Below are 72,089 nucleotides of genomic sequence, written 5' to 3'. Positions count from 1 at the left end.
GTCATAACTGCTTGGATAGCAAGCTTGTGATATTCTCATAACAGGGAACTCACCAAGTCCAGTGCCACTTTCCCTGCACTACAAATCTGCACAAAACATTTGTTTTTACTCCCCAAGGCAGAAATGGCTTTTAAAGAATTGGGACTAATTGGTTTTACTCAAATCTGCATCAAACCGTCTTTTTGTTTTTAACAAATTTTGTGATGATTGGTTTCATTTTGTCAGCACAAGGATTTTTAACTATTAACTAAAATGCTGTAACATTCATAAAAGTATCCACCAACAGCTTTGTTTCTTTTTTCTCTTCTCTGTTTTGTAGGTCTAAATATTCCCGACTCTGAAATATATGCCCAGGCGATTAAAGCTGCATTGTCTCAAAGTGAGACGTGTCTTACGGTTTGTCCAACACTCTTTGGTGAGAGACACACACCCAACAGCCACGCATCTGTGTCAAACATTGCTGCCACTGACCTTTCACTGGGTCATGTGACTAGAGCTCTCTGTCGCGGAATCATAAAAAACTTGCATGCTATGCTGCCTTCCCATCGACTTCAGGAATATGGGGTAAAAAGGATAATTGGAAGCGGCAGCGCACTGGCCCGAAATGAGGTGTTAAGGCAGGAAGTAGAGAAGATATTCCCATTCCCGTTGGTCTATGGAAATGATGTAGACTCAGCATTAGGTGCAGCCTTGGTGATGATAAAACAAAGGTAGAATTATTTCCTATAATCACAAAAATATTTTATAAATTTAAAATATTGATTTAGAAATAAAGTAATACAATGTAAATTACTAGTGTTTTATTACACCTCGTTTCCAAATCAGTCTCTTGGCTGCAAGAAAAAGACACTTTAATGAACAATATAATTCAGCATTTTAAGACCTACTGATTCATTCAATAAATGTATTTTACCAAATCCTATCGATAATTGTTCGTATATGTGAGATATATACTGTATGTATGTATGTATGTGTATATATATATATATATATATATATATATATATATATAAAATTCTCAGGCTGTTGGCATTCCCTGTTTCATTTCAACATTGAAATCAAATGATCAGCGGAGTAATTCCTGATGAAGAGCACATGAACATGACTTTGTTTTCCCAAATACAAATAACATGCCTGATGAAGGGACCTGAGAGGTCTTGAAAGCTTGCAATTCGCTCATTTAGTCAATAAAGGTATCATTCAAACTCCACTTGTCTCCTGTAATTCTACGGCTAACACGGTACCAACTCTCATCTTTTATCAAATACAAGTGGCAGATTCAGCCATATTTTTCAAGCTTGAACGGTCTTCTTAAGGTCACGCCACAGCGTCTCATTTGGATTCAAGTCAGGACTTTAGGCCATTCCAAAACCTTAATTTTGTTTATTTTTGAGCCATTCAGAGGTGGACTTGCCTGTGTGCTTCAGATCATTATCCTGATGCATAACCCAACTGTGTTTGAGTGCAGTTGGTAGAGAGCAGAATTCATGGTTCCATCAATTATGGCAAGTCTCCCAGGTCCTCCTAGGTGTTTGTTGATATTTGTTTTTATTGTGTTATTCATTGTGTTTGCTGGAGCCCCAGAGCCTTAGAGATGGCTTTGTAACCCTTTTCAAACTGAAAGATGTTAATGACTTTGTTTGTCATCTGTTCTTGAATTTCTTTATATTCGACTTGTATGTCTAATTGAACCACAAAATTTTAAGAACAAAAATATTATGGCACCTTATGGTTGACTCACGGAGTCTTCCAACGAAAGTTGTTATATGATGATTTTGTAAATTAAGTCTTTTTTTCTTTCCTGAAGTATTAAATGTCTGAATCTTACTTTGATTGCAATGGTGCATTTCCTGGCCTGAATACCAACTGAAAATATCTAATTTGTAAGACAGACACATGCTTTAGCCACTAATATTATTGTAATTTAAAGAGAGGAAAACATTTTCATCATTTTAAAATCCCTCTTATTGATTACAAGACCTTAAAAGGCACTTAGCCACCATAATTACTCTCAGTGGCCATGTGATATTAAACTAAAGATGTTTAGCTTTTCTCTGCAACCTAGTATGTGGTCAGCTACAATTTTCCCATATTTCCCCCTTTTTTTTTTACAAAAAACATTTTTCATAGCTTTTGTTTTTCATGGGAATTAATATACAGTTTTTAGGACCCACAAAATATCGATTCTGCTGAAAAGTTAGAAGACAGACAGCTACATTCAACAGCTATTATTTGAAAACGGCTAGTGAGTTTAGCCACAATTATTTCATAGGTGCTTGCCCATTGTGTTTTGAAGTCTTGATAGATTATTATTGTAACTCATACCATAAACTGAAAGAAACCTTTACAGCTCCAGGAGCCGAATTAAAATTCCCAGTTTATTGGTCAAGATAGCATCATATTGCGAAGGCCTTCTACATGCTGATAAAAGGTATTTTTTCATAATTTACTTGTTGTCATATATGAAACTACCATATAACTACTATATAGATTGTACACCAAATTTTTAGAAATTTTATATAAAACACTCTTTTGCTACTCTTAGAGGGAATTTGACAGATTTTCTTGAAGGTGATGACAGCTTATTTTCATCCAGCACAGCTTCCTGATCTCCAAGGTGGAGAATGGCGTTTACCGCTATCCCGTCCTTGCCGCTCACTACTCTTTTTCTACGTAAGGCTTCTACACCTCTAATGGAGACAGTCATGCATGACACAGCCTAGCTATGACTCATTCTTGTCCCCTTGCAGAGAAAGAATGGGAGACATTCAGGTGGGTTTAGCTACAATGTTGCCAGGTAGTAGTATTATGAAGTCTACTTCTATGTAAAGCTAAAGTAGAAAGTAATTTATACAAGGAGTCATGGGCTCATTATTGGCCTAAGGTAATTTATGAGCCAGGATTCCATTATTTATTGGGAACAGCTACATTTGGAAAAAAAATCTATGGAATAGCCCCATGATGCACAGTGCCAGAACCAGTCTGCCCTAAGGATGTAGTAGCAAAGAATATGGTATGAAAATTGTGTTGTGACAAATATGTAATAAAAACAGTCTCATCAACGATGGTTTGAACTTAGATTAAGTGAATTTTGAGGCTTGTCTTAAATTGCAATTTGATGTGAATGGCGAGCTTGAGCTGAGCTGTGGTGGTTGAGATGAACATTTCATTGTGGCTCCATTGCTGTCACCAGCTTGGCTCAACTTGTGTTATGGTTCTTATAACTAACCCAAACGTCCCATGAGCTTTTTGGCATGCCCAATTCTAAAACAAATGTGGGACTATCCTCTATTCTAAAAAAAACATATATTCAACAAATGCATTATTCTATGGTATTATCTTCCAGGGTAAACTTGGCCTCTTAAAAATGGTTAAACTATAATTTTTTTAGACACTCAGGGGGAAGGGATAATACTTCCTAATTTAAATGAAATATGGAGGACAGTTCCCATACTATCAAAACCACACTTCTTTGTTGTCATCACCTAAAAAGACATTGGTCAGAAAATCTTCACAGAATCGTACGTTACTAAATGTAGATTTCACATGTGTTCTGCTCCTCGTAAAAGCTCAGAAAACTCCTGGGAATTGTAGCTTCTACAGGATATTCTTCAGTCATCATATTATCAGTTTGCTGAGCATATCTGCTCTCGCAAAACATCAAAACGTTTACGAGTCCTCAAGAGAAGGCATTGCCCAGCCTCTTTAATCTGTTTCAGCAATAAAAGTCATTAGATAGCAGCCGGAACCAGATCACTGGTACAACGTTTCAAGCCATAGGAAATGTAGTAGACATTGAATCAGGTGAAGAGTCTCATCCAGGTTTCTGAACATGGGCAACATCTCTAAATGACATCAATTCAAAGAAAGGCTTAGCACCAAAACAAAATCCAGACTAAAACCACTCCAAGGTAATTAAGTTAATATATTTTTATATGTGTAGATATAACGTTGATATCAATTGCATGTTCAAAGTATTGATCATTGCCAATTAAAATTTGAGTCTAAAAGGGAGAACGGTCATGTTGTATATACAGTACAAAAAACATAGTATTTCCTCTGTATTAATGTCTGTTTATGGGTCATACTGCCCAAGTTTTATTATGAAAATATATGGTTAATTGTTTAAATGAAGCTATATATTATTTACATGTTTAATACGTACATAAGGCATTGCTTTTTAGATTTCAACACATTGTATTCACCACGTATTATAAATAGCATTTGAAATGAAATGTAGATGTAATTAGAACTAATTGGACGGTTTTATTGCTTGGTAGAAAAAACAACTTAGCATTCCATTGAAGAACAATAAAAGTCTCTGTATTAGGACTTCAATTTAGCATTTTAAAAATATTTCAACACAGCAACTATTTTCCCTTTATTTTTTATCTTCATGGTATCATGGAATGGAATGTCTGAGTAACAGAATTAAACTTAATAAAATGTATTACTCTAATCTTGTGAAGCACATTTATCATTGTAAAATGAATATACTGTAGGTATGGCTAAACAGTGACATCATATAGAGCCACCTTTTCAGTGGTCTAATTGTGACAGATATATTAAGAGTTTCAGTCAAAACAAGAGTTTATAATTCTTTGATATATATATTCGCAAAAAACACATGAACAATAGTACACTGTTGTCAGACACCATGAAAGGTTTATTACTGGCTTACCTGCCCCTTATGCCCTTTTTTTTACTAATGGTACTAATTTGGGGGGGGGCCTTTTACTATTAGAAAAAATTAAATGTTTTCATGTTTTAGTGTCTAATACCTTTCTCAGAGGTGATAACCAGTTCTTCTTCCTAATAAATAAGCCAACCCTGGTGATACAGTTTGATGGTAAATGCTTTTAATGTCCTGTACCCCCAGGAGCAGGATGTATTGGCTGAGATAAGAAGGATGCAACTGATCAAACTCATGAGTTTTGTGAACTAGCGTGTGCTTAACACGTGGACAAGTATGAATTAAATCAAGAGGATGGCAAATGCAATAAATAATTAACTAAAACAAACTATGCAATATACTATTGAACATTGATTGAACAGGCATATACAGGTTTCATAATCATCCACAATTGGATGGAATACGATATCGTGAAACTTTATATTATCTATGCAGTAGATTGTGTGCTCCAGAAATCAGCATTGCCATATGTTGACATATTTGTTTTCTATATACCAAAGAATATGTTTGGAGGAGCTGTACATTTCAAATATTTAATATTACTATACTTTAAGAAGTATTGGGGTGCTCTTGCAGAAAGGGATGGTCTGGCCCTGTAGGGAGTGAGCAATTCTATCATTGCTCACCAAAAAGGAACTGTGGATACTCCAGACTACTTCAAAGGCTGAGGCTAAAGAAATTCCAAGGCAAGGATTATACCACCTAAATGCACATCTTGGGGCTAACTGAAGAAGCCCATATTACATAGTGCTGCCAAAGAAATCTTTAAGGCGAGGATTATATCGCCCAAGCGTATACTTTGGGCCTAGTGTATGACCTTTGGCCTATCTGACTACATGCTCTGGTATTGATTGTCAACGTTCTCAGTCGCCAGCATTCTTTTTTCTTGATTGCCCCAGACACGGTTTTCTCATTCTCTGTGGGATTTCCTCTGTTTCAGAAACATCACCGTTTGTACTCAAGGACTCTCTGTCCACAACACAAAAGAATCTTTGTGTTCGTCTTCATTAATATCTCCTACCTAATCTCCTTCCCCCATACAAGTCACTGCCTCTAGCCTACCTTGTCGGCATAGCATCGCAGAGGTTAACGGGAATCGCTCTAGGAGTTAAAGGTCTGTAAGAGACCTTAAGCTTCCCTTCATTGGCTGATGCTGGAGGAGGCCCCTCCCCGACACCAATGGGGTTGGTTGTACGGACCATTAACTCTCGAGTTGTCCCAGGCCAAGTTTTGGCATCCGGAGTTAAAGGTCCATATAAGTGACTCTATTGGTCGCTGGTTGATACCAGTGGAGGACCTTGTTTTTACGTGGCCCTGTGTTCCTGTATTCCCAGGCCAGAATTGTTTACAAACCATCTGACCTGGACCAATCCTCATGTATAGTTAGATGGGATAACTGGCACACTGAAAAAACTGTATGATATCTGCTGTCATGCATTACAATATAAAGTACGATTTTCAATTAATGTATCGCTGACCATTTTTTGAATCAGATATTGGTTAAGGGGTTAATTTCACAAGTGTTCTAATCAATTCAAAGCATTATTTTTCGCAATTTTTTAAATATATATTTACAATTACTTATAATGAAAGGTTTAACATCTTATTGTGTGGTATATAGCAACATTACTTCTCCAATTGTTATGCCCTTTGTAGAGTCCCCTTCCTAATAAACTTGCTCCCCATTGTCTCAGGTTCTTAAATAATTGATCATTGTTCATGCAGGACAGCTTTAACCCCTGGGCATAATTATAAAGGTCAGCCATGATGCAGAGTTTTACAAGTATTTTTTTTTGTATTTACCGGAGTACTGTGCTTCCACCATCAATGAAAAGAAACCAGGAAACCAGGTCTCCAATCTGTTTCTTCTTCTGTGGCTGCACTCCCCCCAAAAGGATGTAGCCCCTTCCTTCCCTCCACCCCTGACTAAAGTCAAGGGTGGGTCTTACTTTCTATGATCCCCCTCCTACTTAGAAGAGACTCACGGGAGGATTGTGGCCAAAGGCTCAACCATTTCACCCACAAAAAGCCGGTTTGGGGATTCGGGTCTGTTGCATTTTCAACATGACGCAAAAGACAAAATATGTGGCTCAAACCAATTCCACATGTATACAAAAGTGAAGTATTATTCCCTTATATTATTAATTTACCACCACAATTATCATAAGCACTCCCACAAAAATTACAGTATTTCACATTTGCACCCACCAACCTTCCTTTTTTTAATGTTGCTTCGCGTAATAAAACCATTAGACAATGTGCATAAATATATTAATACTTTATTAAAGTACAAAACAGTTAATTTGCCAGGAAAATATTTATACACCAACTCTAAGGTTAATGATTTTATAAATTCACCAAAATAAAGGCTGCTTCTGGACTCAGAGTTATTCTTCAGCTCGCAGGAGAGGAAAAACCCCCTGTGGAGGAAACCTCTAAGGGACCATGGCTTGAAGAACTGCCCTCCCTCTGGGCTCCACCCTGATCTCTTTCCTCCAGTCTCACCCCTTCATCCCATCATTTTTCTTCTTGTATTCCTCTCCTATTTCCCTCTTCTTCCACCCTAATTTTTCTGTTCTAACATTTTTACCCCTTTATCTCTCCTTCCATTTCTCTCCATTTCTCTCACCTCTGCCCCATTCCCTTCTTCCTTTATTCTCGTATTTCTACAGTTGTCATCTGCTTCTATTCCTCCCCAATAATGTCTGCTTTCACTTCCCCCATTTCCCTCTTCTCATATCTCCCCACTTTTACCTCCTTCCATTCCTTCCATTTTTCTCTTCTCCACCCATCCACCTCCTTTGCCCCATTTGCCTCTCCTTGCATTCCCCTCCCCATTTCCCTCTTCTTCTAATTACAGACCCTATTTTTCAATTATCCCCTGTTTCCTATTCTTCCATTCCCCTAGCATTCCTTTGTCCCATTTCCCTCTTCTTGTACCCCCTTTTCCCTCTTCTTCCATTTCCCTTCCATTCCATCTGCTTTGATTTCCTCCTTCCTGCATTCCTCCCACAATTCCCTTTTCTTGCATATCCACTCTAATTTTCCTCTTCTTGCGTTTTCTCCCCATTTCCCTTTTGTATTCTCCCTATTTCCCCTTTTTTGAATTCCTTCCCCTACCATTTTTCTCTTTTTTATATTTCCATTCCATCTTCTTTTATTTCCCTCTTCTGTCATTCTGTCCCAAATGTTCCTTGTCTTGCATTCCCTCACCTCATTTCCATTTTCTTCCGATTCGTCTCTCAATGTCCCTCTTCTTCCATTTTCCTTCCATTCCATCTTCTTTTATTTCCCTCTTCTGTCATTTCCTCCCTACTTTTCCCTTGCATACCTCCCCCCCTTTCCCTTCTGTTGTATTCTCTCCCCACATTTTCATCTTCTTTAGGTTTTTCTGTCCTTTTCCCTCTTCTTCCATTATATCTCCATTTCCCTTCCATTAGATCTTCTTTCATTTCCCCCTATTACATTCCCTCCCCCATTTCCCTCTTCTTCCTTTCTCCCTATGTTCCTCTTCTTGCATTCCCTCCCTCCATTTCCCTCTTCTTGTATCCCCCATTTCCCTCTTCTTGCATTGTCCTGTTTTCATTTTCTTGCATTCGCTCCCCCTCATTTTCAATTTCTTCAGGCCCTTTCCCCGATTTTAATTATTCCTTCATTTCCTTCTTGTACCCCCCATTTCCCTGTTCTTGCAACCCCCTATTTTCATTTTCTTCAGGTTTTTCCCCTCCTTTCCCCTTCCTTTCATTTCCTTTCTATTCCATCTTCTTTAGAGTCTCCTTTTTGCATTCTCTCTCTCCATTTCCCTGTTCTTGCATTCATTCCCCCATTTCTCTCCCCTTGTAACCCTCCTCATTTCCATCTTCTTGTACCCCCATTTCACTCTTCTTTGCATCCCCCATTTTATTTAATTATGGATTTTCCAACCTTTTCCATTTTCTTTCAGTTCCCTTTCCCATTTTTCCCTTCTTGTGTTGCCGTTCCCATTTCCCCCTACTTGCATTCCATAGCCTATTTCCCTCTCCTTGTATTCCTCTTCCCATTTCGGCCTTTTCCCATTTCCCTTCAATGTCATTTGTCTCTTTCTTCTTCTTCCATTCCCGCTCCTATTCCCCCTTCTTCCATTATCCCTCTTTCCATTCCCTTCCCAATACTTCTTCTTGCATCTTCTTGCATCTACTTGCATCTTCTCTCCTTTTCCGCCCTTTGCTTTTCTTTCATTTCCCTTCCATTCCATCTTCTTCCACTTCCCCTTTTTGCATTCCTCCACAATTTTCCTCTTCTGTCATTCTCCATATTTTCTCTCTTCTTGCACTCCCTCCCCCCATTTTCTGCTTCTTGCATTCCCTCCCCCATTTCCCTCTTCTTCAATTCCCCACCCCATTTACCTCTGCTTCCAATTCCCACCCCTTGTTCTCCTTTTTTCTATTTCCCTTCCATTTCATTTGTCTCTTATTTCCTCTTCTTCTATTTCATTTTCATTTCATTCCCTTATTATTTTCCTCTTCTTGCACCCCCATTTCCCTCTTCTTGCACCCCCATTTCCCTCTTCTTGCATCTCCCCATTTTCATCTTTTTCAGGCATTTCCACCCTTTTCACTCTTCTTCCATTTCTCTTCCATTCCATCTTCTTTTACTTTCCCCTTTTGCATTCCCTTCCAATTTCCCTCTTCTTAAATACCGATTTCCCTCTTCTTGCACCCACCATTTCCTTCTTTTTGCATCCCCCATTGTCATCTTCTTAAAGTTGTTCCACCCTTTCCCTATTCTTCCATTTACGTGCCATTCCATCTTCTTTCATTTCCCTCTTCTTGCGTTCCCTACCCCATTTTTCTCTTCTTACATTTCTTTCTCCCCATTATCCTCTTCTTTCAATGTCTAACCCTATTGTCCCTTTATCTATTTCCCTTCCATTACATTTGTCTCCCATTCCCTCATCATCCATTCCCACTCCTATTCCCCTTCTTCCATTTCCCTTCGTTTCCATTCCCGTCCCATTTCCATCTTCTTGCACCCCAATTTTCATCTTCTTCAGTTTGTTCTGCATTTTCCCTCTTCTTCCATTTTCCTTCCATTCTATCTTCTTTCATTTCCCTTTCCTTGCACTCCCTCCCTCCATTTTTCACTTCTTGCATTCCCTCCCCATTTTCCTCTTCTTCCAATCCCCCCCCGTATTTCTCTATTTTTCAGTTTCATCACTATTTCAGTCATCTCCTATTTCCTTTTCTTCCATTTCCGCTCCTATTCCCCCTTCTTCCATTTTCCCGCTTTCCATTGCCTTCCCATTTCCCTCTTCTTGCACCCCCATTTCCCTCTTCTTTGCATCCCACCATTTTCATTTTCTTAGGGGTTTTCCACCTTTTTCCCCTCTTCTTCCATTCTCCCCTTCTTGGATTCATTTCTCCCATTTCCCTCTTCTTCTGTTCCCCTCCCCATTTCCCTCTTTCTCCCATTCTTACCCCTATTTCTCCCTTTTCCATTTCCCTTCCATCTCATTTGTCTCCCATTCCTTCTTTTAACATTCTCGCTCCTATCCCCCTTCTTCCATTTTCTCTGTTTCTATTCCCTTCCCATTTTTCTCTTCTAGCACCCCCATTTTCATCTTCTTCAGTTTTTTCTGCATTTCCCCTCTTATTCATTTTCCTTCCATTCCATCTTCTTTCATTTTCCTATTTTTGCACTCCCTCCCTACATTTTCCCCTTTTTGCATACCCTCCCCATTTTTTTCTTCTTCCAATTCCCACCCCTATTTTACAATTTCACAATTTCAGTTATCTCCTATTTCCTTTATTTCCATTTCCGCTCCTATTCCCCCTTTTTCCAATTTCCCGCTTTGCATTCCCTTCCCAATTCCCTCCTCTTGCACCCCCATTTTCCTCTTCTTTGCATCCCCCATTTTCTTAAGGTTTTTCCACCCTTTTCCCCTCTTCTTCTATTCCCCTCCCCATTTCCATCTTCTTCCAATTCTTACCCCTATTTTTTCCATTTCCCTTCCATTTCATTTGTCTCCTGTTCCTTCTTCTTCCATTCTCGCTCCTATCTCCCTTCTTCCATTTTCCCTCTTTCCGTTTCCTTCCCGTTTCCCTCTTTTTGCATCCACTTTCATCTTCTTCAGGCCTTACCGCCTTTTTCCCTCTTCTTCCATTTCCCTTCCATTCTATCTTCTTTCATTTCCCCCTTTTGCACTTCCTCTCCCCGTTTACCCTTCATGGATTCCCTCCCCCATTTCCATATTCTTCCATTTTCCACCCCATTTACCTCTGGTTCCAATTCCCACCCCTATTTCTTCCTTTTTCCATTTCCCTTCCATTTCATTTCTCCCTTATTTCCCGTTCTTCAATTTCCTTTCCTTTCCATTCCTTTCTAATTTCCCTCTGCTTGCAGCCCCATTTCTCTCTTCTTTGCATCCCCCATTTTCATTTTTCCACCCTTTCCCATTCCATTCACCATTTCCCTCTTCTTCCAATTGTCGCCCCTATTTACCCCTTATTCCATTTTCCTTCCATTTCATTTGTCTCCTATTCCTTCTTCTTCCATTTCTTCTCCTATCCCTCCTTGTTCAATTTTCCCTCTTTCCATTACCTTCCCATTTCCCTCTTCTTCCATCTTCTTGCATTCATTTTCATCTTCTTCAGGCTATTTCTGCCCTTTTCCCTTTTTTTCATTTCCCTTCCATTCCATCTTCTTCCACTCCTCACTTTTTGCATTCTCTCCCCAATGATCCTATTCGTGCATTCTCTCTATTTTCTCTCTTCTTGCATTATCTCCCTCCATTTTCCTCTATTTGTATTTACTCTGCCATTCCCTCTTGTTGAATCCCCCATTCCCTTCTTCTTGCATTCCCTTCCCCCATTTTCCATCTTCTTAAGGTACTTTATCTAATTTCTCTCTTCTTCCCATTTTCAATCAAATTTATTCAGGCATTCCTTTGCCCAATTTCCCTTTTCTGGCATCCCTTACTCATGTTTTCTCTTCTTACATTCACTGTCCCCATTTCCCCTTCTTGCATTCCATCCCCTATTTCCCTCTTCTTCAGTTCCCCACCCCATTTACCTCTTCTTCCAATTCCCAACCCTAGTTCCTGTAAGGACTTATCTGCCTCTCCGGTCCCGCACCGTGGCCGGTCCCACGACTCTTCCTCCTTGGCTGGCTTCCCGGGCAGCGAGTACCACCGCTACCCGGTCGACGTCTTCACCGCGTGGCCGACCACGCGGCAAACAGGTAGCACAGCGGTCAAAACATAATATTACACGTTACATCTGTAACGTGTTCTTATAACCTCGGGTGACCTCCTTAATGCAGGACACACCTCCACCTGTCCCTATTTAAACCTGGACTTCCTCTTCTGGGTCACCCTTGGTTGGTGTATTCTGTGGTTTTCCTGTGCGACTTGCTGTGACTATTTCTTCGTTTGACCTGGCTGACTTTGCTCCTGTGTTCTGATTTGGCTCCTGTTCTCTGATTGTTGGTCTTGACTCGGCTTGTTTGACTACTCTTCTGGATTTGATTTGGCTTCCTGCTTTATCGGTTACCAGACCTGATTCTCGGTTCCAGCTCTCCTGGCTACTCATTGTTCCTGTTTGCCTGGCTCACTCCGCCATCCGGGGTCCTCCTCATCCAATCGTTACAGTTCCTCTTTTTTTCTATTTCCCTTCCATTTCTTGTCTCTTATTTCCCCTTCTTCCATTTCTATTCCCTTCTCATTTCCATCTTCTTGCACCCCCATTTCTCTCTTCCTGCAACTCCCAATTTTCACCTTCAGGCCCTTCCACCCTTTTCCCTCTTCTTCCATTTCCCTTCCTTTCCATCTTCTTTCTTTTGCATTCCCTTCCAATTTCTCTATTTTTACATACTGTTTTGCCTCTTCTTGCACTCCCCATTTCATTCTTCTTCAATCCCTCATTGCCATCTTCTTCAGGTTGTTCCACCCTCTTCCCTATTCTTCCATTTACCTTCCATTCCATCTTCTTTCATTTCCCTCTTCTTGTGTTCCCTACCCCATGTTTCCCTTCCTATATTTCCTCTTCTTCCATTCCCTCCCCATTGTCCTCTTTCCAATGTCCACCCCTATTTCCCCTTTTTATATTTTTCTTCCATTATAGTTCCCTTCTTTTTGCACCCCCTATTTTCATCTTCTTCAGGTCTTTCCGCCCTTTTCGTTATTCTTCTATTTCCCTTGCATTCCATCTTCTTTCAATGTCCCCTTTTTGCATTCACTCCTCTATTTCCTGCTTCTTGCATCCCCATTTCCCTCTCCTCTGCAACCCATTTAATTAAGGTTTCCCCCCTTCCCCTCTTCTTCCATTTCCCTCCCCCCATTTTTGCTTCTTGCATTCCCACTCCCATTTCCCCCTACTTCCATTCCATCCCCCGTTTCCCTCTTGTTCTATTCCCCTCCCCATTTCCCTCTTCTTCCAATTCTCACCCCTATTTCTCTCTTTTTCCATTTCCCTTCCATTTAATTTGTCTTTCTTCTTTCATTCCTGCTTCTATACTCCTTTCTTCCATTTTTCTATCTTTACAATCCCTTCCCATTTCCCTCTTCTTGCACCCCCATCTCCTTCTTCTTTGTATCCCCCCTTTTTTATTTAATTAAGGTCTTTCCGCCCCTTTTCCTCTCTTTCCATTTCCCTCCCCCCATTTTCCCTTCTAGCATTCCCAGTCCAATTCCCCCTACTTGCATTCCATCCCTCATTTCTCTCTTCTACTATTCCCCTCCCCTTGTAACCCTCTCCACCCCCCCTTGTAACCCTCCCAATTTTCCCTCTTCTTTGCATCCCCCATATTAATTTCCTTAAAGTTTTTCCACCTTCCCAGTTTCTTCTTCTCGCATCTTCTTGCATCCATTTGCATCTTCTTCAGGTCTTTCTGTCCTTTTCCCACTTCTTCCATTTCCCTTCCATTCCATCTTCTTTCATTTCCCTCTTCTTGTGTTCCCTACCCCATTTTTCCCTTCTTATAGTTCCTCTTCTTCCATTCCTCTCCCCATTTTACTCTTTCCAATGTCCACCCCTATTTCCCCTTTTTATATTTTCCTTCCATTACAGTTCCCTTCTTTTTGCACCCCCCATTTTCATGTCTTTCAGCCCTTTTCCTTATTCCACTATTTCCCTTGCATTCCATCTACTTTCAATGTCCCCTTTTTGCATTCCCTCCCGTCATTTCCCTGTTCTTGCATTCACTCCTCAATTTCCCTCCTCTTGTAACTCTCCTTATTTCCCTCTTCTTGCACCCAAATTTCTCTCTTCTTTGCATCCCCCCATATTCATTTAAAGTGTTTCTGCCCTTTTCCCTCCCCTTCCATTTCCCTCTCCCCAATTTTCCCTTCTAGCATTCCCGGTCCAATTCCCCCCACTTGCATTCCCTCCCCCATTTCCCTCTTCTTCAATTCCCCACCCCATTTACCTCTGCTTCCAATTCCCACCCCTTGTTCTCCTTTTTTCTATTTCCCTTCCATTTCATTTGTCTCTTATTTCCTCTTCTTCTATTTCATTTTCTTTCCATTCCCTTATTATTTTCCTCTTCTTGCACCCCCATTTCACTCTTCTTGCATCTCTCCATTTTCATCTTTTTCAGGCATTTCCACCCTTTTCCCTCTTCTTCCATTTCTCTTCCATTCCATCTTCTTTTACTTTCCCCTTTTTGCATTCCCTTCCAATTTCCCTTTTCTTAAATACCGATTTCCCTCTTCTTGCACCCACCATTTCCTTCTTTTTGCATCCCCCATTGTCATCTTCTTAAAGTTGTTCCACCCTTCCCCTATTCTTCCATTTACGTGCTATTCCATCTTCTTTCATTTCCGTCTTCTTGCGTTCCCTACCCCATTTTTCCCATTCCCTCATCATCCATTCCCACTCCTATTCCCCTTCTTCCATTTCCCTTCGTTTCCATTCCCGTCCCATTTCCATCTTCTTGCACCCCAATTTTCATCTTCTTCAGTTTGTTCTGCATTTTCCCTCTTCTTCCATTTTCCTTCCATTCTATCTTCTTTCATTTCCCTTTCCTTGCACTCCCTCCCTCCATATTTCACTTCTTGCATTCCCTCCCCATTTTCCTCTTCTTCCAATCCCCCCGGTATTTCCCTATTTTTCAGTTTCATCACTATTTCAGTTATCTCCCATTTCCTTTTCTTCCATTTCCGCTCCTATTCCCCCTTCTTCCGTTGTCCCGCTTTCCATTGCCTTCCCATTTCCCTCTTCTTGCACCCCCATTTCCCTCTTCTTTGCATCCCACCATTTTTATTTTCTTAGGGGTTTTCCACCTTTTTCCCCTCTTCTTCCATTCTCCCCTTCTTGGATTCCATTCTCCCATTTCCCTCTTCTTCTGTTCCCCTCCCCATTTCCCTCTTTCTTCAGTTCTTACCCCTATTTCTCCCTTTTCCATTTCCCTTCCATCTCATTTGTCTCCCATTCCTTCTTCTTACATTCTCGCTCCTATCCCCCTTCTTCCATTTTCTCTGTTTCTATTCCCTTCCCATTTCCCTCTTCTAGCACCCCCATTTTCATCTTCTTTAGTTTTTTTCTGCATTTCCCCTCTTCTTCATTTTCCTTCCATTCCATTGTCTTTCATTTTCCCCTTTTTGCATACCCTCCCCATTTTCTTCTTCTTCCAATTCCCACCCCTATTTTACAATTTCACAATTTCAGTTATCTCCTATTTCCTTTTCTGCTCCTATTCCCCCTTTTTCCAATTTCCCCCTTTGCATTCCCTTCCCATTTCCCTCCTCTTGCACCCCCATTTTCCTCTTCTTTGCGTCCCCCATTTTCATTTTCTTAAGGTTTTTCCACCCTTTTCCCCTCTTCTTCTATTCCCCTCCCCATTTCCATCCTCTTCCAATTCTTACCCGTTTCCCCTTTTTATATTTTTCTTCCATTACAGTTCCCTTCTTACCCCTTCCAATGTCCACCCCTATTTCCCCTTTTTATATTTTTCTTCCATTACAGTTCCCTTCTTTTTGCACCCCCTATTTTCATCTTCTTCAGGTCTTTCCGCCCTTTTCGTTATTCTTCTATTTCCCTTGCATTCCATCTTCTTTCAATGTCCCCTTTTTGCATTCACTCCTCTATTTCCTGCATTTCCTCTCCTCTGCAACCCATTTAATTAAGGTTTTCCCCCCTTCCCCTCTTCTTCCACCCCCCCATTTTTGCTTCTTGCATTCCCGCTCCCATTTCCCCCTACTTGCATTCCATCCCCCGTTTCCCTCTTGTTCTATTCCCCTCCCCATTTCCCTCTTCTTCCAATTCTCACCCCTATTTCTCTCTTTTTCCATTTCCCTTCCATTTAGTTTCTTTCTTCTTCTTTCATTCCTGCTTCTATACTCCTTTCTTCCATTTTTCTTTTTTTACAATCCCTTCCCATTTCCCTCTTCTCGCACCCCCATCTCCCTCTTCTTTGTATCCCCCCTTTTTTATTTAATTAAGGTCTTTCCGCCCCTTTTTCTCTCTTTCCATTTCCCTCTCCCCATTTTCCCTTCTAGCATTCCCAGTCCAATTCCCCCTACTTGCATTCCATCCTCCATTTCCCTCTTCTACTATTCCCCTCCCCTTGTAACCCTCTCCATTTTCCCTCTTCTTTGCATCCCCCATATTCATTTCCTTAAAGTTTTTCCACCTTCCCAGTTTCTTCTTCTCGCATCTTCTTGCATCCATTTTCATCTTCTTAAGGTCTTTTCTGCCCTTTTTGCTTTTCTTTCATTTCCCTTCCATTCCATCTTCCTCCACTTCCCCCTCCCCATTTGCATCTTCTTCAGGTCTTTCTGTCCTTTTCCCACTTCTTCCATTTCCCTTCCATCTTCTTTCATTTCCCTCTTCTTGTGTTCCCTACCCCATTTTTCCCTTCTTATAGTTCCTCTTCTTCCATTCCTCTCCCCATTTTACTCTTTCCAATGTCCACCCCTATTTCCCATTTTTATATTTTACTTCCATTACAGTTCCCTTCTTTTTGCACCTCCCATTTTCATCTTCTTCACGTCTTTCAGCCCTTTTCCTTATTCCACTATTTCCGTTGCATTCCATCTTCTTTCAATGTCCCCTTTTTGCATTCCCTCCCGTCATTTCCCTGTTCTTGCATTCACTCCTCCATTTCCTTCCTCTTGTAGCTCTCCTTATTTCCCTCTTCTTGCACCCCAATTTCTCTCCCCCCATATTCATTTAAAGTTTTTCTGCCCTTTTCCCTCCCCTTCCATTTCCCTCTCCCCATTTTTCCCTTCTAGCATTCCCGGTTCAATTCCCCCCTACTTGCATTCCATCCCCCATTTCCCTCTTCTACTATTCCCATCCCCATTTCCCTCTTCTTCAATTTCCCTCCCCCCATTCTCGCTTCTTGCATTCCCGCTCCCATTTCCCCCTACTTGCAGTCCATCCCCCTTTCCCTCTTGTTCTATTCCCCTCCTCATTTCCCTCTTCTTCCATTTTCCTCCACCCATTTTTGGTTCTTGCATTCCCACTCCCATTTCCCCCTACTTCCATTCCATCCCCCATTTACCTCTTCTGCTATTCCCCTCCCCATTTCCTTCCCCTTGTAACCCTCCTCATTTCCCTCTTCTTGCACCATTTCCCTCTTCTTTGCATCCCCCCATTTTTATTTAATTAAGGTTTTTCCTCCCTTTTCCCTCTCTTCCACCCCCCCTTTTCCCTTGTAACATTCCCGGTCCAATTCCCCCCTGCTTGCATTCTATCCCCCCCTTTCCCTCTACTACTATTCCCCTCCCCATTTCCCTCTTCTTCCAATTCTCACCCCTATTTCCATCTTTTTTCATTTCCCTTCCATTTCATTTGCCTCCCTTTTTTTTTCTTCTTGCATTCCACTCCTATTCCTCTTCTTACATTTTCCCCTTTAAATTCCCATCCCTTTTCCCTCTTCTCACATCCCCATTTCCCTTTTCTCTGCATCCTATTTTTTCATTTAGTTAAGGTTATTCCACCCCTTCCCCTCTTCTTCCATTCCTCTTGCATTCCCGCTCCCATTCCCCCTCCCATTCCCCCTACTTGCATTCCATACGAGTTAATGTGCCAGAAAAGTCATTAATAATGCTATAAAGGCTACCTCTGGACTCACGAAACTCCTGGGCCCATGCATTGAAGGATTGTCCTGCCTCTTGGGAGATTGTAAGGCTGGTTCTCTATTCAAACTCCATGTCTGCAGACAAACCCTTCATGCAGGTGAAGCACCGTCACAGCCTCAGATGTATCTGTAGAGGATTTGAAATGTTGCAGCAGTTATCGGTGCTTGTCATTGTGATGTCACAGTATTTTCTCTTCATGATATCACTACTGATGCTAAGTGTCCCAGATGATTTCTAAAGAGATTTTGTGTTATGTCATAAATTGTTTATTTCTGTTTCTTTAAAAGAAACACTTATGATTTATGATCTAAGTTACCCTCATCCTTTGTGTAATCCCTTCCTTGTTCATCATTATGTCAGCAACATGTACATTATTCAGGGCTGAACCGTACTGTGCCCTGCAGTGTAATCTATCTAGACGTGTTAAAGTGCTAGGACCAGAGAGCAGGAGGGGTATAGCAGCTATGGAGATTATTTTTGTGCAGGGTGTGTGGAGATTAGGGAAGCCTTTTTATATTGAATTATTGTTCGTTATGATTTGATCTGTACATGCATCTAAACACAACCTTCAATTTTTGTTACAGGATGTTTATGTCACGAGAGTAAGAGAAAGTGGACCTGCAGAGGTTGTCGGACTTAAGACTGGAAACAAAATAGGCTGGTAATAGACTGACGCTCTATTATAAAAATGTCCCTCTTTAAAAAAAGTTACAAATAAAAAAGCAATTTTGTAATATTTTTGTGTACCAGAGTTGCGTTGATTTTATTGGTATTCTACAGTTAAAGGAAGTTTCCTGTCCCGTGCAGCCAAGTACTTTAAAGGTGCTGTTCTGCATAGATGTGGATGTTTGCATATCCCATTCATACCCCTACTTTCCATTTCCTTTTATCTTAATCCCTTCACAAATTAATCTGCCAGAAAAATCATTATGTTAATAATGCTATAAATATACCCAAAATAAAGGCTACCTCTGGGCTCGCGAAACCTCTGGGTCCATGCCTTGAAGGATTGTCCTGCCTCTTGGGAGATTGTAAGGCTGGATCTGTATTAAAGCTCCATGTCTGCAGACAAAGTCTTCATGCAGGTGAAGCACCGTCACAGCCTCAGATGTGTCTGTAGAGGATGAAATGTTGCTGCAGTTATCGGTGCTTGTCATTGTGATGTCATAGTATTTTCTCTTCATGATATCACTACTGATGCTAAGTGTCCTAGATAATTTTAAAGGGATAGTCCCATATTTTGTCCTAAATTGTTTATTTCTGTATCTTTAAAAGAAACACTTATGAATTATGATATAAGTTACCCTTATATCTATATATATCAAAATTTGTTTTTGTTTCAACCGACTAAAAAACCTTGACTCTTTTAGACTACAGGACAAAAGGAATTTTTATGTTTTTAACATGTCTCTGTAATGTCATTCTTACTCATATGCCTAGATTTTTTAATCTATTTTGTCTGTTATTTGTCCAGTTTGCTTATTTTATACCTATTTTATTTGGGTGATATATGTGGACTGCTTAGCTGATACAGCTATACATCAACAATATGCAAAAAGACCACCCCATCTCCCCCTTATCATTCTGATCCATTTGCTGATCTCTGTGTGCTGGCAGGGATCAGATTTTGTATAATTATACAGGGGTTGTTATCAGTTACTGATTAGCAGCGGTTTCCCTCCATTACCCGAGTCAGTTTCTGTGTGTAACTGAAGTTTCGCTCGCACATTCAAACACGGTTAGAACTGTAATGCAGCAGGAGGGATGAGCTGTAACTGACAGGCAGCCCCGGCTTCTCCGAAGGTTAGTACATAACCTTATGTCAGCACCTTATCTGTGTGAGCCTCATTCGATCCTGTGGGGTTTTAACCCCTTCGTGACAAAGGCTGATTTTACTTTTTGTACCCTTCGTGACAATGGCCTTTTTAACATTTCTGCGCTGCTCGTGTTTAGCTGTAATTTTCTTCTTTCCCGTTTACTGAACCCACACACATTAGATATTGTTTTTTTCAGGACAAGAAGGGCTTTCTTTAGATGACATTGTTTTGATTGTATCATATTATTTACTATTAAAAAAAGTATAAAATATGGTGAAAAATTTAGAAAAAAATTACTGTTTCTAACTTTTAGTTGAAAAATCTTTTACTCATCTATAAAAGGTAATGAAAAAACCTGCTAAATAGATTCTACTATTTGTCCTGAGTTTAGAAATACCCAATGTTTTTATGTTTTTTTGCTTTTTTCTACACATTATGGGGCAATAAGTACAGGTAGCGTTTTGCTATTTCAAAGCCATTTTTTCTGAATCTGGTAATTCTTCCCCCATGTGCCATTTCGGGTATCTTTGAACCCGGCCAATGCAATTTACCCCATCAAGTCATATATTTTTGAAAACTAGACAGCCCAGGGTATTCCAAATGCTAGTATTTTAACCCTTTCCAAGCACTTATTCTACCATCAGCCTTTGTCAAACTTTATGGTAGTAATTTTTTTGCATTTGTTTTTTCACACACATTTTACTTCAGGTATGAATAAACAGGTTCTGGTATATGTCACTATCATAAAACACCCCAATATGAGTTCAGCAACATCTCCTGAGTACAGCGATACCTCACATGAATGATTTTGCCTGGCTGTTTGGGGGCAAAAGGGCCACATTTGGGGCATGCGCATTTTCAATGTTGAACTTTGGCATTTGGGGATCCACTGCCCATGCCCTATTTGGTACATCTTTGAGCCGGGCCATTTCAGTGTGCCCAATAAACCCATATATTTTTGAAAACTAGACACCACAGGGTATTTCAAATGCTAGTATTTTAACTCTTTCCATGCACCATATCTACCACCAGTCTTTGTCAAACTTTATGGTAGTCTTTTTTTATGCATTTGTTTTGTCACACACATTTTACTTCAGGTATGAATTAAAAAGTTCTGGTATATGTCACTATCACAAAACACCCCGATATGTGTTCAGCAACATCTCCTGAGCGCAGTGATACCCCACATGAATGATTTTGCCTGGCTGTTTGGGGGCAAAAGGGCCACATTTGGGGCATGCACATTTTTCAATGTTGAACTTTGGCATTTGGGGATCCACTGCCCATGCCCTATTTGGTACATCTTTGAGCCGGGCCATTTCAGTGTGCCCAACAAAACCATATATTTTTGAAAACTACACACCACAGGGTATTTTAAATGCTGGTATTTTAACTCTTTGCATGCACACATTTTACCACCAGCATTGTTTCAAAGTTTGCAGTAGTATTTTTGTGTGTGTATTTTTCCCACACACACCTACTTTATGTATGAATTTACAGCTCCTGGTATATGCCGCTGTCACACGACACCCCAATATGTGTTCAGCAACATCTCCTGAGCGCAGTGATACCCCACATGCATGGGTTTGTCATTTTTTGGGGGAACTAAAAAGCCACATTTGGTACGTGTGCATTTTTCTAATTGGAAATTAGATGTGTGGCCATCCTTCCCCCCCGTGTTAATTGGGACCTTGTTGAACCCGGCCAATTCAATTTACCCCATCAAATCATACCTTTTTTAAAAGTAGACACCCCACGGGCATTTAATATGCCAGTATTTTAACTCTTTCCATGCGAGAATTGTTTTAAGCTAATATGCAAATTTTAGGACTTGCTCACAAAAATATATTTTTTATATATATATATTTTATTTATTTTTTTGCCTTTTTTTAAAAAAAAAATGTAACATTTTTTTTCAACTTGGAGGTTCCCCTGATAGTGACATCAGTGGGAAATGATTTTTACATTTTACTGTTTTTTTACTATTTTTTTCTAATTATTATTAATTTTATTTTATTTTTTAATTTATTTTTACTAATCACACTGTGATTAGAAAGCTGGGCTCCATTGACTTGCATGGTGAATGCAGTACTTGTATTCAACCTGCAAGTGGAGCCAGAGTTCTCTAGATGTCTGGAGACCATCTAGCGAACTTTAAAACTTGCTTGTTTCTCTTGCAGGGCGGCGGCCATCTTGCTTGATGGCGAAGATCACCGGCAGCTGCGGCTGTGACCGCTCTCCGGAGCGGTCACAGCCCATCGAAAGGTAAGTGTTTGGTGTCGCTGGATGCCTCCTGATCGAGGCATTCCAGCGACACCATTTAAGTTTAGGAGGCGATCGTTGATCGCCTCCTAAACGCTTTTAAAACGGGCGTCCGCCGCCATACAAAGTATGGCGGATGTTGACGCCCCGTGGAGGGGCCAGAGATGGCCCCTTCGTGCCGATCGCGGCGTTGCTGAATGCCTCGAGGTCGAGGCATTCAGCAACGCTTTTTGGGTGCAGAAAGCGAAAGTAGATCGCTTTCTGCACCCGTTTAAAGACGTGCCGGTCCTGGCACGTCAATTGTCGTAAAGCACATGCTTTTCCGTGTCGTGCCAGGACCGGCAATTGTCGTTAAGGGGTTAAAGTAATAGTCATTGTATTAACGCATAACTGTCATTTTCCCTCCCACACCTGCTGCAAAATATTACCTTCTTCTTCATTCATAGTCTGTTCAGCAGGCTAGTGTGTAATGGGTTTGGGTTAAACACGTTACATTACTGTTAATATTCACCGAAATGATCTGTTAATTCTTACCTGACACAGACATGTTAGTGATGTGTTCTGGCATTTCTATTTTTTACTGTTTCATCTTAATTGCTGTCATTATTTTTTGTTGTACCCTTTAAATGTATGTATATATATCATAACCGTCAATAAATTCTAAATATCTTAAGATCATTGTGACAGTACTGTCTGTAAAATATGCAGTGCAACGGACGCTACAACTAATTTTCTCCCTGTCATGGATGCCAAATGTTTTTAAAACTTTTGTAACCCACGCAAAGTTCTTTGTAATATTGATTTCCACTGTTTAACCCCTTAAGGGCTGTTTTTTTCTCTTTGTACCCTCCTGGACCAAGGCAGTTTTAACATTTTTGTGGTCCTTGTTTTTAGCTTTAAATTTATTTTCTCTCTCGTTTATTGTTGTTTGTTAATTTTTTTTGGGAGGGGGGTTAGGGCTTTCTTTAGATACCATTTTTATCATTTCATCTAACTTCCTATAAAAAATGTACAAAATATGTCTTCTATTTAAAAAAAAATATTTTACTCATCTACAAAAGCAAATAAAAAAGCCTGCTAAAAAGATTATATTTGTCCTAAGTTTAGAAATACCCAATATTGTGTTCAGCATCATCTCCTCAGTAGTGACATCACCCATTGCAGAATATGACAGCACTACATAAAACAATACATAATATACATACAGTTCTGTGTAAAAGTTGTAGACAGGTGTGAAAAGTGCTGTAAAGTAAGAAGGTGTTCAAATAAGACATGCTAGTAGTTGGAATTTTGTTAAATGCTAACAAGTACGCAAATGTTAAGTATGCAAACAGAAGAAAAATTTGAATCAAAATTAATAATTTTGCGTGACCACCCTCTGCACAAAATCAGGGATTTTGTAGTCATGTAGTTAGGTGTGTGAACCCTCTGAGCCCCCATTTTCAAGGCAGATATGGGTTTCCAGATGTCCCGTCCAAGCTCTTTTGAAGAAACCAAATACAAACAGGCAATGTTGATGACTGTAGATGCAGTGGTCTGCCAAGGAACCTTAGTGCAGCAGATGAAAGACACATAATGCTTACTTTCTTTCAGAATCAGGAGATGTCCAGCAGTCTCATCAACTCAGCATTGGCTGAAACCAATGGTACCCAGATACATGCATCCAGGGCCGGACTGGCCCACCGGGATACCGGGAAATTTCCCGGTGGGCCGGCAGATTCGTAGGCCGGGCGGCTGCCCGAAATCTTATCTAAACGGCCGGCGCTACTTCAATTCTTTTTTTATTAAAGTATTAAAGCAGCGCCGGCCGCCGGCATCAGCGCTCAGCGGCCGTGTGCGATGGCCGCCTACTGATGGGAGCAGCGTGAGGGGTGAAAGCCCCGCCCCCTCGCACGGACCTTTCACCCCTCATGTTGCTCCAATCACTATGCGGCCATCAGATTAATGGAAATTTAATTAAAACGGCCGATGCGTGCTGACACCGCCGGCCGGAGCTACTTTAATACTTTTTTTATTTTACTTTATATGGCAAGCCGATCCGGCATATTCAATTTAAAAAAAAAAAAAGAATTAAAGTAGCTTCGGCCGGCGGTGTCAGCACGCATCGGCCGTTTCGATTAAATTTCCATTAATCTGATGGCCGCATAGTGGCCGCATAGTGATGGGAGGAGCGTGAGGGGTGAAAGCTCCGCCCCCTCACACTCAGACTGCTGGAGCACCGGATGTCCTGTGGAAGAAGTAGAAGGTAAATAAACATTTTTTTTTTTTTTTTTTTAACAAACTGTATAATATTTTTTTTATATAAAAGCCTTATGCCCCCCATATGCCCCTCTGCCTCCCTGATATGCCTTATGCCCCTTATATGTCACTCTCCTTCCAGAAATGCCTTATACCCCTATATGCCACTCTGTTCCATGATATGCCTTCTGACCCCCTAAATGCCAGAGTGGCATATAGGGGTATAAGGCATTTCTGGAGTCAGAGTGGCATATAGGGGCTACAAGGCATTTCTGGAGGCAAAGTGGCATATATGAGGTTAAAATGCATATCATGGGGCAGAGTGGCATATAGGAGGGTATAAGGCATATCAGGGAGGCAGAGTGGCATATGGGGGGGCATAAGGCTTTTCTGGAGTGCCCCATGGTATACCTTTTAACCCCCTATATGCCACTCTGCCTCTATAAATGCCTTTTAACCCCCTATATGCCACTCTGCCTCTATAAATGCCTTTTAACCCCCTATATGGCAGAGTGGCATATAGGGGGTATAAGGCATTTCTGGAGGCAGAGGGGTATATAGGGAGTTAAAAGGGGGCAGAGTGGCAAGCCTGGGGCAGATGTCTGGCACTCCACCAGAATTGATCTGTGTTTGTTTTCTGGATATACCCTGCAATACGAAAAGACATCAGATTCTACTAACTTAATCAGGTTCTATTAACTTAAGTAATTGAAAGCTCCTTGACATGGGGCTCTGTGCAAAAGAAAATAAAAAGGGGGTAGAAGGGGCTGTTGGTAACCCTATTAGAGGAAGGGAAAGATTGCATCAGGTTCTGGGCAACAGCGACTCGCGTGATATGCCTTTTAACCCCCTATATGGCAGAGTGGCATATAGGGGGTATAAGGCATTTCTGGAGGCAGAGGGGCATATAGGTGGTTAAAAGCAGGCAGAGTGGCAAGTCTGGGGCAGATGTGCATAACTGGGGGGGGCAGGTTGGCAAATAAAAGGAAATAAAAACAAAAACAAAAAATGTCTCAATCTAAAAATGTTTGCAGTAGTAAATGTTTTGATCCCATTATGTGTAATGTATTTCATTTATTAGGGCCTTTTAACACTTTTGCTTTCTGGTATTTTAATACAAATAATATGATAAAAAGAATGTTTTATAGTTATTTGTATGGCACATAGTGTGACTCGGGTGTAAGGGGTGCGTGTGGGTATAAGAGCTCAATCGCGAGATAAACTATATGGGGCTGCTCTCCAAATGTTTCCAGGGCTGCTTTTCAGTCCCAGTCCGGCCCTGCATGCATCTACTGACTATAGAAGTCTGGTCTAAACTGTTCTTCACGGAAGACTTTCAGTCAAAAGCCGTACCTCGAACGTGCAAACAACGTGTGTACAAGTGTGGGGCTGCATTTCTGCAAATAGAGTTGGGGATTTGACTCAATGGTTTCTTCAATGCTGAGCAGTACGGGAAGATACTTATTGATCATACAATACCATCAGGGAGGCACCCGATCGGCCTCAAAGTTATTCTGCAGCATTAGCTTCCACGTTACCTTTATTCTGGTTTTGATCTCTGTCCAACATTACCAAATGTAGCTTGTGTTTACATATATATTTATTCATGTAGATGTATTTACTAGAAGCAATAATACCCCCAACCAAGACCCTGGGTTATCAGTTTTACCTGTTCTAGAAACCCTGGAGTCATAGGCGTAAGGGGAACATGACCCTGCCAGCACTACAGGACGGTGCACATGGTATTAGGGCAGGAAAGGGTTAACTCAGCAAGGGTTAGCACGAGGTGAGAATGCACAGGGAACGAGGGGGAAGTCACAAGGAACGTGACTGTAGGGGGAAGGGGACAGGGCTATAAAGCCCCTCTAAGCACACGTGCAAGGGGCAATTACTGAACACCACAGGAGCAGTTTAGCAGTTTCCAGTCTCTTGTCTCCTGTCTCCCTCTGTGTGTGTTCGTTTTGTTTTCTTACCTTGCAGGTCTTCATGGAGGAGCTGCTGTCAGCCATCAGGGAAGAGGCTAGGACCCGTGGGATGGAGTGGCTCCGTGACCGCTTTGCTGATCTGGTTCCTCCTCCTCCTCCTGCTGCTGCTGTGGCTGCTGCTGCTGCTGCACCTCCGGTGGTTCCTGTGGAGCGTGGGCGGACGAGTTCCAGGGCCCGTCGGCCTCCTGTGCGCCTCAGCCCTGATGCAGATGTCGTCCCCAGTTCCCAGCCTGCACGCCGGTCCCGGGATGCTGCCCGGTCGCGTAAACGGCCGGCTTCACGGGAGCGTGGTGGCCCCGCACGGGCCCGAGGTTCGCATTCCGGGCCTCGGTCTGCCCGCTCCCCATCTCCTGCTGCCAGTGTGATGTCCGTGGCAGCTTCCTGGAGCGCTCTGGATGAGCCTGACTTGGAGGATTCCCCCCCTCCCCCTGCAGCTCGTGGTGAGCAGCTGGCTCCAGCTGCTTTTTCTCGTGACTCAGCGTCTCCTGCTCCTGTTCGTGTCGGCAGGACGCCCTCTGGTGGCCGATCTCGGTACCAGTGTTCTTCTACAGCGGGTCCTGGCTCCCTGCCCGCTCGAGGACGTCAGGATGATGATGCTGTTGCTGGTCCCAGCTCTGCAGCTGGTGCTCCTGGACGTGTGACCCCGGCAGGACCCGTGGCAGGCAGTGGCACAGCCCCCCAGCCTGGTGAGTCTTTGGGGTTTCCTGTTTTCTCCCCCTCTCTTTTTCCTCTTTCTTCACAAGCTGTTTCGGGGTTGACAGTGGGTGCTGGTTCTGTAGTGGGGTTGGCTGGGAGTGATAGGAGTGAGGTTCGGTTGGATGTGTTGGAGGGTTTGCGACAGTTTCTTAGGTTGTTTGAGGGTGGGTCTGGTCGGGCTACTGGGGCTGTTGGTCCTCAGTTGCCGTCTCAGGTTTGGGATGCGTCGGCGGGTTCGGGGCCGCCCGTGGCGGCTGCCCCCGTTCCAGTTGCGTGTTCTGTGGCGTCTGTGGGGGATACGTCCGCTGTTGCTGCTCCCGTGGTTCCGGTTGAGTCGGCGGCTAAGGATTCAGAGGTGGAGCGTTTGTCGGATTTTGCGAAGGGCGAGGTGTATGTCTGTTATGAAGGGCCGCTGGGGGCCCATCTGAAGAGTGATGTGAGGGAAAAGATCTGGAAAGGTGAATACGTTGAGATTTTCTCCTTGCTTCCTTTAGAGCGTTTTAATTTGGATAAGCCGTTGAAGGGTGAGGATGCTAAGAAGATTGAGAAGGAGGAAAAGCGTAGACACCGGCTTATCCCGCGTACTTTTAGTAATTGGTTGCAGGCTTTTGCGATATTGGCTAGCGTCATTGGTGAAAAGGCGCCGGAAAATTGTTCGGCTTTGTTTTGTTATCAGGACAGTATTGGTGAGGCTTACAGGACGTATGGGGGTGTTGGTTGGTTACGCTATGATGAGCAATTCCGTCAGAGGAAGGCTGTTCGTCCATCTTTGCGTTGGGATCAGAAGGAGATAGCTTTGTGGTTGAAGGTGATGACTCCCTCTAGGTCTGGTTCCCAGCCCTTTCGGAGTGGCGCCTCCGCGTCGGGGGCTGTCGCTGCCAAAAAGGGCATTTGTTGGCAATTTAATGACGGGCAATGCTTGTGGGGTAATGCGTGCAAATTCCGGCACGAGTGTACCGGATGCAGCGGCAGCCACCCTTACTCGAAGTGCTATAAGAAGGATAGGCAGCCCAAGTCGGGATCTGCTGGTAAAGGGGGTGTCCCCGGTGATCGTGGACGCGATGCTTCCTTGGCTTCGTGAATACCCAGATAGAGATGCGGCCGTTTTGCTTGAGCAGGGTTTTTCGTTTGGTTTTAGGATCCCTTTTTCTGGTGATTCTCGGGGTTTTGTTGCTAGGAATTTGAAGTCTGCACTTTTGCATCCTCAGGTTGTCACGGATAAGATTGCTAAGGAGGTGGAATTGGGGCGACTGGCGGGCCCCTTTTCTGAATTGCCGCTGGCTGACTTGATGGTTTCCCCGCTGGGTGTGGTGCCCAAGAAGGAGGAGGGTAAATTCCGTTTGATTCATCACCTATCTTACCCTAAGGGCAGGTCGGTGAATGACGGCATTGACAGGGAACTTTGTAGAGTTTCGTACACTTCTTTTGATGCTGCCATACGTTTGGTTCGGGAGGCTGGGCCGGGTGCCTTGATGGCCAAGGCTGATGTGGAATCTGCCTTTCGACTCTTACCTGTTCATCCTGAGTGTTTTCGGTTGCTTGGTTGCCATTGGGCAGGTTGTTTTTATGTGGACCGTTGTTTGCCCATGGGTTGCGCGATTTCCTGTGCGCATTTTGAGACGTTTAGTTGTTTCCTGGAGTGGGTTATCAAGCGGATTGCGGGTGTCCATTCACTTGTTCACTATTTGGATGATTTTTTGTGTGTAGGTCCAAGGGGTACGTCAGTTTGTTTGGTGTTGTTGGAAACTCTGCGTTTCGTTATGCGGCGTTTTGGTGTGCCGCTAGCCGAAGACAAGACTGAGGGTCCGTGTTCTGTGATACGTTTTTTGGGGATTGAGATTGATGCCGAGCAGCTTTTATGCAGGATTCCTTTAGATAAGGTTATGGATTTGCGGGCTCATGTCTCCCGAGCGCGTGCTGCCACTAAGATTACGTTGGTGCAGTTGCAGTCTCTGTTAGGCAAACTGAATTTTGCTTGTCGGATTATGCCCATGGGTAGGGTGTTTTGCAGGCGGTTGTTTATGTCGACCTCCGGGGTGCGGTCGCCCCATCACTTCATTCGATTGACGCGGGAACTTAAGGAGGATCTCCGGGTTTGGGATATGTTTCTCTCTCATTACAATGGTAGGTCTTATTGGATGGCGGATGCTGTCTTTAATGATGACATGTCTTTGTGGACTGATGCTTCCGGCTCTGTGGGCTTTGGTGGTTTCTTTCGTGGGGCTTGGTTTGCTGGTACGTGGCCGGGTGGCTGGTTTGAGTTGGGCTTCACTAGGAATTTGACGTTGTTAGAGTTGTTCCCTATTGTGGTGGGTGTCGAGGTTTGGGGTGACAGGTTTCGCAATGAGTGTATCACTTTTCGGTGTGATAATTTGAGTGTGGTCTTTGCAGTTAATAATCTGTCCTCTTCCTCTCCTCCGGTGATTCGGTTGTTGCGCCATTTGGTCTTACGGTGTCTGCAATTGAATTTGTGGGTCAGGGCGGTGCATGTCGCCGGTGCTTGTAACAGTGTCGCTGATGCTTTGTCTCGACAGCTTTGGGACCGTTTTCGGGATTTGGCGCCGGCCGCGGATCCAGTGGGGGTGGAGGTTCCAGCCTGGATTTGGAGCGTGGTCGAGGATGGGTCTTGAGTCAGGTGGCTCGGTCGCTGGCTCCGTCCACCTTGTCGGCGTACACCAGGTACTGGCAGGACTGGGAGGCGTCCTTGCGGGAAGTTGGTGGTCCTGCTTCGCGGGAAGGCCGACTGTCCGTTTTGCTGTTCGTGGTGGGCACGGAATTTTCTCGCGGGGTTTCTGTGGCGAGCATTACTAAGCGCCTGGCGGCTCTTGCTTTTTATTTTAAGATGCATGGGGAGGTGGGTTTGACTAAGGAGTTCTTGGTTTCCCAGGCTATGAAGGGCTATCGGCGTGGTTGTAGACGGGTGGATAGTCGGCGTCCTGTCACTTTTGATTTGCTGGGGCGTTTGTGTGTTTGTTTGCCTGGGGTTTGCTTTTCTGAGTTTGAGGTTTGTCTTTTTCGTTTGAGTTTTGTTTTGGCCTTTTTTGGTGCTTTTCGCGTTAGTGAGCTGGTTAGTCCGAGCACCACTACGGTTGGGGGGTTGCTGTTTTCTGATGTTTTGCTTAGGGATCGGTCTGTTTCTCTTTTGGTTCGTCGTTCTAAGACTGATCAGTTGGGGCGGGGATTTCGCGTCTGTTTGTTTGGGTTGGAGGGGTCTGACCTTTGCCCAGTCCGTTGTTTGCGTTCCTTTTTGGCTGTGCGGCCGCCTGGGGATGGTCCCTTGCTGGTGCATGTGAATGGAAGTTCTCTGTCTCGCTTTCAGTTTTTGGCGGTTTTCCGCAAATGCTTGTTGGCGTGTGCCTTGAACCCGGGGGAGTTTGGGACCCATTCTTTTCGGATAGGCGCGGCCACCCAGGCGGCTAGGTGGGGTCTGGGTGAGGATGTTATCAGACGGATTGGGAGGTGGGAGTCTGGGCGTTTTCAGACTTACGTGCGTTCGCACCTTGTGTGACTTGTTGGTCATTTTCTTTCCTGTTTGTCCTGTGTTTTTTCGTTTTAGGTTTCTCGGGATGCCTGATCTGGATTCTGGGCCATTCATATGTTTACTGGGCGGCGCGTAGGGCCAGTGTTCGTCCTCGCGGTCGGCTTTTGGGCCTGGATCCGGACCTGGTACAGGTCAGATGGCTTGGTTTTCGGGGCTTGCGGTGGGAAGGTGTGCGTTCTGAGGTGGATTTTCAGGTGCATCGGCACGGTGCCCCGCACATTTTGGTTCTTCATGCTGGTGGTAACGACCTTTGTACCAGGCCGGCCAGGAAGCTGATTAAGGACATTAAATGTGATTTGTTGCGTTTGTGGGACAGTTTTCCGGGGATGCTCTTGGTGTGGTCTGAGATTACCCCTCGGTTGTTTTGGCGGGGAGCGAGATCTGTTGTGGGTATCAATAGGGCCCGTAGGAGGGTTAATCGGGCTGTTTCTCATTTTGTGGCACAGCATGGTGGCCTGGTGGTGTCGCATTCTGATATCGAATCTGACCCGGCTGGTTTGTTTGCCCGGGATGGGGTTCATTTGAATGCGGTTGGTATGGATTTGTGGTGTCTTGAGGTTGGGGCAGGATTGGAGAGGGCGTTTGCTGTGTGGCGGGGGCAAAGAGCTAGTAGGGATACAAGCTCATTGCCTGTGGCGGAGGAGTTCCCTGGAGAAGTTTGAATGATAATGGGAGTGGCAAGTTGATGGTTTTGGTTAGAGGTTAGAGTTAATGCCCTCCCTGTACAGGATTAACCAAAGCGTTAAGGTGGAGCTCCCCTATCCGACCCGCGGTCGCTTGGGCGATTGTGGTATCCGGCGGAAGGGGTAGTGTGAAGCCATTGTTTTGTGTTTAGGTTGGGAACCCTCAGCTGTTTGTACACAGGTGTACAGAAGACTGTATAGTATTTATACAGAAGTTATTATTAAAGTGTTTTTACAATAATTTATAAGATGTTAAATAAAGTTATGTCGAGACATTTGTTAAATAAATGTCTCGGCCTTTTCTAAATCCAATCCTGCTGGTGTCTGTCTCTTATTTCGGGTTTGAGAAATGGGGAACCGCCTGGGTATGGGCAGTGCAAGGGTCAAGAAACCCTGGAGTCATAGGCGTAAGGGGAACATGACCCTGCCAGCACTACAGGACGGTGCACATGGTATTAGGGCAGGAAAGGGTTAACTCAGCAAGGGTTAGCACGAGGTGAGAATGCACAGGGAACGAGGGGGAAGTCACAAGGAACGTGACTGTAGGGGGAAGGGGACAGGGCTATAAAGCCCCTCTAAGCACACGTGCAAGGGGCAATTACTGAACACCACAGGAGCAGTTTCCCGCCCGCCCTCCCTCTTTTTGTCTTTTGCTTTGTGTTTTTGTTTTGGCTTGGTGTGTTTTTTCTTTCCCCCTTTCCCTCTTTCTTTTTGCAGGATCCGTTTTCTTTGCTGTGGCGGAGGAGTTCCCTGGAGAAGTTTGAATGATAATGGGAGTGGCAAGTTGATGGTTTTGGTTAGAGGTTAGAGTTAATGCCCTCCCTGTACAGGATTAACCAAAGCGTTAAGGTGGAGCTCCCCTATCCGACCCGCGGTCGCTTGGGCGATTGTGGTATCCGGCGGAAGGGGTAGTGTGAAGCCATTGTTTTGTGTTTAGGTTGGGAACCCTCAGCTGTTTGTACACAGGTGTACAGAAGACTGTATAGTATTTATACAGAAGTTATTATTAAAGTGTTTTTACAATAATTTATAAGATGTTAAATAAAGTTATGTCGAGACATTTGTTAAATAAATGTCTCGGCCTTTTCTAAATCCAATCCTGCTGGTGTCTGTCTCTTATTTCGGGTTTGAGAAATGGGGAACCGCCTGGGTATGGGCAGTGCAAGGGTCATGTGCTATGTAGGCAATTGCTTCAAGTGCCCCATAACCTTTTGTTATTATCAGACATGTTGAACAGATAAGATTGTTTTTGCTTGACCAGGAATGCATTTTTTTTTACACAGTAGATTCTGCATTTATTAATCTTTCATTGTACATTTTCAACAATCAATCCTATTCTATCCGAAACACGGTTACTGGTGAACTACAAAAACTGTGTTGAAAAGGCCCATTAATATTAAACAATGTCATTCATTTATTTTGAAGATACTTTCCACTTCTGACCAGAGTACACATTGCAGTTTACAAAATCTTAAATGTGTTGTTTTATTCATTTATAAAAGTACTTCAATACAATACAATTCACCAAAAACAAATGGAACAATCAAGTCCCCGTCCTGCTGTAACAGAAAAGAACCGCTGCCCATACAATACAGTGATATTTATCAAATAATTATAAATAACAATCCATCTGTGGTTTTGTTGATAAAAGAAAACTTTAAGATAACAGACTCGAGACTTAAACATTTTTTTGGTAATGTGCTTAAAGAACAGTCAAGAAAAATATTATAGATATTATAAAGTATATATTCTAGGAAGCATTATTGTTTTACTCCTACTGCCCACCACGCTGTGAAAAATCCCTAAAAGACACACATCTTAAACCCTGCACCACATCACACAGCCAATACAAAACTATGGTTTTATGATTAACCCCTTAAGGCCGTTTTTTTTAATTTTGCGGTTCTTGTGTTTAGCTGTAATTTCCTTCTCTCTTACTAAACCCACACAAGTTATATATATATATATATATATTTATTTGGGAAAAAATTAGAACTAGAGAGGCTTTATCTAGATATTATTATTTTGATTGTATCATTTAATTTCCTATAACAAAAGGAATAACATATGATGAAATTTTGGAAAAAAACCCCAAAACACACACTTTCACTTGACAAAATATTTTACTCATCAATAAAAACTGATGAAAAAAACTGCCAAATTGATTGTACTATTTGTAGAAATACTCAATGTTTTTATTAAAGTTATTGGGTAATAAATACAAGTAGCATTTTGCTATTTCAGAACCTTTTTTTCAAATCCATGTCAGGATATTTTGGAAGATACAGCAATAATTTTAGCACCTCCTCAAACAAAAAAATGTATATATATATTTTTGGACTTTTCCTTGTTGCAGATTTTGGTGTTGTTGAATGTCTCGACACGGTCTATGCCAAGAAAGCGATCTTTAATCACTTTCTAAGCTTATTGAATACCATGATGTGCCAGGCACGTCACTGGTCGTTAACTGACCGTTTATCCATGATGTGACTGGGGTTAATCAATGATTTGTTTGGAAGATTAGGGTTTTTTTTTTCTTTCTGATATTTGGCACTGGTAGAGAAAACCATTTCTTATTTCCTCTTCCCCAGACTCAACATTCTTACCGTTGTTTAAGATCATACATAATAAAATAAAGCTTAAAAGAAAAGCTCACTTACGTAACCAATATTTCACACAATAATTCAAGAGGGTAGTTCAAGAATATAAGTCACTGTCTTTAAGTAATGATACAGCAGATAATGCTGAACATGATTACAAAAAATGGTTCCTAATGCATATTTCCAAAAAGTGAATTTTTTTGGCTACTCATTCAATTTAATTCCTTTTTTTTTTTTTTACAATTTTCAGGCTTTTTTTCAGTACTCCAACCATTTCTACTCTGTAGGATGTTGCATAGCAATGTTGCATAAATGGTTGGAAAGAATTCAAGTTTTCATTAAAGGCACAATAATGGAGTCCGCAGATTCTTATTTTTCCATACTTGTATTCTTATTTTTTCCACTTGATCGTTAGTACTGGAAACTGGTTTGCTGCATCAACGTCTTCATGTCCAGTTAAACATTTTCATACCCTTGTCTCTTTTTGTACAAGCAGTAATGTTGGGTGATGAAGACAATGTCGAAGAAAATCGAGAAATTTCCCAAACCAAACTTAGTTGGGTCTCCGAATATTAACTTCCATTCACCTGTTGAAAGGAAAAACAGCACTATAATTTAGTTTTATGAATGGTACAGCTTCATTATCTCAGCTACCTTATTACTTTTTTACTCTGACCATAATGTGCAAACCACTACATTCCCATTCCAACAAATCAATCAGCAGTGTATTAGAAAGATGCCCATTAAATATAAAACAAACAGATCATGACACTTGTTAAGCATTTTTTTTTACATGGTTTAGCTGTTGTAAGCGCCTGCACTGAGGTTACCTATACTGAGAACAATTTGATGCACAAACTTTGAAGGCTGCTTCGACATGTGTGCAGCATTCATGGCAAATAATAATAATAATATTTATTGACTTGTATAGAATCATCGCACTCCACAGTACTGTACAATGGGCTAAAATGTGGGCTAAGATGCAAGCATTGGCTTAAGGTTAGAGTCCTTTTAACTGAAGATAAACAATTGCACGGTTTTAATTTCATCGTTTTTATACTTACCATTGTTATAAGACTGTAAAAACATTTGGATTATACTGAAATTTCGCCCTATAAAATCTAGCAGAACATTTCCGATACTCCATCCTTCAGTGCTTTTCCGACGGAAGTTCATGTAAGCCTGGGAAATGCAAATCGTGTTCTATATAACATAATAAAAACAAACAAGTTGATGGCGAGTAATGAATCAAACAATGTCTAGGTCTCTACACATCTTAAAAGACCTGTTCCACCTAGGGTGCCTCATAAAATATTACCAGATACAAGTTTCATCATGTAAAGGGAGGAAAGAGGAGCCTGCCATTTTATTTTCTGCCAGACGTAAAAACAGCTTTCATTTTTTATTGCTGTACTACTGTAAAGTCGCTGAAAGGTTCTGAAAAAGAATCTACAGAAAAAAGAGTATAATATTTAAAAACAGGAATACGTTTATTCAACGTGTATACAAGAGCAGAGCATAAAAATGTAAGTATTAGGGGAAAAAATTGCTAGATGGAACAGCACCTTTAGGCAGATTGATGGTGACACTCCTTTCTACAGATCAACATTACATGCTGGTGTGTAAATGACGATTACAACTTTCAGCAGCAGAACTTCTCTAGTTTTACATTACAAGATGCTGTATCAGGTGTTATTTCCAGACCCTCGTACATTATTTGAAAAGATCTGTAGAACTTCCAGATAAGCTTGAGTGCAAGTGAAAATAGTTAATAATCAATGTATTGCTGATTGAAGATCCATGGTAACGTCAACACTTTACCCGAGGGAAGTACTTCATGAGCGTAATGGCCAACTTAATGTGCGAGAAGCAGAATAAGAACTACAGCCAACCACGGCCACAATAAGCATGAAGAAAGCAAATAACCAGGCAATGACAAGGAGGCTGATGGCTACTTTGGAAGCTTTCTGGATGCCCCGCTGTGAAAACAAAATACAAGTCTTTAAAATGTATATGTACTGGCAACATTAGAGCTGATGCACAAAGTATACAGAAACAGTAAAAACCAAATAAGGCTGGGTATAAATGTCTAGCATGTATAATGTTCTGTTTTTTTTACGCAATGCATTCCACGATGGTGAAAGTAATAATTTTCGTAAATAATGAAGTCCTCCTGTATTCCCTGTGTAAAACAGAATGTCCGGCAAGATGCCCGACAATCAATGGTGTTTTTCTGTCTAGACTGGTTCCAGACCAGTGCTCCCTGCCCCTTTAAGTATTTACAAAGCTCAAGCATAAAGTGTATTGTGACCGATATTCAGCAAAATTCAATTTACAAGAAATGTTTAGTTCTGTTGATGTCACTCACCTCTTAAATGCAGAATTGAACGATAGTAATGATCGTAAGCAGCACTGCATGGAGGCTGAAAAAAACGTCATTTGAATCCACTGGGATACCTCCGTTGGGATACATCTGAAGAAATTCTTCCTATAATAATAGTTCCAGACATAGTTTAATGAACTACACGACTAGCCGAGGAAATTGAAGAATACAATTAAAAACCTACCCTAATGCAGTGGTTCTCAACCCTTGTATCCTCAGGACCCACATTTGTCTTTGGTCATTAAGTCGCGACCCAAAAATAACTTCAGAAAAGATGAGGGAGTGGAAAGGCTGCCCGCGGGCTGCAGCAGAAAGAGGGGAGGAGCAATCAGAGAAAAACTTTATTCAGCTCACACTAGGAGCAGACAGCGACTGCAAACCAATCAAGCAACTTGCTTTGCCATCGGGGGGGTAATACTAAAGTACATGCCGGGCCGGAGGCTGCCTGATGGCCCTGGTTGTTGCGGCCGCGGTCCTGACAGCCTGCGACTCGCGGATTGCCGCTAGAATGTGTAAGGCAGCCCCAGGAAAGTGAAATTTTCCCGGTATGCCTCCAGTCCGGCCCTGACCCTCAGCGACCCACTGAAGACAGGGTCGCGACCCATGAGTTGAGAACCACTGCCCTAATGTATGATATCCAGAACAGCCCAACATTGAAAACGCTGTATGCAATGAAAGCAGTGAGATTCAATGCCAAAAAATCAAAACTCAGCCCCACAACGCTGCAATTAACACAAAACATTATTATCATTACTGTCCACAGTAAAGCCGGGGTATACAGTACAGCTCAAGCTCAAAATGGCACAGCTTTCCCCCATTGGGAGTTGGTTTGCTAATAACTGCAGATAGAAATGACTAAACGATATTCATAATTATCCTTCTTCAAAGCAAAGCAAAATGCAGCACAAAGCCATAACCATAAAACCACCGATAAAAAAATAATCTCTACATTTACAAGCAGTTGGTCTAAAATGCTGTATTTTTTTTTTTTAATTCAAAACTATAAACTTTTTCTTTCCTGCCCTACAAACTTTTAAAATTAGCTAGCTTTCAATCAAATATTTGCCCTTTCTGGCCACAAATTGTATTCCATATAGAAGTTTTTTTTCCCCCATACAAAAAGGTTTTTTTATATTATGTATTGTAAATGTTAAGCATTCCAGATTTATTTTAATTCCTTTAATTGCTGTATTGTATAGCTATGCACATGTTTTCAGGTTTGGATTGTAACGAAGTAGCATTGAACCCTAGGTCGCTTAAACAGGGGATCAATTTCTGCTATTCACGGAACGCAGAATTTGATGTCACATAAGAGCCATTCAGCCAATCTAGTCTGCCCACTCACATCTTAATCAGATCAGTCCTCAGTCTCATCTAAGATTCGGGGTAGCTTTATACCTATCCAATAACTTCAATTTATGTAACTAGTTGGTACCTTTTCCTTCGCCAGTTCTCAAACACTTGTGGATAAAAGGACACCGACCAGGCTAAGAAATAGATCCAGCCTATGATCTGCTCCAAGACCTCCACAGTGAAGCTGTGAATCACCAGGAAACGGACACGTTGCGTTAACAAAAAGATTATATTAATATTATGCTGACGGTTTATCATCATCAAGAATTTAAATGACAAACCTTTGTTACTGAAAGGCAATACGAGCTACAAGCACATTTAAAATCATGTTTGTTAGAATATTCTTTGTCTTGAATATCTAAGCTTCTCCAGTGATCAAACAGCAATCAAGACCACAGCTTCAAAGTCTATTAATTAGGTTTATTCGATGACAAATTATCAATTCATACAATACCAATGCTGGAACAAATGTTGATAAAAGGTACTGTAGGCTTAGTATCTTGGTGAGATGAAGATGAGAGCGTGGAAAGAGCGTAGAAAGAGCGTAGAAAGAGCGTAGAAAGAGACCTTGTCCTTGTAATCATGCCTATTTATACCCCTTTACATTTGGTTAGGGTATACGTAAAGGAATCCTATTGGAACAGTCCTATGATACACCGGCATTCCATAGAAGACCCTCTAAACTACGTCACTTAATTGATACCATATGTTCCCAGCACTCAAGTTCCATTCAGGCCTAAAATGTGCAGAACAAAATAAAAGTATAACAATGATTTCTTACACTTCCCCCTGTTTATGGTTATGTACCATAAATAAATGTTTGCTGTCCATTCATACAACATTCGTATCACATTCAGTGAGTGCAGGAAGATATGTACACGATAATATTATAAAAAAGAATCTGTGGAAGACTGATGCATCCTACGTCTTAAAGTTTCCCTTAATATCATCTCTCCTTGCTTTATCTTTTCTTGAATAGTTAAATACGATTTTCTTATTCTCCATAATAAACATATTTGAAAAATAATACATATGAAAGACACAAATAAAACAATAATGGATGTAACAAAACATTGGTGATAGCGGAACCAACAGATGATTTTACCATAATTTCTGTAACAAATAATTTTGGACACAAAATGTAAACATGCAGACAAGTCTAACTGTTCCGGTTCTGACATATCTGTGGAAAAAACAAAATCAGGATACTCTAATTTATAAAATAATAATTGTGTACTACTGACAGGTATTCCCAATACTCTCATAATGAATAATGTTTCTTCTTTATCTGCCATAGGTATTAAACATGTACCTTCACATACATTATTACTGCATCCTATTACTATACTCAATAAAACTACTTTGTTTATGATATGTTCCCAAAACCCAAATTTATCATCTTGTGTGTAGGTCCCTTTAGTCCAACTAAATAAATATTTAGGTCCTATCGTAACATTTAACCTCACATTACTTTGTCTTGTGACGTTAATTCTAATGTTACAAACTAATAAGTACCCTTTCATTACACCAAAACACACATGACCATTGAAATCATCAATTTCTCTTTTCTTCTTAATTCTGTCTGGGAACCCTTGAGTATTGTTAAATTGGCTATAAATTCGTTGTCAAATCTGTAGATCTTCTTCAATTTGTGGATCCTCCTTAAAACCATCAATCATCAGTATGGTCGCCGTCAGAACTGCTAGAAACAAAAAAGTATTGTCTCTCCTTGAATGTCAGATGTCTTTGCCATGATGGACCTTTTAATGATTTGCATTGTCCATTCGATTCTTACATGCAACCTAAAAAACACAACAGATATGCAGCATCAAAATCTTAGCTGATACAAAACCTTTATTATTGTAGCACCTCACTATAAAACATCATGTAATGTTCTAATATGATTCTTAAGAAATTGTTTAAAATGATTAACATTAAAGACTGCATCATTTTATCAAATAACCAAATAGCAAATTATAACACATGAATTTGGATCATGAGATGAATTTAAAAATATGGACAATAGTAAATAATTAATACTTCAATTGATTACAGAAAAACATATTTGATCAATACAATACAATACATAGTAATCCTTTTTAGTCATGACGCAAAACCCTGTTCTCATGAACTAAATTAAGGTTTTGAATCAACCTGAGAAGCAAGAAAGGAAATATCCCTAACTTGTACTTCTGCAAATGATGGACACTATGTAGTTGCAGTTTAACAGATACAACATATAACATTACAGAATCAAACAAAACACAAAACTATAACATATAACACATCTGATGTTGTTCATATAGTTTTTCTTATAAATAAATTAACTTATTCAAAACATCTTCATAGAAGACAGAGTGCAGGGATACAGTACGAATTAGAGTTAATTGCTATACTAGCTCCCTATATACTGAATCAACATATATCTACGTATTATAGCTCTGACGACACTTACAACAAACATATTCCTGTGTAGTTCCTGTATTAGGTAAATCTTCTTTATTAACTTCAATCTCCCTGATTTGCCTAATCATTGGAGTGTAAAGTAAATCTCTTTGAGGTGTTACAGCCCTGTTAGTATATACATTTGGATCTGAACCGCAAACAAATCCATTTGATTTTCTTTGCTCTTTTAATTTTTTATTATAGAGAAATTTGCGACATTGTCTTTTAAAATGTCCCAGTTTCTTGCAATAGAAACAGTGAAAAGACTCTTTATTCCAAAACCTGTGTCCCCTGGGATTCTGCATCTGGGTATGTTTAAATTCTTGAGGGGGAGAAGGGGGGTGAATGAAATGTGATCTCTCCTTTCTACCTATATCCTTGCTATTAACCATGTTAACTACAGACACATTCATTTTAACCCCTTCATGTCTGCATTCTCTCCTGATTTTATCAATAAATGCAGCAGCATCCTCAAGTGTTTGCATATCCGAAGCAATTGCAATACTAGTAGGATCCAGGTAGTTAAACTTTTTAACAAAAACTTGAATCATAGAGGCAGGACATTCATCATCAGAAATGTTAAAAACTAATCTGTAAGCCTGCTCAAATCTTAACAAGAAAGAAAATGGATCCTCTGAAATTGTAGGTTTCAGGTTTTCTAGTATGTCAAGTGTTGGATTTTCATTTCCAGTTGTAAACTTAATCAACTGTTGGAGTCTATCCTTATCTGTTCCATGGATGATTTTATCATCCTCCACTATAGGAGAACTTATTGGAGCTACTAACCTTCTACTCATGTATGTAGGTAACCAAATTTTAAATAATCTGTTTCTCAGCTCATTTGACAAATTATGCTTCTCTGTATTCGATTCAAATACATCTGCATTACCAAATGCATCCAAATTAGAATTATATGGCGGTATTTCTTTAAGTAATTTCATTAATTCACTTTGTATTTGTAATTTTAATTTTGCTGCTTTATTTCTAAGCTTCTTCCTTTGCAGTTCCTGTTCTGAACTGACCTCTGGTTCATCCTCTACATTTTCTGGAATTAAGCTGTGTCTTTGTCTATCTCCCCTTGTAATTACACAAACTTGTTTCAAATCTTTCTGCAATTTTGTAATTAACAAATTCTTAATTTCTAAGCAATCCGACAAATCAGAAATCTCTTCAGTTAATAAATCACATTTAGGACATTCCCTTTCTATTGCACACACATTGTGCATCTCATTTTTAACCATGTCACTACTCTGTGAATTACTTTGACTAACATCATTATTAGTCAGATCATCACCACCAGCAAGTAATGTATTAAAAATCTTTATCATTTTCATTACATTCCTCAACTTGTGTTTATCCTTATTCCCAGAAAATATCTTTTTGTCTATCTTCTTATTTGCATCTTCACATTGACGCCATAAATCATGCCACAAAGCTGAATCACTAGCCGTATAAGGAACAAACGTAAATTCAAGTTTACTTCCGGAAGACAAAGTATTAACAAAATCCATACTTACCGTAGATCAGTTGCTTGCTCAGTCTGCGCTCAGGACGATGCACGGTTCTGGAATGCTCTTCCTTCTCACCACGTGGTCTGGTAATGGTCTGGTAGTGTCGGATTACACTTTCTTCTGATCACACTGCTAGGTTTTTTGTTTTTAGTCAGAGGATCTCTTTGATCTCTTCAGACAACTGCACACTATCCCCCCTTTGTCGGAAGAGGAAAAGTCAAAAACAAACGTGCAGTAAAGGCTCGCCGTAAAAAACTGACTAAAGACTGGCTGGCTCGTCAATTTGTTAGAATATTCTTTGTCTTGAATATCTAAGCTTCTCCAGTGATCAAACAGCAATCAAGACCACAGCTTCAAAGTCTATTAATTAGGTTTATTCGATGACAAATTATCAATTCATACAATACCAATGCTGGAACAAATGTTGATAAAAGGTACTGTAGGCTTAGTATCTTGGTGAGATGAAGATGAGAGCGTGGAAAGAGCGTAGAAAGAGCGTAGAAAGAGCGTAGAAAGAGACCTTGTCCTTGTAATCATGCCTATTTATACCCCTTTACATTTGGTTAGGGTATACGTAAAGGAATCCTATTGGAACAGTCCTATGATACACCGGCATTCCATAGAAGACCCTCTAAACTACGTCACTTAATTGATACCATATGTTCCCAGCACTCAAGTTCCATTCAGGCCTAAAATGTGCAGAACAAAATAAAAGTATAACAATGATTTCTTACAATGTTGCAGGCAGGGGCGTAACTAGACGCCTCAGGGCCCGGGTGCGAGAATCTGTTAAATCTAGGAATCTCCATTTTTTAAAGAATTTAAAAAAAAAAACTTTATGCGTTTTGTCCCCCTCCACAGACACACACATAGATTTATTTTTATGTTTATAATTTAAATAATAATTTAATGCCATATACACACACTGGAAAAAATTGGAGACCAGCCCCATATAGTTTATCTCACGGTGAAGCTCTTATACCCACACGCACCCTTATATACACCCGAGTCACACTATGTGCCATTCTTTTTATCTCATTATTTGTATTAAAATGCCAGGAAGCAAAAGTGTTAAAAGGCCCTAATAAATGAAATACATTACACATAATGGGATCAAAACATTTACTACTGCGAACATTTTTAGATGAAAGAGTTCCATTTTATTCAGTGGAACAAAACACTGATCACATTACTCTTTACGATATTCTGGTAAGAAACTTTTATTTCTTTATTAATTCATGTAGACTATTTTTTTCCATATTTAATAAAAGCTATGATTGAGACATGTTTGGTTTTTATTTCCTTTCATTTGACAACCTACCCCCGAGTTATGCACCTCTGCCCCCAGGCTTGCCACTCTGCCCCCCTGATATGCCTTCTAACCCCCTATATGCCACTCTGCCTCCAGAAATGCCTTATACCCCCTATATGCCACTCTGTCCCATGATATGCCTTCCAACCCCCTATATGCCACTCTGCAATATAGGGGGTTAAAAGGCATATCATGGGACAGAGTGGCATATAGTGGGTATAAGGCATTCCTGGAGGCAGAGTGGCATGAAGGGGGTTAAAAGGCATATCATGGGGCACTCTGCCTCCAGAAAAGCCTTATGCCCCCCTATATGCCACTCTGCCTCCCTAATATGCTTTATACCCTCCTATATGCCACTCTGCCCCATAATATGCCTTTTAATCCCCTATATGCCACTCTGCCTCCAGAAATGCCTTTTACTCCCTATGTCACTCTGCCTCCAGAAATGCCTTATACCCCTATATGCCACTCTGGCATATAGGGGGTAAAAAGGCATATCATGGGACAGAGTGGCATATAGTGGGGTATAAGGCATTTCTGGAGGCAGAGTGGCATAAAGGGGGTTAAAAGGCATATCATGGGGCACTCTGCCTCCAGAAAAGCCTTATACTCCCCTATATGCCACTCTGCCTCCCTGATATGCCTCAACCCTCCTATATGCCCCTCTGCCCCGTGATATGCCTTTTAACCCCCTTTTTGGCACTCCACCTCCAGATATGCCTTTTGACCCCCTATATGTCACTCTGCACACAGAAATGCCTTATACCCCTATATGCCACTCTGTCCTATGATATGCCTTCTAACCCCCTATATGCCACTCTGCCATATAGGGGGTTAAAAGGCATATCATGGGACAGAGTGGCATATAGGGGGTATAAGGCATTTCTGGAGGCAGAGTGGCATAAAGGGGGTTAAAAGGCATATCATGGGGCACTCTGCCTACAGAAAAGCCTTATGCCCCCCTATATGCCACTCTGCCTCCCCAATATGCTTTATACCCTCCTATATGCCCCTCTGCCCCATGACATCCCTTTTAACTCCCTTTATGCCACTCTGCCTCCAGATATGCTGTTGACCCCCTATATGTCACTCTGCATCCAGAAATGCCTTATACCCCTATATGCCACTCTGGCATATAGGGGGTAAAAAGGCATATCATGGGACAGAGTGGCATATAGTGGGGTATAAGGCATTTCTGGAGGCAGAGTGGCATAAAGGGGGTTAAAAGGCATATCATGGGGCACTCTGCCTCCAGAAAAGCCTTATACTCCCCTATATGCCACTCTGCCTCCCTGATATGCCTCAACCCTCCTATATGCCACTCTGTCCCATGATATGCCTTCTAAGCCCCTATATGCCACTCTGCCATATAGGAGGTTAAAAGGCATATCATGGGACATTTTTGTTTACTTTATATGGCAAGCCGATCCAGCTTGCCATATTAAATAAAAAATAATATATGCCACTCTGTCCCATGATATGCCTTCTAACCCCCTATATGCCAATCTGCCATATAGGGGGTTAAAAGGCATATCATGGGACAGAGTGGCATATAGTGGGTATAAGGCATTTCTGGAGGCAGAGTGGCATGAAGGGGGTTAAAAGGCATATCACGGGGCACTCTGCCTCCAGAAAAGCCTTATGCCCCCTATATGCCACTCTGCCTCCCCGATATGCTTTATACCCTCCTATATGCTCCTTTGCCCCATGATATACCTTTTAACCTCCTTTATGCCACTCTGCCTCCAGATATGCCTTTTGACCCCCTATATGTCACTCTGCATCCAGAAATGCCTTATACCCCTATATGCAACTCTGGCATATAGGGGGTTAAAAGGCATATCATGGGACAGAGTGGCATATAGGGGGGTATAAGGCATTTCTGGAGGCAGAGTGGCATATAGGGGGACACACTTACATACACACACATGCCGATTTTTTTTGTTTTTAACAAATACAAAAAACATTATACAGTACAAAAAAATACGTTATTTTACTCACCTTCTACTTCTCTTGACTTCCTGGTAGCTGCACACTGTTCTCCTCTATGCTGACAGGATGCCACTGACCTGACATCCGGTGCTGCAGCAGTCTGAGTGCGAGGGGGCGGAGCTTCCACCTCACGCTGCTCCCATCACTATGCAGCCATCAGACTGCTGGGAATGTAATCTAAACGGCCGATGCGTGCTGATGCCGCTGGCCGGAGCTACTTTAACACTTTTTTTTTATTTATATGGTAAGCTGGATCGGCTTCCCATATAAAGAAAAAAAAGTATTAAAGCAGAGGCAGCCGGCGGCATCAGCACGCACCGGCCGTTTAGATTACATTCTCGGCAGTCTGATGGCTGCATAGTGATGTGAGCAACGTGAGGGGTGAAAGGTCAGTGCGAGGGGGCGGAGTTTTCACCCCTCACGCTGCTCCCATCACTAGACGGCCATCGCACACGGTTGCTGGGTGCTAATGCCGGCCGGCCGCTTTGATTAGATTTCGGGCAGCCTGGGGGGCAATTGTCCCCCTGCCCAGCCCGCCCCTGGCACCGAGGGAGGCGTTCAATGCCATTTGCAGCCGCTCAGCGGCTGTCTTCATGGTTAGTCTGCCGGCCGCCCAGCCCACGGAGCTTCCGGCCCACCGGGAAATTTCCCGGTATCCCGGTGGGCCAGTCCGGCCCTGATTCAAAGGAGTGTTTCCGAAAAAATACAAATGCATATTTATGTATCTACATTATAGTAAAGAATACCTAATCAATTAATGTATTGTATTGTGATAATTTATATGTTAATTTAGAATAGAAAACGAATGTACAATAAAATATCCGAAATGCTTTCATACAAAGAGTGTCCCTAGACATTATGTATTATTTATGAATTTTATAATGATATTTACGTATATATATATATATATATCAATTTTTATATACGTATAGGGAAAATCTAAATATATAGAAAAACATAAATAGAATGAATATGGCTAATGTCTGTATATTTACATTTTTTACGTGTGTTTATATGGAAAATCAATGAAAGGAATATAATGGAAAAGAAATATCTAAAATATCTTAGGGAGAAAGAGAGATATAGTGCAATGAAGGTAAATGTGAGAATGCCTACTTTAAATTGAAACATAGGCCAAGAGAAAGTATTATGTGTAATAATAAATGTATTTATAGTGTCTCACATATGGATATATATTGGCATATATTAGAACTGAATCACCAAAAATAATGTTGCGATTTAAATGTTACAGTTAAAATTAAATGCTGTAATAGTCTAAATAAAGGATATTATATTTAAATCGGTGTTGAGCCCTCCTTTTTGATAGGTCCTAAGTTTAAAAATCCATTCAGTTTCTTTTTTGGAGATATTCTCTACATAATTGCCCCCCTCCAATTTGGTGGCACTACATCTATCCCCACAATATTAAAGGTTTCCATGGAGAATTTTGTACACGAATTGCAGTGTCTTGGTACACTGTGCTTCACACTTGTATTTCTAATATTTCCTAAGTGTTCCCAGGTATTGCAGTTAATGCTTTTTTATTTCATATGTTGTTCCTGTTTGTGTACAAGTGAAACTGGTGGGGTTTTTTTTTCGGTAAGTTGACACACATCTTACACCTTCCACATGTATGAAAATCTTTTGGTTTTTTGCTAAGGAGGGAATTAGCCCCAACCGATTTTTTATTTCTGGGAGTACACTAGGTAAAAATGATGTTTCAATGTGTTGTTTTTTTTATATATATATACTTTGTGGATTTACTGGTAAAGAAGAGCCCAAAATTGCCGTATTTGCCTGATTATAAGACGACCCCCCAGAATCTGATTATTAATTTAGGAAAAAAAGAAAAGGCCTGAATATAAGATGGCCCTATAGGAAAAAAGTTTTACCAGTAAATGTTAATTCATGTAAACTAAGTAAACTATTTTTTTTTTAAATAAAAGCTATGATTGAGAAAAATATTTTGTTTTAATTTCCTTTTATTTTCCAACCTTCCCCCCGTTATGCACATCTGCCCCCAGGCTTGCCACTGGATGACGCAGAGGCCTTGCTTCTCTCTGAACTGAAGAAGGTGAGCTGTATGGAATAAGATTTTTGAGGGATCCGAATGTACCCGTAGACGAGGTACCACTCGCTGCAGATTAAGTGGTGTAGCGACTTTGGTACTTTCTACAGAGAAGAAGAGTGCTGAGTTGCGGAAGTCCTGGTTGTTTATTTGATTATAGAACTAGTAGATGCCCCCTTGTGTATCACCCCCAGCCTACCCCTTCCTTTAGTATTGATTTATTTAATGGCCTCAGCTGCCCCCCCATGTATTGATGCCGCCAGCACAGATAAGATGCTGCCATGCAGTATGGGGGATGCATATCTGACTAGTTGGTTCCTTCCCTTCTCCATACTGCAGGACAGCATGTTATCTGGGCTGGTCAGCAATATGTAAAAGTTATATCTGTCCTGGAAAAAAAGGCTCATGTGGTTGTTATAGGCTTATGATAAAATATTTGCTTTTTAATTTCTTCATGATTAATGTAATGGCTTATGATAAGATTAATGCAATATATAATTTAATCTTAATTTATAATATAATCTATTAAGATTTAGTGTACTCACACTTTCATATATAATATTGTAAGTATACTAGTAGATATCAGGCAGTCATAACGTACGATGGTCAACTGTCTCCGTTTGAGCTTTGTGCTTTGTTTTTGTAAAACTTACATATTATGTGTCATGATCTTATAGGTGGGTTTCGTGGTAAACAACTTTGAGTGACATGTTCAAGGTTTGCAGGTGTCCGTTCGTGGTAAACAACTTTGAGTGACATAGTCAACGTCATCCCATGGGACAATGCCAGCTTTAGGCTAAGACAAAAGTATATATAAGTGAGATCGCAAGTTTGGGGGGGGCGGAGTACGGCGCTTACTGAGAGACTGTATCCCACGGGTATTTTGCAAATTATTATCTCTATTGGTGTCAGGAAACTGGGTCCATACAGGCAACTGTAATGACCCAGCGCGCCCAAAGATGGAGTTCAGGAGGTATTGCGCAGGAGTGGAGTTGGACAGGGCCTGGTGCAGGGCGACCGCACTCACCCGGGTGTTGAGCACCTAGGGTTGTGCAGCCACATACCAGCGCCCTGACATAGCAGCAGGTGTAGTCCAGAACAGATCAGAACTAAACTTGGCTGGATGTGGAAATCCGAACTAAACTTGGAGATATCCTGCAGGCACCCTGGAGCTGGCATGAGACATAGCACTAGAATCATGTCAGGATGCTGCAGGCTGGGAGAATGGAAGCTAAGCAGAGTATCAACAGAAATTATACCCTCAATTATTCATTACGAATAGAGGGACCTTACCATTTATATAAAATTATTTCTTTGGTACCTGTATGATAAGCTCTGCTAAATCCTGAGAAATAAGACGTTAAAAATGGGAATAAAGGTATGGACCACATTATAATAGTAGGACTGTTAATGTCTCGCTCAGTATATAGTTATAGGCGTTATGCTGTACCACCATCAGTGTCTGGCTCAGTATATAGTTATGAGTTATGCTGTACCACCAATAATTAGATTGCAAGCTTGCAAGAGCAGAGCCCTCTTCTCCTTTTTTGTCTGTTTGTTATGTTATTGTTGTTATGACCTCCCTCTCCCTGCAAAGTGAAAGGAGCAGTGCTGTTGAGGAGACTTACACACAGCAAAAGAATGATGGGAACATCTGATTGTTCCTACAAGAGCAACAAAACTGGCTTATCTTGTTCTAGACTGGGCCAGCCTCCACATAACAATCCAGCTGTCCTTGAAATAGAATTGGGGTGATAACTACCCAGGTGTTAGCAGGAATTTAGTTGTTACTAATAAGTGTTAGAAAATGAACACATAATATATAATTATAACCAGGGCTGTTTTATAATAGGTCACCAGATTTTGGCTGCCATTCAGCTTGATCCCAGTGCAATCTGATGCACTCTGAGCAACCTGCTTAGTGTACAGGAAATTAACTAAAGAACCAAAGTCACTAAAAAGAAACATTTCTTAAACATATCATACAACACATTACCTCTCATTAAGAAGACTTTTTAGCAAAAGCTAAGAACAAACAGACTGAACACTATATATTATCAAAGAAAAGATTTTGTAGTGGAACAGATTTATTTGTCGTAACTCTTTTGTGTATCTAATAAAAGAGTAACAAATATCAGGAGAACAGATTGATTGGAATGAAAAACGTATAAATGTGTCTTCATTCTCTGTCATTTTTAGAGATTGAAATGGAAGAACAGATACAGAGGTGAGCATTTGGAGAGTAAATCTTATTCTTTAACCTCGAAAACAAGGAGGAATTTTATTAGTTCACAAGCATGCTAATTAAAACTCTTTGTAAAGCAACTTTTTTTCTTTGCATTGCATCAAAGAAGAGGAAGTCAAGATAGCAGAAGTAGCAGTGGTGGTAGAGGAAGCAGAGGAAGAAGATAGACAGACGTAAGCCAAGTTTAAGGACTGAAAATAGAGCATTAGTAAAAGTACAAGAATAAAGGAAAGGAAAGAGGGCAATAGAGGTTGTTGGCTAATACTGAAGGTAAATACGTAAATAAGGTAGGAGAAATTAGACTGAAACACGCCCATTTAATGGGCAAATGGGCAGGGAGCGGGGTGCGTCAAGACCCCGCTCCCGAGACCCGGAGGAACCGGTAGGTACTTCAACTGGAGATCTCCGGGTCAAACACAGAGAGTTCCCAGGTATGCCTATTTGATATATATATATCATAATCTCCTGCACAAAGATGGACTTCAGGTTGACCTCTGTTGTGCCATTGTATGAACGAGTATACCAATAATAAAGTTTAATCTAATTTTTATTGAAATTCTCTTTTTGCTTAACAATTGTTACGTGTAACCTGGTCCAGGATCTTGTGCAGCAAGGGACTTGTATTAAACGGCTACCAGGATTCTGTTGCCCAGGCATGGGGTTTTTCATGTCATCTTAAGGTAATCGTCCACCACACTCATGGGGCAACAGAAGAGGTCTAAATGACAGATAATAGATAACAGACAGATAATAGAGAGGTAAAGAGAAAGAAGAGGGTTACAGAGGAAGAGAGATAAAGGGGAGAAGAGAGAGCAGGAGAGATAAACTGAAAGGGGGAGAGAGATGTGGACAAAGGATGAGGTATACAGAAAGAGGAAGTGGAGAAAGAGGAAGAGATGTATATAGATAAGAGATGTAGGGTGAAAACGGAGAGAAAGAGAAGGAGAGATAGGGAGAAAAGCAAGAGATAAACAAATGGGAGAGATAATGAGAAAGGGGAGGATCAAAGAGGCGCCTGTCTTCTTGAATATAATTTCTGTAATATTTTGAATCAAAATGTAGTCTTACATAGAAATATGGTAACATGTAAACCGCTTCTTAAAGGCAGAAAAAAGTCCAGTGCAATTATAAAATATAGTATTTTTATTATATACACTTCTTCACAAACAAAAAAACACAGGTGTTTGATATAGTTAATATATACATTTGTAGGTTGGTTCTGTATATTAAACTTCATCATACGCTACTTGACAACAGTGGCGTTGGTGGGGGGGCCAGAGGGGGCCATGGCCCCCCCTACATCATGCTGTGCCCCCCCAATTGAAACGCCGTCTTTTTTTTTTTTTTAATAGATCCGGAGGAGAGAGAGAGGCGCCGAGCGGTCGCTGAGGAATAAGTTCTCATCGACCGTTCGGCGCCTCTCACTCTTCTCCGCGACCGCGAGGCCTCTGCCTTGGTCGCAGTGCCGGCATTTCAAGCCGAGCGCCGGTATATGATGTCATATCCGGCGCTCAGCAATGAAGCCGCGCACACTGCGGCAGAACCAGGAAGACAGAGACCTCGCGATCCCGCCGCTGGACTTCTACAAGCCGAAGGTAAGTGAACTTCAAAGGGGGGGGGATAGAAAGTTAGGAGGGGGTTAGAGAGTGAAAAGAGGTAGATAGGAAATGAGAAGAGGTAGATAGGGATAGATTGGGAGGGAGAGGGGATAGATAGGATAGATTGGGAGGGAGAGGGGATAGATAGGATAGATTGGGAGGGAGAGGGGGTAGATAGGATAGATTGGGAGGGAGAGGGGGTAGATAGGATAGATTGGGAGGGAGAGGGGGTAGATAGGATAGATTGGGAGGGAGAGGGGGTAGATAGGATAGATTGGGAGGGAGAGGGGACAGATAGGATAGATAGGGAGGGAGATGGAGATATTGACATATATTGGCAGCAGGGGCTAATATTAATATTTATTGGCACCAGGGTCTAGTATTTATATTCATATTGGCAGCAGGGTCTAGTATTTATATATATATATCGGCAGCAGGGGCTAATATTAATATATATTGGCTGCAGGGACTAATAATATATATTGGCAGTATGGGCTAATATTAATATATACTGGTAGCAGGGTCAAATATTAATATATATCGGCAGCAGGGTATAATTTTTATGTATATCGGCAGCAGGGTATAATATAAGTATATATCCGCAGCAGGGGCTAATATCAATATATATCCGCAGCAGGGGTTAATATTAATATATATCAGAAGCAGGGTGTAATATTTCTATATATCGGCAGCAGGGTCTAATATTTATACATATTGTCAGCAGGGGCTAATATTAAAGAATGAGAAATAACTGCCTAACATGTGTGTGTGTATATGTGTATATATATATATATATATATATATATAGTGTATATGTACTGTTTTATAATTGGCCCCCCTACTTTGGTCCCTGGCCCCCCATGTGCCCCCCCTAAATATGAAAGCTGGAGACGCCACTGCTTGACAAGTAAACGCAGCTTGTGAGTTTATCGACCTAATGTATACAATTGAAACATAAATGCCTCGGTTTTTTTTCAGGTTAATATTCTCCTGTATCTTATGCTTTGTGATAAGACAGAAACGGATAGACCATGGACGAGAGGTATTGTGTAAGGAAGCAATATTGATAAATACAAAGCGAAATGTCTGTGTAAAGGCAGGATGATTTGAGAGGCTTGAAGACTATGATTACATAACAGGAGTCCTTTAAAGAGACACTCTACTCGATAAAGAGTCCTCTAAAACAACAATACATGCAATATGGTGTCCCTATTCAGAGAGACATCTATTCAAAATGTTTTATCCCTAAAGGTGATATTCCACATATGGTGCTGAGTACAGGCAACACCTTGGAAGCTTCCAAGAAAAAAAGTAATGTAACGTGAAATCATGTAAGCGGAGTATAACTTTTCCATAGTAACAAATTATATCAATGAGGTTACATTCTAGGCTACGTATGCAGGTTTCTTATAGAACTGACCATACTAATGAAAAGGCAGTATAAACCTCAGCAGCCATGATGTTACTTTAGATTAAGTCTAAACGAGAGGCATTACCCTTGAATAAATCTCTCTCTCTCTCTCTCTCTCTCTCTATATATATATATATATGTATAATATGTGTGCCTGTATGAGCATTCCTGTGCACGTGTGTGTGATCATGGATGTTAACTTGTGGGTGTGTGTGATCATGGATGTGTACTTGTGTTTGAAAGCATGGATGTGTTCTTGTGTGTGTGCGTGTATGTGAGCATAGATGTATACTTGTGTGTGTGAGCATGGATGAGTAATTGCGTAAGTGGGGTGAGATGGAGTGTGTGTCAGTGAGTATGAGTAAGTGTATGTAATTTGTGTAAGTGTGTTTACATATGTTGGAAGGGAGGGTAAGGGGCAAAGAAGGCACAGACCAGTTGTTGCAGTTGGGGGGCCTGCACCAGTGCCCGGTGGTTTCTAGTTATGCCCCTGGGAAGGCCCTTTCCTATCCCAGTTTGGCTGTGCCCAGTGCACAAAGCAAGGTCTATAAAAATGGGTTTAGTGTGGAAGAAGTTGACTGACCCGCACAGAGCCCTAACCTCTACCCCATCAAACACCTTTGGGATGAACTGGAATGGAGATTGTGAGTCCGGCCTTCTTGTCCAACATCAGTGCCTGACCTCACAAACGCTGTACTGGATAAATGGGCAGAAATTCCAACAGAAACTCTCCAAAATCTTGTGGAAAGCCTTCCCATAAGAGAGGAAGCTGTTATAGCTGCAAAGGAGAGTCCAACTACATATTAATGTCTATGTATTTAGAATGCGATGTCATAAAAGTCCCTGTTGGTGTAATGTGTCCCAATACTTTTGTCCATATAGTGTATATCCAAGAATGTAATGTAAGTATCACCAAGATGTTATTATTCAATTGTTTTCCATATAGCAAGGCTTTTATAAAGAGGATATGAAAAACAACCAGTACTAGAATCTTACAAAGGGTATGATAAAGATTTTTATCACTATCCCTGGAAGCTTTAGTCTGATTTACTGATACATTTAATGCCATTACAAAGTTTTTGATTTGCGTTCCTGGGTAACTGGAGTAATGCACTGTAGACACAAATATGTCAAAATGCATTATTTTAAACTACCTATGAAGCAGATTTTTTTTATTTTTTTTTGACATACAGTATGTTTGCAACTTTTAGTACATTTGCTTAGTTTAGAGCTACACGTTGAGTACAAGAACATCACAGTATCCACCAGGAATTTACAAGTGATTATCTGATGTTCAACTGATCCCTGCAAACATGCTTAAAAAGATACTCTCAATCCGCTTGTTTTACATAGAGAGAGAAGTATGAATTCAGAGTTGGTTTATCTTAACAATCAGCTAAAACTCGACTAAGCACAGTGACTTCAAATGGCCATTCCTTCTTTATCAAATAAAACTTCAGTGTTACATGTTACACACATCTTTAAGTTAGCTATATTGGCAATGAGAGTTACTTTTCTGAATAATAAATGATGTCTTGTTCTTAGCAAATACATTAATATAAACATTTATATTGAAATGGGTCACTAACGTGGACTTTGTTTTAGGTATCACACAGGCTTTTAGTTCACCTGCAAACATGAGAATTGGGGCAGAAGATTGGCCTGGATTTTGAAAACATAGCAGCAACTACATGCAACCAACAAAATGGTAGAAAGCTATGCGAGTCTGGGTCCAAGATTCCCTGGATCACATGTTGGATAGTATGTGAATAGTGTAGAACTTAAGGGGACATTTTACTAAAAATAGTAATATGCTACTTGTACTTATTGCCCTATAACTTGCAAAAATACAAAAACATTGTGTATTTCTAAACTCAGGGCAAATTTTAAAATCTATTTAGCAGGTATTTTCATTAGTTCTTGTAGTAAAAAGCATTTTCAATTTTTACTATATATATTTTTTTTAATACATTATATGATATAATCAAAATAATGGACTCTTATATTTTCTTGTCCTGAACCCCCCAATATATAATGTGAGTGGTTACAGTACATGAGAAAAACGAAAATCATAGCTAAGCACAAACACAGCAAAAATGTTAAAACAGCCATTGTCGCGATGGTTACTTTAATATGCATTCATCAAAACTAAAATGCAATAGAGCACTTATATGACCTAGAAGTTGTAGCCTCGTTGCTGCAGCTTTCCTCCTTGTCTGTGGTCACTGTTTGCCACTGATTCACTCAAATCAATGGGAATGCTTGTCGTGCTTGTGCATGGGGGTCTGAATAGACCCTCTCCTGCAGTGTTCACCGATCCAGCGCTAGAGCTGACTTGCTGTAAGTATATCACATTTTCCCCCTACATCTCTCATCTATATACATCTCTTCCTCTTTCTCCACTTCCTCTTTCTGTATACCTCACCCTTTGTCCACATCTCTCTCCCCGTTTCAGTTTATCTCTCCTGCTCTCTCTTCTCCCTTTTATCTCTCTTCCTCTTTAACCCTCTTCTTTCTCTTTACCTCTCTATTATCTGTCTGTTATCTATTATCTGTCTTAATTCATTATCTCCTTTTTTGTTATTTCTATAACTTTTCTCCATCTCATATCTTTCCCATTATCTCTCCCCTTTCTTCTCTCTTCTCTCTCATTATCTCTCCCTTCTCTCCCCTTTCTTTCTTCTCCTCATTATCCATATCTTTATTCCTATCTCTACATGTTCCTACTACCCCTTTCTTACTCACTTACCTTGCAGAAATCCTGTGTGTGATCCTGAGGTGACTGTCCCACTGCTTCACACAAAGATATGACATCATAATATGTATATACATAATATGTATATACATATATAATCATTATATGTATCTATGTCCCAAGCAAATTATATAAAAAATAAAAGGTATAGGCCTTGGGCTAAAAATAGATATAGTGGTTTTGATAAAATATGTTACTCAATTATATCCTTAATAAAACCACATAAAATCAATTTATAAGTAGGTCCAGTGGCTATTAATCATTCACTACACTCAGCCTATTGTGGTTTCTATTTTATTGCTTCAAACATAGTAATGTGTAACTAATCAAAACAAATGGCAGGACCCATAAATCTATTTGAAACTGAACGTTCTTCCTCGATTCCTTTAGTAATGCACATGCCAGGCCTGACACAGGGCAGCACATTACCCACATCCTGCACCGATGCAGCTGCCATCCTCTCTGCAGGGAACTGTGATATAATAGTGTTGGTCTCTTAAGGACCTGTAGTGTTGTGGAAGCTTGCCATAGGGGGTTATTCCATCCAGATGTAATTGGGCTGGTCACAATCGAGATCATTGATTTCCCCAATCAACCCATAATGCCGTAGTGCATAGGGGATCTGGATTGCTCAGTAGGGTAATCTACTCCCGGTTGTGTTGAAAGGTCTAATGCCTCATGACCTGCTGCCCTGGGCATATTCAGCCAAGGCTAGAACAAGTCACTGGTATATGTTGTGGAAGAATACCATATTATTTTATGTGACCTTTGTATTCATACTTTGTATTTATATTTTATTTACTGCACTGTGTCATGCATTATTTACCGTATGTTGCGTTGCTTAGGTGCTACATCAAATGGTCTGTAAACCATGTGTTGTGTGTTTGACACCCCAGCGGGGTCATGTAATGCATGTTATGCGACCCTGCTGTGCGCCTCATGGCACCTGCTTCACTACAACCCCCCCCCCAAAAGCATATGTTGCCAGATTCACAATGGACAGCAGCATTGCCGTTTTCTACGAGGCGTATGTGTGTGTGCGGGTTTGGGTAATGCATGAATGTGTATACTGTAGTGTCAGTCAGTGTGTATCTGTATAGTTACTGGGGTCAGTCTGAGTGTGTGTTTACATTGTTATGTCAGAGTCAGTGTGTATGTGTGTGTATATGTATAGTTCCAGTCAGTATGTCCACCATGTTCGCATTATGTCAGCATATGATGTGTGTATTAGTGTATAGTGTTAGCATGTGTGTACATGAGTGTAGCACACGCGTGTCAGTTACTGTATGTGTTAGTGTGTGTAAGTGTAAGAATAATGGTTAAACATACAAGCTTGAGTTTTTATGGTGTAAAATAACCCTTTGTCATAATGGGGTTAACTGCAGTACTGTACAAAGTGATACAGCAGACCAGGAGGTAATAAATGAAAAGAAAAACATGTTTGGGGATGAAAAAAACGTTGGCTCCTAAATTTTTGGTTGGCTCCTAGATTCAAACCAAATTTGTCAACTCCTGCTTTAGGTAATTTACTGAAGCTTTTTTGTGTTCGTTTTGCAATCCCCCACACATCCATTGTGATGCCTAGTGTAAAAAGGACTAAACGCAGCAGTTCCATCACAACTGGATCCTTTCTATTTGACTTGTATTAGTTTTCTATGTACCCCCCTTCTGTAAATGTGTTCCAGCTCCCTTTAAGAAATAGACCTAGGCCTGGACTGGTCATCTGGCATACGAGGCAAATTCCCAGAGGGCCACTGGTTTACAAAGCCACACACTCACCATCCTGTGCAATAGGAAGTTTTTATGGGTGTTTTTTTGATCCAGTTAATTTGGGGAGATATAGTCAGTAAAAGCTGGAGTCTGTGACCTTAGCAAAGGCAAGATGGCCAAAATCCTGACTAAAGCCCCAAATTTCCTTTTAGCATCACTTTAACAATATAAATCCCTGATTTGTGACACTTGAAATAATCTCACCAATAGAATGAGATTAGGATACCCCCGGGGCATACATTTCTCTGACACTTTACACTTACACACAGGAAGAACACATGCATTGCAGGGGAGTTGTTATGTATTGACCAATCATATGGTGCCATACAAAAATAACTCCAGAGCTGAACAGTGCAGCCAATGGCAGCTAACATTTTATTTGTACCCAGGAAGAGAACCTCGTATGTGCGCTGCGCTTGTCATTGTTCAGCCCGTGCTGCGAAGAAGGAGAGAGATGCGATGTGTCAGGCGGTAGGAAGGCTGGCACGTATATGGGAGGTCTGAGGGCAACTCCCAAACTCGCAGCTATGAGGAGCCCTTCCCGGGGCACCCGGCCTTTCTGCCCGCTTTGGAAATAGTTGTGTGGATATGTGGAAATCTGTCCTTCGCACAGGCGTTGGGGGGGCTGCGACTCCTCTTACAAAGAGTACGCAGAAGTACTTAAGTGTCAACATGAATCGGAACACACATGACAACATCTCCACAACTGACTTCAAAGGCCCCGTGCATGTAACTTATGTTACAGAGAAGGAGAAACCACGCTCGGAGATTCCCATTAGTAGGGTGAAGCTATCCAGAGATGCTCTTCTCTATATTTCTCTGATAACCTGTATGAACCTTCCCGATGACATTGATTCAGAAGAAACTCTTTAAAGATGACAATGCATAAACATGATTCTAAGAATCGTTCCTAGAGTCCTGACTTGGTATGGCCACTTTCACGTTCCCATGAAACCACCAAACTGTTTAAGGACACTGGGACGGCGTGCACTGTATATACCGTATTTGCTCGATTATAAGACGACCCTGATTATAAGACGACCCCCCAAAATCTGAATATTAACTTAGGAAAAAAAGAAAAAGCCTGAATATAAGATGACCCTAAAGGAAAAAAGTTTTACCAGTAAATGTTAATTCATGTAAACTAATTTTTTAATAAAAGCTATGATTGAGAAAAATATTTTTTTTGTTTTTATTTCCTTGTATTTTCCAACCTGTCCCCCAGTTACGCACATCTGCCCCCAGGCTTGCCACACCAATATGGCACTGTGGCCCATGATATGCCTTTCAACCCTCTATATGCCACTGTGCCCCATGGTATGCCTTTTGATCCCCTATGTGCCACTCTGCCTCCAGAAATGCCTTATACCCCTATATCCCATTCTGGCATTTAGGGGGTTAAAATGCATATTATGGGGCAGAGTGGCATATAGGGAGGTATAAGGCATTCCAGGAGGCAGAGTGGCATTAAGGGAGTTAAAAGGCATTGTATAGAGCACTCTGCCTCCAGAAATGCCTTATACCCCTATATGCCACTCTGGCATTTAGGGGGTTAAAAGGCATATTATGGGGCAGAGTGGCATATAGGGAGGTATAAGGCATTTCAGGAGGCAGAGTGCTCTATTAAATGCCCCCTTAACGCCACTCTGCCTCCTGAAATGCCTTATACCTCCCTATTTGCCACTCTGCCCCATAATATGCCTTTTAACCCCCTAAGTGCCAGAGTGGCATATAGGGGTATAAGGCATTCCAGAAATGCCCTATGTAACACACACACACACACTTACCGGTACTTCCAATTTCCTGCTGTATTGCCGGGGCAGCGGATTGACGTCTCCTTCCGCTGCAGCCGGAAGGGGGTGGAGTTGGCAGCGGGGGTTTGTCTGCGTCCGTCGCGGATACCTTCCCCGGCTGTTGGGGAAGGATTTGCGCTATGGGCGCAGACAACCCCCGCTGCTAGCCACACCTCCTTCCGGCTGCAGCGGACGTTGTCTACGCGAATCGCGTAGACGTCAACCCGGTGCCCCGGCAATACAGCAGGAAGCACCGGTAAGTGTGTGTGTGTGGGTGTGGGGGGATTAAATGGCGGGGGGGGAGACAGGAGGATCCAGGTCCCCTGCAGCGGTGCGGGGGATCTGGATCTTAGTCTCATAATCAGACCTCTATTTGAGGTCTGATTAGAAGACGACCCCGATTAGAAGACGAGGGGTATTTTTCAGAGCATTTGCTCTGAAAAAAACCTCGTCTTATAATCGAGCAAATACGGTATGTCTAGAGGAACTCTTAAATTATCCGGTACCTAGTTACCACGTCTTACCATGTCGAAAACATAGTAAACATAATTAATTATATCATTAATTAGAGAAAGAAAACTATTGAAAAAGTGAATAAGTGCATTGATATTCAATAAATGAATAAGAAACAGTTGAATTAAGAGTTCACACTAGAAAACTTGTTCAAGGCTCCACAATATAATAATATCTCCATTTGTCAGGCTTTTGTATTGGACCCACTTGCCAGATAAAATTATGATAACCAATGTGATGAAAACCAGGAATACATCGCTCATAACGGGATTCAGATTGAATTAATGAATTTTTATTTATGTATATTTTGAAGAAGCCAGGTGTTGTATCTTTAAAACAATAACATGTTGTCAGTTCCATTGTACAGTTGTGTCTATGTTAAGTATCCATCGTGTATTTAAAATATTTGAAATGAAATTAAAAGTGTAGCAAAATCTTGGTATTGTTCTTACTGAGCTCCACAAGCAAAATGGACACTTAACTGCATAAGTTGTATAATTTGTATTGAAAGGTGTATGTTTGGACTCTCCTACAGAAGAAGAAATGGTGACGAAAAGACCCCTGAGGTCTAGAAAGCTTATGTGCTTATAGCATGGACCAGGTTAAAAAAGTATAAAGATCAGTGGGTCCAGGGTTATGTAGCAAGAAGGAAAAATAGGAAACTAGAAATGTACATACCTTTGGTATCCAGGTAGATAATTCCGATACCAGCCTGGAGTTGTTTAATTTTTTTTATATATATGACACCCCAGCCTAAAAAGCTTCCATCCACCAATCGGTGTACCCAAAACAAAAGTGCTCTGTGAAGACATGTAGAGTATGTTCTCTCCTCCATACACAATGAAAGTTTGGTACTGGTACATGTCAGAGGTAAGGGTGATGCACAGTTCCCAAAACCACAGTGCATTATCAATAACAATAAAACATGGTGGGGTATACCTTTCCGATCAAAGTCAACAGCCCTACCTAGTGTTAGGCAAGACCACAACATGGTATACAAAAGTTGTGATCTACCTGACCCAAATTTCCGTGTTTAATGCATAGGTGCTTTAAGATAAATTTGGAACTGGAAAGAATTACACTTTTCTACAGTTCCAGCTAAAGATTTTGAGAAACATCCTCTCATCCAAAGACAAAAATTGTATTTTCCTTGTACAATCCCCCCACCAAACGCACAAAAAGTCTGCTATAAAAAGGTATTGGGATAGACTCCTTAGGTACCACTGCCCTTCCTGTCCCTCTCTACCAGGTCTCTGTATCATACAATAGGGAATTGGAAATGTTTTCAATAATATATATATCGTTCTGCTTTTGCTTTAACAGTAGGATTGCAATGACATCCTGGAGTGTTTTGATTTTGTTTTAGTTATGTTTATTTTTTATTAATATTGCTATATTTTTGTAATACTGTATTTTCTGACATGATCACAGTATGTTGATCTCCTCTCCGTATCTGGTGTTGTTCACTCTCCACTGTTCATTCTAGAGTCTTTCGGACCCCGGTATGCTTACCGATTTCTTTTAGCGGACCGTTGTTTTACTGTGCAAACGCGGGAGGTGTCTCTCATTCCTCTAATGTACACACTATAACTTGTCTTTACGCATACCTTGAATAAACGGAGATTTGAATTGAGATAAAAAAAAAAAAAAACAGACCGTAGGATTGCTGCAACTTAGTAAAACAAGATGAAAATGTAGGGTATTTTGATGGCACATGACCTATATAAAAACTCTGCGCAGCTATCAAAAAGTTTGTTCCAGGCAAATTAAAAAAAAATAATAATGTAAAAAAACCTATGCATGTAGGGCATTTCCATAATCTAAAAAACATATACTGGATTTCTCTGCCATAACTCATAACCTGTGACAAAAAATTCTTAAAACAAAAAAACAAAAAAAAAAAAACACAGAAGCGTTGGTGGAAAAAAAGTTCAACAAAGTATTTCTATAGCTAATCTATGGCCAAATGTCTGCTTGGAATGTGTCCTGAAGCCACTAGTGACATATCCTAGATTGGGTGGTGTTCATGGCTTCTTTGTTTAAAGATTCCATTTACAAACCCAACATACTAAATGTAAAAAAAAAAAAGTTCCAAAAACAGCAATATACACCTTATAAGCCCAATTAAAATGCTCGAAATGCATATACAATCTGGACACCTGAATTGTTGTTGGGGGTATTTTCTGTCAATTTAACTGATTTAGTGAGGGTTTAGATATATATGAAAAATATGGGGTTTTAGTATTTTGTATAACATTACTCATTCTAAATGTTTAACTATGATGTGTGTGAAGATGTAAGTGACGTCTAAACATGAGACGCACTGATGCAAATTTGTAACCTTTTAAATTCATACATTGTCCTTTTTGTACACCTGTGCATTGATGTTTTTTAATAAAGCATGAAATGCCTGGCAAAGGGCCCTGAGGAAGCCAGCCCTGCAGCTCTTTAGCGTACACACTGGTTGGGCCCGATCCATTGGTCTGGATAAATTCCATTCATTTTTGTTATTACATATGGTTACAGCTACTTTTAGTCAATAGTAAAAAAAAAACACAACAGAAACTGATGGTCATTTAATTTATTTATTATTAATTACAAAAATTAATTAATAGTTCAATTAATTAGGCCGGAAAGCAATGATCATGGTGACAGCTACCTCGAGACTCACGAAGAGTCACCTTTCAGCACGCAGGAGAGGAAAAACCACCCCTAAGGGGGGGAAACCTCTGGGGAACCATGGCTTGAAAGATTGTCCTTCCCTCTGGACACTAAGAGGTTAACTGTGTATTTATACCTGTAGAGAAGAAAGGGCAAAACGTAATTGACAACACGGAAGCACAAAGCTTCTGCGGATGATTATGTCTCCACCGCAAGCTCTTTCCCTTTTAATAGACTGCTTTAACATCATCAGTTCAATATAAATGGACATAGCATTAAAGAGGGAGATGGCTTAACACATGGACATAGCATTAAAACATGGACAGAGCATTTCACAAGAAGATAGCATTAAACATGGATGTAGACCTACTCACGTACATAGCATTAAGCATGGATATAGCATTTGTCACGGAGCCGGCTAGTCCAGATCCTGGCTATCTGCTGGAGATAATCCCCTCAGCCAGTGATGAGATGATACTGCTGGGGGTAACCACAGAAGTCTTTACAAACCCAGGGCCCATAGTCAATAGGGAGGAGGCTGGCAGTTAGGCCTCTCCGGTGGTCCCAGTGATGGAGGGTTCCGTCACAGCATTATACATAGAGATGACATTAAACATGGACATAGCATTAAACATGGACATAACATTACAAGTAGATATAACATTGACATATCATTACATAAGGATATAGCTGTCCAGACTCGGGTGATCAGGTCGGGTAGGAGCCCATGCGCAGGGGATACTTGGGGTTCAGTCTGTAACCCATGGTGCATGATTATGCAAACAAAGACACCACAAACAGAAATCCAGGTAATGCAGTATATTTTATGTATAACAGGACCAGCAAATAAGGGTAATACAGGCTAAGCAAGAAACCGGACGTATGGCAAAATAAAATACCGGTAATAAGTCTTTTGGCAGGGAGCCCGCTTGGAAGGACACAAAAGGCACACCGCTCACTTGGAAGGACACAAAGCAGGGAGTCCACTTGATAAGGACACAAAGCAGGGAACCAGGAACAAGGCCCAGCTGGATGTATTGGCTAGGGCTCAACCCATGTAACAAGGCACACCTGAGTTCTGAGTGCTCCAGAGGGCGGCCACTAGTGGTAGCAGATTTAAACAACACAGGAATAAAAAAAAGCCATGGTTCAGGCAGCGAAAAAGTGGTTCCTCCCCAAGGAGCGGTCACTGAACGCGAACAGTCTGAACAAAATCTGTACACCTTTAATAAACTGAGCAGAAGGGTGTACTTAACGTGATTTCTTCTTCTTTTTCGGTAAAGCTTGTTCACAGATCTCCAGGTCTTCATTTCTGATTACATTGCCATTAGAGGTAATAATCAAAGGAAAGGTTATCCGTGGTGCAATCATAGGTCAAATTAGGGCTGGATGCTGAAGAAGTTGATGAGAAGGTATGATTCAGTGTTTTCTCTTTCCATGTACCAGGGGTCACATAGCTGTCCTGTACCCAGGGCACTACTGTGGACAGGGGGATAGTACCAGAACTGCTCTGGTTCAAAACAGGAGAAGCAGACTTGGTATGGGAAGCACTGATGGAAGGCCCCTTCCTCCTCAGAGATGGAATAGGGTCATGTATCTTTGCCATCAGTCCAGAGGATATATTAGGGGCTATGGTAGTCTCTGGTGTATCACACTTTGCTGAGGTAAGAGTGATAGGACTTGCAATCATGGCTGAACAGAAAGCAATAAGAAGTTAATCCATATGGGAGAAACCCACACTGCCACAGACTGTAGAATCACAGAAGCTGCATTCCATCACAGGACAGTCATCAGCTGGACATCCACTACAGTTTGAGAAGCAGTAGGAATCACCAGGGGTGGTATATACTCCATGGGTTCACTGTCCTGGGGAATAAAGCTACTTCCCCTTTTAGGAGAGCTCTGTGCTTGTGACGTAGACTGTTCAATCGGTACAGAGGGTTTGGGAGGTTTCAGAGGACATTGGGTGATCCAGTGTCCCTTTTTGCCACAGTAAAAGCAAGCCTGATCATCACGCCTTTGTTGCAATTTGGTTGTGGTAAGGGGTTCACGTTTCCTAGAAGATTCCTTTTTCATACTGGTAACAGGCTTGTTGGATTTCTCAGGTGACGGAACAGGTGTAGGTGAATGGTCTTCATGAGAGCGATTGGCGTTGGAGTCCCAGATTTGCACAGTTCAAGTAAACATTCTCCTATCACTTTGATGACAGAAAGTAACCCCGCGGGCTCCTTGTAATGGCCTTTGTATTCTGTCCGGACTCCGGTGATCGGGTCGGGTAGGAGCCCATGCGCAGGGGATACTTGGGGTTCAGTCTGTAACCCACGGTGCATGATTATGCAAACAAAGACACCACAAGCAGAAATCCAGGTAATGCAGTTTATTTTATGTATAACAGGACCAGCAAATAAGGGTAATACAGTCTAAGCAAGAAACCAGACGTATGGCAAAATAAAATACCGGTAATGAGTCTTTTGGCAGGGAGCCCGCTTGGAAGGGCACGAAAGGCACACAGCCCGCTTGGAAGGGTCCGAAAGGCACACCGCCCGCTTGGAAGGGTCCAAAAGGCACACCGCTCCCGCTTGGAAGGGTCCAAAAGGCACACCGCTCCCGCTTGGAAGGGTCCAAAAGGCACACCGCTCCCGCTTGGAAGGGTCCAAAAGGCACACCGCTCCCGCTTGGAAGGGTCCAAAAGGCACACCGCCCGCTTGGAAGGGTCCAAAAGGCACACCGCCCGCTTGGAAGGACACAAAGCAGGGAGTCCACTTGATCAGGATACAAAGCAGGGAGTCCACTTGATCAGGATACAAAGCAGGGAGTCCACTTGATCAGGATACAAAGCAGGAAGTCCACTTGATCAGGATACAAAGCAGGGAGTCCACTTGATCAGGATACAAAGCAGGGAGTCCACTTGATCAGGACACAAAGCAGGGAACCAGGAACAGTACAAGTGCAGAGCCACAGTAGGAAGATCCATAGACTTCAATACAAAGGCCCTGACTGAAAGGCAGGGTAATCCCAGGTAACAAGGCCCAGCTGGATGTATTGGCTAGGGCTCAACCCAGGTAAAAAGGCACACCTGAGTTCTGAGTGCTCCAGAGGGTGGCCACTAGTGGTAGCAGATTTAAACACCACAGGTATAAAAAAAAAAAAAGCCATGGCTCAGGCAGCGAAAAAGTGGTTCCTGACAATAGCATTAAACATGGACATAGCATTGCACATAGAGATAACATTAAACATGGAGATAGCATTAAACATTGACACAGCCTTACACATGGATAAAGCATTAAACATGGACATAGCATTTGTGACAGTGTAAACCCCAGGGAGATGCTTAGTGTGGCATTTGGGTACAGGTGCTATCCAGATCATAAATATGGGTCCCTGGGGTGGAGCAATTGGAGAGCAGAGTGGGCCAATGCTCCGTTTCCCCATGCTGTGGAAATTCCATGCCGGGTTTTCCAGGAGGCAAGAAATCTGCAGGATCCGGTCCGGGATTCCTATGGGGCCGGCATCAGGCACAGGTGCTGGACATTAAAAACCCCTGGAGCTTGATACTCAGAGAGGCTGTTGGGGGAAGAGGAAGTTCCCTGTGCTCCCAGGGCAAGGAGAGGCCCTGAAGAAGACAATCCCTGAGCCAAGTGAGGCAATACCTGCCTGGACGTTTTGTGTGTTGTCTGGGGGAGGTTTTCCAGAGCCTGGCGTAGCTGGGTCTGGCTGGGAGGTTGAGGTAGTGGGTGATTAGGCTGGTCAGTCTGGACCAGTATAGTTCAGTTAGAGAGGGCTCCAATTGGGAGCTAGGTTTTCTTTTGCAGGTTTCACATATATGCAATACTTTTATCCAGCAAAAAGAAACTTCACGTCCGGATCATCAATAATTCGTCACAAACACATCAAGGCCATCCTCCATAAGCATATGTATTTCAGCCAGCAATACACAAGGGTACATACCATGCAACAGTCAAACAGTGTTTTTGGGGGTTTAAGCGGTTAAAATAAAGCGACATTTTTTTTTTTTATTTTTTTTTTTTGGTTGCTGCTTTCTGCCCACAGACCATAGCAGTGCATTCTCCACCATATGTGACAAACCCTATAGCATGAGGGCCATACATGTCACTTTTAGGGGTCCTAAGCACCTAAGTCCTCTAGGGCAATCAGAGCCAGGAACAGCAGCTTTGAACAAAACAGCGCTTTATTTTTTTTTTATTTTTTTCGGTTCCTGCTTTCAGCCCACAGACCATAGCAGTGCTTTGCCCGCATCCTCCACCATATGTGACAAACCCTATAGCATGAGGGCCATACATGTCACTTTTAGGGGTCCTAAGCACCTAAGTCCTCTAGGGCAATCAGAGCCAGGAACAGCAGCTTTGAACAAAACAGCGCTTTATTTTCTTTTTCTTTCGGTTTTTTTTTTCGCTTTATTTTAACCGCTTAAACCCCAAAAACCAGTCTTTGACTGTTGCATGGTATGTGCCCTTGTGTATTGCTGGCTGAAATACATATGCTTATGGAGGATGGCCTTGATGTGTTTGTGACGACTTATTGATGATCCGGACGTGAAGTTTCTTTTTGCTGGATAAAAGTATTACGTATCTGTGAAACCTGCAAAAGAAAACCTAGTTCCAATTGGAGCCCTCTCTAACTGAACTATGCTGGTCCAGACCGACCAGCCTAATCACCCACTACCTCAACCTCCCAGCCAGACCCAGCTACGCCAGGCTCTGGAAAACCTCCCCCAGACAACACACAAAATGTCCAGGCAGGTATTGCCTCACTTGGCTCAGGGATTGTCCTCTTCAGGGCCTCTCCTTGCCCTGGGACCATAGGGAACTTCCCCTTCCCCCAACAGCCTCTCTGAGTATCAAGCTCCAGGGGTTTTTAATGTCCAGCACCTGTGCCTGATGCCGGCCCCATAGGAATCCCGGACCGAATCCTGCAGATTTCTTGCCTTGTTGGATTTCTCAGGTGACGGAACAGGTGTAGGTGAATGGTCTTCATGAGAGCGATTGGCGCTGGAGTCCCAGATTTGCACAGTTCAAGTAAACATTCTCCTATCACTTTGATGACAGAAAGTAACCCCGCGGGCTCCTTGTAATGGCCTTTGTATTCTGTCCGGACTACGGTGATCGGGTCGGGTAGGAGCCCATGCGCAGGGGATACTTGGGGTTCAGTCTGTAACCCACGGTGCATGATTATGCAAACAAAGACACCACAAGCAGAAATCCAGGTAATGCAGTTTATTTTATGTATAACAGGACCAGCAAATAAGGGTAATACAGTCTAAGCAAGAAACCAGACGTATGGCAAAATAAAATACCGGTAATGAGTCTTTTGGCAGGGAGCCCGCTTGGAAGGGCACGAAAGGCACACAGCCCGCTTGGAAGGGTCCGAAAGGCACACCGCCCGCTTGGAAGGGTCCAAAAGGCACACCGCTCCCGCTTGGAAGGGTCCAAAAGGCACACCGCTCCCGCTTGGAAGGGTCCAAAAGGCACACCGCTCCCGCTTGGAAGGGTCCAAAAGGCACACCGCTCCCGCTTGGAAGGGTCCAAAAGGCACACCGCTCCCGCTTGGAAGGGTCCAAAAGGCACACCGCTCCCGCTTGGAAGGGTCCAAAAGGCACACCGCTCCCGCTTGGAAGGGTCCAAAAGGCACACCGCCCGCTTGGAAGGACACAAAGCAGGGAGTCCACTTGATCAGGATACAAAGCAGGGAGTCCACTTGATCAGGATACAAAGCAGGGAGTCCTCTTGATCAGGATACAAAGCAGGGAGTCCACTTGATCAGGATACAAAGCAGGGAGTCCACTTGATCAGGATACAAAGCAGGGAGTCCACTTGATCAGGATACAAAGCAGGGAGTCCACTTGATCAGGACACAAAGCAGGGAACCAGGAACAGTACAAGTGCAGAGCCACAGTAGGAAGATCCATAGACTTCAATACAAAGGCCCTGACTGAAAGGCAGGGTAATCCCAGGTAACAAGGCCCAGCTGGATGTATTGGCTAGGGCTCAACCCAGGTAAAAAGGCACACCTGAGTTCTGAGTGCTCCAGAGGGTGGCCACTAGTGGTAGCAGATTTAAACACCACAGGTATAAAAAAAAAAAAAAAAAAAGCCATGGTTCAGGCAGCGAAAAAGTGGTTCCTGACAATAGCATTAAACATGGACATAGCATTGCACATAGAGATAACATTAAACATGGAGATAGCATTAAACATTGACACAGCCTTACACATGGATAAAGCATTAAACATGGACATAGCATTTGTGACAGTGTAAACCCCAGGGAGATGCTTAGTGTGGCATTTGGGTACAGGTGCTATCCAGATCGTAAATATGGGTCCCTGGGGTGGAGCAATTGGAGAGCAGAGTGGGCCAATGCTCCGTTTCCCCATGCTGTGGAAATTCCATGCCGGGTTTTCCAGGAGGCAAGAAATCTGCAGGATCCGGTCAGGGATTCCTATGGGGCCGGCGTCAGGCACAGGTGCTGGACATTAAAAACCCCTGGAGCTTGATACTCAGAGAGGCTGTTGGGGGAAGAGGAAGTTCCCTGTGCTCCCAGGGCAAGGAGAGGCCCTGAAGAAGACAATCCCTGAGCCAAGTGAGGCAATACCTGCCTGGACGTTTTGTGTGTTGTCTGGGGGAGGTTTTCCAGAGCCTGGCGTAGCTGGGTCTGGCTGGGAGGTTGAGGTAGTGGGTGATTAGGCTGGTCAGTCTGGACCAGTATAGTTCAGTTAGAGAGGGCTCCAATTGGGAGCTAGGTTTTCTTTTGCAGGTTTCACATATATGCAATACTTTTATCCAGCAAAAAGAAACTTCACGTCCGGATCATCAATAATTCGTCACAAACACATCAAGGCCATCCTCCATAAGCATATGTATTTCAGCCAGCAATACACAAGGGTACATACCATGCAACAGTCAAACAGTGTTTTTGGGGGTTTAAGCGGTTAAAATAAAGCGACATTTTTTTTTTTTATTTTTTTTTTTTTGGTTGCTGCTTTCTGCCCACAGACCATAGCAGTGCGTTCTCCACCATATGTGACAAACCCTATAGCATGAGGGCCATACATGTCACTTTTAGGGGTCCTAAGCACCTAAGTCCTCTAGGGCAATCAGAGCCAGGAACAGCAGCTTTGAACAAAACAGCGCTTTATTTTTTTTTTTTTTTTTTTCGGTTCCTGCTTTCAGCCCACAGACCATAGCAGTGCTTTGCCCGCATCCTCCACCATATGTGACAAACCCTATAGCATGAGGGCCATACATGTCACTTTTAGGGGTCCTAAGCACCTAAGTCCTCTAGGGCAATCAGAGCCAGGAACAGCAGCTTTGAACAAAACAGCGCTTTATTTTCTTTTTCTTTCGGTTTTTTTTTTTCGCTTTATTTTAACCGCTTAAACCCCAAAAACCAGTCTTTGACTGTTGCATGGTATGTGCCCTTGTGTATTGCTGGCTGAAATACATATGCTTATGGAGGATGGCCTTGATGTGTTTGTGACGACTTATTGATGATCCGGACGTGAAGTTTCTTTTTGCTGGATAAAAGTATTACGTATCTGTGAAACCTGCAAAAGAAAACCTAGTTCCAATTGGAGCCCTCTCTAACTGAACTATGCTGGTCCAGACCGACCAGCCTAATCACCCACTACCTCAACCTCCCAGCCAGACCCAGCTACGCCAGGCTCTGGAAAACCTCCCCCAGACAACACACAAAATGTCCAGGCAGGTATTGCCTCACTTGGCTCAGGGATTGTCCTCTTCAGGGCCTCTCCTTGCCCTGGGACCATAGGGAACTTCCCCTTCCCCCAACAGCCTCTCTGAGTATCAAGCTCCAGGGGTTTTTAATGTCCAGCACCTGTGCCTGATGCCGGCCCCATAGGAATCCCGGACCGAATCCTGCAGATTTCTTGCCTTGTTGGATTTCTCAGGTGACGGAACAGGTGTAGGTGAATGGTCTTCATGAGAGCGATTGGCGTTGGAGTCCCAGATTTGCACAGTTCAAGTAAACATTCTCCTATCACTTTGATGACAGAAAGTAACCCCGCGGGCTCCTTGTAATGGCCTTTGTATTCTGTCCGGACTACGGTGATCGGGTCGGGTAGGAGCCCATGCGCAGGGGATACTTGGGGTTCAGTCTGTAACCCACGGTGCATGATTATGCAAACAAAGACACCACAAGCAGAAATCCAGGTAATGCAGTTTATTTTATGTATAACAGGACCAGCAAATAAGGGTAATACAGTCTAAGCAAGAAACCAGACGTATGGCAAAATAAAATACCGGTAATGAGTCTTTTGGCAGGGAGCCCACTTGGAAGGGCACGAAAGGCACACAGCCCGCTTGGAAGGGTCCGAAAGGCACACCGCCCGCTTGGAAGGGTCCAAAAGGCACACCGCTCCCGCTTGGAAGGGTCCAAAAGGCACACCGCTCCCGCTTGGAAGGGTCCAAAAGGCACACCGCTCCCGCTTGGAAGGGTCCAAAAGGCACACCGCTCCCGCTTGGAAGGGTCCAAAAGGCACACCGCTCCCGCTTGGAAGGGTCCAAAAGGCACACCGCTCCCGCTTGGAAGGGTCCAAAAGGCACACCGCTCCCGCTTGGAAGGGTCCAAAAGGCACACCGCTCCCGCTTGGAAGGGTCCAAAAGGCACACCGCCCGCTTGGAAGGACACAAAGCAGGGAGTCCACTTGATCAGGATACAAAGCAGGGAGTCCACTTGATCAGGATACAAAGCAGGGAGTCCACTTGATCAGGATACAAAGCAGGGAGTCCACTTGATCAGGATACAAAGCAGGGAGTCCACTTGATCAGGATACAAAGCAGGGAGTCCACTTGATCAGGACAGAAAGCAGGGAACCAGGAACAGAGCCACAGTAGGAAGATCCATAGACTTCAATACAAAGGCCCTGACTGAAAGGCAGGGTAATCCCAGGTAACAAGGCCCAGCTGGATGTATTGGCTAGGGCTCAACCCAGGTAAAAAGGCACACCTGAGTTCTGAGTGCTCCAGAGGGTGGCCACTAGTGGTAGCAGATTTAAACACCACAGGTATAAAAAAAAAAAAAAAAAAGCCATGGTTCAGGCAGCGAAAAAGTGGTTCCTGACAATAGCATTAAACATGGACATAGCATTGCACATAGAGATAACATTAAACATGGAGATAGCATTAAACATTGACACAGCCTTACACATGGATAAAGCATTAAACATGGACATAGCATTTGTGACAGTGTAAACCCCAGGGAGATGCTTAGTGTGGCATTTGGGTACAGGTGCTATCCAGATCGTAAATATGGGTCCCTGGGGTGGAGCAATTGGAGAGCAGAGTGGGCCAATGCTCCGTTTCCCCATGCTGTGGAAATTCCATGCCGGGTTTTCCAGGAGGCAAGAAATCTGCAGGATCCGGTCCGGGATTCCTATGGGGCCGGCATCAGGCACAGGTGCTGGACATTAAAAACCCCTGGAGCTTGATACTCAGAGAGGCTGTTGGGGGAAGAGGAAGTTCCCTGTGCTCCCAGGGCAAGGAGAGGCCCTGAAGAAGACAATCCCTGAGCCAAGTGAGGCAATACCTGCCTGGACGTTTTGTGTGTTGTCTGGGGGAGGTTTTCCAGAGCCTGGCGTAGCTGGGTCTGGCTGGGAGGTTGAGGTAGTGGGTGATTAGGCTGGTCAGTCTTGACCAGTATAGTTCAGTTAGAGAGGGCTCCAATTGGGAGCTAGGTTTTCTTTTGCAGGTTTCACATATATGCAATACTTTTATCCAGCAAAAAGAAACTTCACGTCCGGATCATCAATAATTCGTCACAAACACATCAAGGCCATCCTCCATAAGCATATGTATTTCAGCCAGCAATACACAAGGGTACATACCATGCAACAGTCAAACAGTGTTTTTGGGGGTTTAAGCGGTTAAAATAAAGCGAAATTCTTTTTTTTCGTTTTTTTTTTTTTTGGTTGCTGCTTTCTGCCCACAGACCATAGCAGTGCATTCTCCACCATGTGTGACAAACCCTATAGCATGAGGGCCATACATGTCACTTTTAGGGGTCCTAAGCACCTAAGTCCTCTAGGGCAATCAGAGCCAGGAACAGCAGCTTTGAACTAAACAGCGCTTTATTTTTTTTTTTTATTTTTTTTTTCGGTTCCTGCTTTCAGCCCACAGACCATAGCAGTGCTTTGCCCGCATCCTCCACCATATGTGACAAACCCTATAGCATGAGGGCCATACATGTCACTTTTAGGGGTCCTAAGCACCTAAGTCCTCTAGGGCAATCAGAGCCAGGAACAGCAGCTTTGAACAAAACAGCGCTTTATTTTCTTTTTCTTTTCTTTTTTTTGCTTTATTTTAACCGCTTAAACCCCAAAAACCACTCTTTAACTGTTGCATGGTATGTGCCCTTGTGTATTGCTGGCTGAAATACATATGCTTATGGAGGATGGCCTTGATGTGTTTGTGACGAATTATTGATGATCCGGACGTGAAGTTTCTTTTTGCTGGATAAAAGTATTACGTATCTGTGAAACCTGCAAAAGAAAACCTAGTTCCAATTGGAGCCCTCTCTAACTGAACTATGCTGGTCCAGACTGACCAGCCTAATCACCCACTACCTCAACCTCCCAGCCAGACCCAGCTACGCCAGGCTCTGGAAAACCTCCCCCAGACAACACACAAAATGTCCAGGCAGGTATTGCCTCACTTGGCTCAGGGATTGTCCT

General features: G+C 42.0%; 1 protein-coding gene, 1 long non-coding RNA gene and 1 pseudogene across 2 annotated transcripts in view; 1 reads left to right on the top strand and 2 right to left on the bottom strand.

Annotated features, from left to right (window-relative positions):
• Nucleotides 1–904, top strand: part of LOC128473586 (sedoheptulokinase-like) — an 11,537-nt gene extending 10,633 nt beyond the window's left edge. Inside the window, exon 7 of the mRNA XM_053455842.1 lies at nucleotides 320–904. Coding sequence (XP_053311817.1) covers nucleotides 320–714 — 395 coding nt within the window. The 3' untranslated portion in view covers nucleotides 715–904. The remainder of the gene's footprint in view (nucleotides 1–319) is intronic.
• A 32,923-nt stretch (nucleotides 905–33,827) lies between these two features.
• On the bottom strand, nucleotides 33,828–37,569 carry LOC128473585 (cystinosin-like; annotated as a pseudogene).
• A 1,487-nt stretch (nucleotides 37,570–39,056) lies between these two features.
• Nucleotides 39,057–41,987, bottom strand: LOC128474616 (uncharacterized). The gene is made up of 2 exons (XR_008346376.1): nucleotides 41,274–41,987; nucleotides 39,057–39,113 (listed from the first exon to the last, which is right to left on the bottom strand). It is a non-coding gene; the product is annotated as an uncharacterized LOC128474616 (long non-coding RNA).
• Nucleotides 41,988–72,089: the final 30,102 nt, after the last annotated feature.

This window comes from Spea bombifrons, chromosome 2 (assembly GCF_027358695.1).
Source record: "Spea bombifrons isolate aSpeBom1 chromosome 2, aSpeBom1.2.pri, whole genome shotgun sequence".
NCBI lineage: Eukaryota > Metazoa > Chordata > Amphibia > Anura > Pelobatidae > Spea > Spea bombifrons.
Note: the sequence above shows the minus strand (reverse complement) of the source record. Positions and strands in the feature narration are given on the sequence as shown.